This window comes from Pollachius pollachius (genome assembly GCF_949987615.1).
Source record: "Pollachius pollachius genome assembly, chromosome: 1".
NCBI classification, from domain to species: Eukaryota; Metazoa; Chordata; class Actinopteri; order Gadiformes; family Gadidae; genus Pollachius; species Pollachius pollachius.
In genome coordinates, this window is record NC_136934.1 from 27,091,892 (window position 1) to 27,163,980 (window position 72,089).

Genomic DNA, 72,089 nt, shown 5'->3' on the forward strand with positions numbered 1-72,089 from the left:
CTCGATTTTCAATGAAAAAGGTATCTGGAGGGCTTATTTGATGGGTTTTCATGCCAAAACAAAGACCCTGGGTTCAATTTCCCCCGGAATTACACTTTAAGCACATTCACCTAGCTCTGCTGGCTCATTATTCACATGTGAAACAATTTGGTATGGACGTCATATTAAAACCCATGTTAGATGACCAAAAACAGCTTCCAACTGAAGGCTTCACTGTAAGCGTCGGTGGAAAGGAGCACAAAGTTTATGCTGCTTTAGCAACTTTTTCTGCTGACAAACTGTCAGCACATATGATTGGTGGCTTCCGCATGTGTTTTAACTTGGGTCGAATTTGTCGTTACTCTATGGAAGCTCATTCAGAAATGAATCACAAATTCCAGGAAGATAGTTTTATTCTGAGAACAACTGAAGTCCACAAATATCATCTCCAGTGTGTCCAGCATTACAAAGAAGATGCTGCTTTCTACGGTGTACATGGCCCTAGTTCATTTGATGCACTAAGTTATTTTGATGTAACCAAGTATCTGCCTCCAGACATCATGCACGATATGTTGAAGGGAGTTTTAGCTCTGACAATGAAGCATGTTATTCGCGAAGCACACAGACAAAAGCATATAACTATAATTGAGCTAAATGAAGAGCTTCAAAAAATCTGTATAGGTCAGAATGACAAGGCCAATAAGCCTGTGCTGTTGTCTGAAAGACTTCTCCAGATTTCAGGTATCGTAGGAACAGCTACCCAAAAATGGTGTCTCTTTAGATTTTTGCCTTTTATAATGGGGCACCTTATTACTCCTGGAAGCAGATACTGGCATGTGTTTTTATTATGTAGAGATATTGCAGATATTGTCATCGCCACTAAAGTGAGGAAAGAGACTCTAGCTTGTCTTGAATTACTTGTACACACATTCTTTTCTGAGATGACAGAGGTCATTTTCCTCGACTTATGTTAATGTACGGTCCTCTTCGTTCTCTTTGGTATATGAGATTTGAAGGCAAGCATCAGTATTTTAAGAATCTGACTCTGTCGAAATTTCAGAAACATAACAGTGACACTGAGCAATTGTCACCAGCTTAAACAATGCTGGGAATTTCCCCCTATCAATGTATTGGGTGATTTTGAAAAAGTGTCTGGTAGAAGTGTGAGCACACCATTATTGTCTCTTCCTATTGATCTTCAGACTGCTCTAAAAGTGAATCTGAGAGTTAGAATTGGAAGGCAAAGCAATTCAGCGCGCCTCCGAAATGACTGTAAACAATGTCAAGAAGGCTTTTAGATATTCGACCTATTGCATGTCGAAAAAATCCCTGTGTTCGGGAAGATCAAATACATTCTTAACATTGATACTATGTGGGTGCTTTGCAGTAAAATGTTGATTCCATTGTCCTTTGACTCGCATTTCCATGCATATCGTGTAAAAGTAGACAGTGAGTGGATTTTGCTCAAACCTGGAGATGACCTTGACCACACATCACTTGACACGTATACAGTTGATGATAATTTGTATGTTGGAGTGAGACATTTTGTTTAAATGCTTGGGATGTTTTTGGCAAGGGTAGATGCCTGGAGTGGTGTGTGTAGTGCAAGTGTTGCTAGATCATCCCCCCCCCCCCTTTACACCTGCCTTAAAGGGGACATACTATACCACCAGGTGTGAGTGTCATTAGCAGTTACAAGCCGTTTTGAAAATCGGTGCCTTCTGACATCGCTAGTGGGCTTGTCCACCTAGATGTGTGCTTGATAGATGAGCAACGTTTGCTTCAGTCCACTAGGTAGGCTGGTAGACTGATCTATCCAGCACACATCTTGGTGGACACGCCCACTAGTGATGTCAGAAGATGCAGGTTTTCACAACGGCTTGTAACTGCTAATCACACTCACACCTGGTGGTATGATATGTCACCTTTAAACATAAGTCTCCTGTCACCCGAAATGTGTTTTCAACTTAAAGGAACACTCCAACCATTTGCATTAAGCTTTGCATTGTTAGAAACCTAGTCATACTTTTGAATGGTCATGCAACACTCTCTCATTTTCCCATAAGACGGGAGAAATCCGTATTTACCTCTTACACTTCCTTCTGGCAATGACGCAAAGATCGTCGTTTTGCGTCATTGCCAGAAAGAAATACAAGAGGGGGGATTTCTATTGAGACTACAAGCACTAGTCCCAACCTTTCAAACCCGCCCATAGGGGGTGGGACCTAATGCGCTAACAGACCTATCACAGATCAGTGCCAGTGTGTCAGACTTCACCTGCAGAAAACATGGCCGAAGGTACTCGGAGATGGACACAATATGGAGACGGACACAATATGGAGGATTGGGATTTTGAAGAAGTTATGGTAGAAACCGATGTTCGTGGCTACCTTTATGAGCCACAATATAGAGATGAGCAGCTGAGGGCTATGGAGGAACTGGAGGCGGCTGAAGCTGCCGCCGCTACAGACGACCTGCCTGCCACAGATGAGGAACCCGTGTAGCGGGGTTGGTGCTTCCCACTTGCCATTGCCAGTAGGACCTTTGCGCGGCTCTGGTCGTGGGAGTGCTAGAGCTCCCTCTAGTGGAATGCGGGGGTTACTAACTGGGCACGCGTGACTCTCCTCAGTCGACGTGTACCCCGGCTGGGAGAGGCTGCTATTTTAGAGTTTCTCATCCGTGATTTTCCCCTGTTGAAAATATAACCAGGTATGCCACTATGTTCATTCAGATACATATTTAGTGGGTCGTTATGTTAGTGTAACGTTTAGTGTTTTGTGTGATGCATTTATTTCCAGGCAAATGGTCAGTCGACGTGTACCCCGGCTGGGAGAGGCTGCCATTCTAGAGTTTCTCATCCGTGATTTTCCCCTGTTGAAAATATAACCAGATATAACCAAGAACCAGAATAAACGGCTGGCTGCCAAAGGTTTCATCGTGTCATTCACACAACGCAACGAGAGAGAGTACCCAACCGCTACACCCGCAATGGCTCGAGCTGGGGCGGATTGGTGGTGCCTGTGCTCTCACTGTGCGCCAATGGACACAGAACAAGTGTCTGTCTGCTGCCGAGAATTCCAGCGGTGCCAATTTCTTCTGGGCAAAATCACGGAATTGGAGGATGACACGGACGTGTGTGTTATGGATCACCCGAGTTTCGCACCCCAGGCTTTACGCCTCATCTGAACAGTTGAGTATTGTATACATATTTCCGGACCCAGAAAGTGTACTGGAAACGCCAGCCAAAGCCCGCCGGCAGAAACAGACGTCTGAGCATAGAGTAAGTGTTTTTTTACTAACACATTGGCTAAAATAGTTTTGAGTCCTGGGGAACGTGACAATGTAGCTATCCGAAAGTAGCCGATCTTATTGGCAGATCATAGGCTACGTTATGTTAGCTTGAAGTCTGTGTAATGCTGTATAGGCTACTCAAGGCATCATTTATCTTGCTTTGCTGATGTTGTTCTCTTTCTTTCTTAGACAGTATCGGCTTCCTGTGTTGTCCAGGCCATCAGAGCTAATTACCCAGCACAAGATGGGCAGCACCGTGGCTACCAGGAGACAGTAGATGCTCAAGATGAGCTGTGACTATTTTTACTCTAGCAAACGCACACTACACGTTTTATTTTTGTAAATAGTTCATATTTTCTCATGAATAAAACGTCAAATTCATGTTGGTTGTTGTGATTTGTTTACTAACCCAAGTGGTGTTATACTGAAGTAGGCCTACTGTATAAGACAAACACTTATTTCAAATGTTTTTATGCTGTACAGTAATATACAAATGATACGTTTGAAAAAACGAGGGCAGAAGTCTAAAGTAGTCAACATATCAAGGGGATATGTTGCACAAAGTTTGATCGCGCTAACACTCGCGCTAGGACCATGGGTCCTTCCCCCTCCAAACGGAAACAAGCAGGCGGTGCAGCGAGCGCAATGCACTGTGGTAGTTGGAGGATTTTCCTTACTTTTGAGCCAGAGAGACACTTTCTGCCTTTCCTCAGGCGAGGATGAACCGATTTCAATTTTTTTTGCACATTTATCATACATATGATTGTTTACTTCATATAACCTTCAAATCTCCACCATAAGTATCCCTTTAAAGGTGGGGTAAGCGATTCTGGAGAATGTTTATTGACAAAATCGCTTTTTGTCAAAATCAGGGAATATCTCCTCATAATCTGCTACCTGTCTGTACGGTGTGTGCTGAAAAAGAATCTGGTGTTGATACACAGCCTAGGCTCTGTAAACGGACATGTTGCTTGCTACGATGGGCCTCCTTTTTCTTTACATTTCCTATGTTTACATGAAAGTTTACAAAGCCTAGGCTGTGTATTAACACTTGATAATTTTTCAGCACACACACAGTGTAGACAGGTAGTGGATTATGAGGAAATATCCAGTGGTTTGACAAACAGTGATTTTGTCAACAAACATTCTCCAGAATTACTGACCCCACCTTAAAGTATTGTTTTTCATTCAAAACTGATTTATGAACGGCTCATTGGGCCTAATGCTTTCAGTTTTGAGTTAAAGCTCTGAAGTTGAGTTCTGAAGTTAATTTTTTTCTGTTTTAACTACTGTAATTTGCACTGCTTGTTCAGCATTTTAAAACTGGTTAAATGTTTTTTTAAAAAAATACATTGGTTGAAAGGCACAATGAATTGAGAATACAAACTTAACTGTAAAATAAACATGTATTCTGAATAATTGCAATTGGTTTTGTCTTTGAATTTATGGGTATACTTTTGCCTCCTTAAGGTACGTAATGGCATTTCCCCCCAGCTGTACCTCATTAGGGCCCAATTCTGTACCTTTCCAATGGATACATTTTTGTACCAGCACATAAAGGTACATTTTTGTCACTAGGGGTACAGAAATGTTCTTTTAGAGGTACAGACAAGAAGGTACAAATGTGTACCAATGTTTAAGGTACACTGTTGGACCTACTAAGGTACCACAGGGGGGACAAAGCATTTGTACCCTTTTAGGACCATTCCTGTACCTTGCTTTCTTAGTGTGTAGTCAAGTTACGATTCTGTGTTCACGCACCCCTTTGTATCTCAAATACTTAGATAATGAGGCACACAGTAAGAATTCTGACCGAAGAAGTGACTGCGCTTGGAAGTTAATTCTGAATACTTGCAGAGCTCAATTTCTATACGTTGTGTGGGTAAGGCCTTTACATCTGAATCCAAATGAAGCTCTCAGTTCCCCCTAGAATGTTCATAAACTCAACTGTCAACCCAACAAAAAATTCCCGGCTAAGCCAGTTTATTGCAATTGGTGGCTCCAAGCACTTTGATCCAAAATTCACCATCATGCTCATGACCAGGTCATAACATTCCAGAATTTTCACTGCTCACCTCTAAATCTCAAAATTGTTGAGCATGCACAGTAGTAAACAAAATGTGTAGACGCTACTGTGTGTAGGCTCCAATCAGTAAAAAGCACATAAACTTTTCCATGATGGCTGATGCCAAAAAACACCCCTCCTAGATTTACCCTTCAAAATGTTTCTCTGCATTAAAAATTCAAAATGAGCATGCTGCCTAAAACGCAGCAACTTTCCTCACTCAGAGTTCAAGCTGTATGCCTATGTTCCCAAGCGCAGTGGCTTGTAAAAACACAGTATTTAAACTGTTTGTAAGAGCTTACATGTGTTGGACATGTAAGAATGAAGCTATGGGAGCTGCCAAAAAATCATTCGGAAAAAATCAATCAATGGATTGATTTATTCCAAATGATTCCAAATGATAACTGCCTTAGTTCGGAATGTACCTAGCCCATGAAATAGGTTGGGTTGAAAGAGTCATGGCTGATTCACATCAACAGGGCCAGCGATTGGCATAGAAATGTGTTGGGGGCGCCCTCTAGTGGCGCCCTAAATTAATTTAACTTAATTAAGGCATAATAAAAGGCGTAAGGCGTAATAAAAATGGCGTAATAAAAATGTTTATTAAACATGATTATCCTAGGGCGCCCCCTCAGCCAGACGTTTACTTAATTGATTTAATTCATGTTTTTTGTGGGGGGGGGGGTAAGTTAAGCTGCGTTGATAAAGCTTCACATACATAATATTAAATCTTAAAATGAAGAGGTCTAAAGTTAAACCCTCTGGTGCGCAGGGACGAAAACGGAAAAAAGAGGAATTCCGGTATTTTGTACATTGAGCCCCCTTTCTGGTTTGTCTAGGATGAAATAAGAGTGATTAACACCAAAATTTTGACTATTGGTTCTGTCTCGGGTATTTGGCTAATTTTGAAATTTCCAATTCGAAATGATTGAATTATCTAATCGGCCCATTTTCGCCCCTGCCTGGCTAAGGGCATTGTCAAACCTGTCCTTAAAACCTTAAAAGTTTGTTTTCAGCCCCCCCTAACCCTAACCGGAAACGGAAAGGGGGACTGGTTGTAGTCTTTTTGCTTGGTTCTCCGTCTCAACAATAGGGCTAGAACCGAGCGAAAAGACCACAACCAGTAATCCCCCTTTCCTTTTCCGGTTCGGTTTCCATTTCAATGGATTTACAAAATGCCAAATAAAACACAACTTTTTTATTGGCCAGATGCACTCAAGCAATATTTGCAGAAGCCAGCACCTGCAGGAGAAAGGACACCGGATCCTTCATGTTCACCTCTCTCTGAACTTTGTAAGTACAACTAGTACTATTGTTGCTGTTTTTGTTATTATTATTATTATTATTATTATTATTATTATTATTATTATTATTAGCAATTATTACTATTATTATTATTATAACTTTTTGTAACCCAGTTGAAATTCGGGTTCTGGTTATTCAAAATAATAAACAATATGTTATAAGAGTTTATCATTTTTCATAATGTTTTGTTGACGTTTGTGTAATGGTTGCAAACTTTGTTAATGTTATTTGATGTATTGTAAATGTTGTATATATCTTTTGCTTAATTGAACTGTTATATGGCCATCCAACCAGAAGGGGGCGCAAGGCGGGAAAGTGGAGGAAAGAGAAGACGTGCGGGAGGTAGAAAAAGAAAAGACGTTTGTGAGACGGAGCACCTGCTTGCGATGGAGTACAGTCATGTTGAAGGCTGATGACATATCAGCAACCCATAAGATTCAAGATTGTGTCTGGTAAATGAAAGTAAAGTTCAACACAAACTTGAAAACTTGAAAGCTCCACCGGACCGGTTCACATACGACGGTCAGTTAATTGACAGAAGTAGCTCACAGTGTTGGGACTAACGCGTTATTAAGTAACGCGTTACAGTAACTACGTTTCTTTTGCGGTAACGAGCACTGTAACTAATTACTTTGTCAAAATCAGTAACGCGTTTATCGTTACTGCGATTTAAACCGACTCGTTACTCGTTACTTCACATGCATAACCCAGGACTACAGTTTCCGTGGTGGACGTGAAGCGGACGTGAGTCACGTGATGCAGCGACGCGCAAGTAAATTAATCAAAACAATGGCGGCAGTCGACAACGGTCCAGGCGTTGTATTTCTCTCATGGAAATATGCACATTCTTTTTCCTTTCTGACAGTAAAAGACATAAGGAATATTTTGGTGACCTGTCATCTTTGTGGAGGTTCGAAAACTCTAGCCACATCAAAAACTAGCAATTCTTATCTGATGAAACGTCTTCAGAAACAACAGGCATCTACCAAGCTAGTTGAAAAAGACCCTGAAGGTAACACAGGTGATGCTGCTGTTAACGTCAGCTCCGCCGACGCTAAAGGAGAAGCCACTTCAGCCAAACAACAAAAGCTTGATTTTACAAAGCCTGTTGCACAGTCTATAACCCAGACACAGCTAAAGAAATGATGGAGATGTATGGACAAAGACTGATATAGACATAGACATACTAACATAGACTACTAAAGCACTTTATCCACCATTATTGATTTCATCAGTTGTTTTATTTATCTAAACGGCCAGATTGGAGGAAATATTATTTTTGTTAAACATTAACTATGTTTGTGAGGCTGAAAGTACTTTTTATTTATTTAGTTTCTCTTTGCGAGGCTGAAAATACTTACTACTTTAAGTTTGCCCATCATTATTGATGATGAGGTTTCCAGTTGGTGGAGTTTAGCTGTTTTGAGTTAAGGTTAACTTACAAAGAACGGATAAACCTCACTGTGTTTACATTGAAAACATCTATTGTATCAGTTTTGCACTATTGATTCCTACAGTTGCTAAATGGTCTGAGGCACAGTTTAATTTTTTTTTTTTTTTTTTTATTTTTTATTTTTTTTTATAGTTTTTGCCAAAACTATACTTTGTACCTGTTTCAATGGCTACGATAAATATGCCTATCAAAAGTTTCAAAACATACTGTATGTTGTGTTTTGTTGATCCACTGCTTCATCGTAGTGATACTGGGTACAATGATCAAATTTTACATTTGTTTTGTCAAACACTATGCCACGTCAACCCCAAAATAATGTGTGTGCATTTGTAGAGGGTTGGAAACAGTTGGAAACAATGGAAATATTTCATTTATTTGCACTCACACTACTACAATGCTATGGCACGTTCAGGTCACTAGGTGGCGCATTGCGCTTGTGGTAGGATAGGACTTACGTGTAAGCAAGCCAGAGGACTGGCAGCCTCCCTAGCTATCCAGTTAGGGAGGTCCTTTGCCACATTAACACAATAAGATAATTTAGGGGAAAAAAAAGTTACTTTCCCTAGTAGCTAGTTACCTTGAAAGTAACGAGTAACTTAAAGTAACTGAGTTACTTTTGAAAGAAGTAACTAGTAACTGTAACTAAGTTACTAATTTAAAGTAACTTGCCCAACACTGGTAGCTCAACAGTGGCCTGCTAACTGACGCAGCTAGCGATGCTACTGCCACGGGGTTTCCGAGGGACCGCCGCACGAGATAGCGGGTGTGACGACGCGGGTTGGCTGACAGGGCTCGGGTGAAGGAAATCACGCGACAAGCAGTGAGGAGCGCCAGTGTCCTTTCCACGGACTTCCTCAGGACTTTCCACGGACTTTCCCAGTACTCTCACGGACTTCAACGGACCTTCAAGGACGCCCATCGCGTTTTACCTGGACGTGTGAGTAGCCGACCAAGTTCTCTTGGCTCGGAGGAGCGAAGAGGACTATTCATCAACAGGCCTGCAACAGGCTTTTGTAAAGGATTGTTTTATTTTGGCTCTTTTATGTGCCGGCTTAGTTAGTAATGTTAATCACTCGTAGCCTGTATTGTAATAAGATGTGCGATATGGGATCTGTGACATGCACTTATATTGTTCTCAAATAAGTAAACGTTTTAACTACTTCCCCTTGTGTTGGTTGACTTACTAAATACGTGTATTGTGGATATTGTGTGTGTTTAGTGGTTAATATTTAATAAGGGTGCTGGTGTTATATGGTTAGCATAATATAGGAAATCAAAACTAATAATTTAAGATTGATTGAAGAACCTAGGGCCCTGTCCTCTTTGTTATAGGGGTAAAAGGGCTACATTTTGTTATTAGTAGTATTATTTAGTCTTGTAGCAGCCTAGTTGTTATTGTTATTATTAATATTATATGCAATTATTACTATCATTATTGTAACTTTTGTTATTAGTAGTATTATTTAGTCTTTTAGCAGCCTAGTAGTAATAATAGTAGTGGTGGTAATAATAGTAAGTTACCTACTACAAGTGACATGGTCAGATAAAATATATTTGTACAATACAACTATGTGGAAGGATGATAGAAATGACCAAATGAAATCGTGTAATGAACAGCATGGATGAACTCTGTTTAAATACCGCTGCAGCAGGAGAAGGGACATCCTGTAGTAGTACTCCAGGGACCAGTGTAACACAGGCCAGGTACACACAGCCTGGATCAGGTGAGTGAGTCTATTTAATAGTATTTATTCAAGCCACATCTATGGCTTGTTTTCTAAAAGTATTTCACACACATGATCATTTTCACATCATTATTAAACTCTGCTTGTCTGGTATACTATGCTTGAATACATCTGAAGGTGAAGGGACATCAAGCACTCAGGGCATCGGTGAAACACAGACGACTGAGACCAGGGACACACAGCCTGAAGCAAGTAAGTCCTTTGCATAACTAATATGAGCCAACAACCATCTGACAAAATGTACTTGAAGATAATGAAAACACATGGAAATCTCAATAAAATTCCATCCCTATGATACTAGTTTCAACCACATCTGGCTGATACAGGTGAAGGGGCCACATCTAGTATTCCAGGCACCAGTAAAACACAGACCACTGAGACCAGTGAAGGAACAACAAACACAACATGCTCTGCTACTACACTGCCGCCTGCAGACACCTCACCCTCCTCAATTCCTGATATCCAGGGAGCACCCATAGATCCTGCTGACTGGCCAGCCCTTTGTGATGCAGTAAGGACTGAGTTAGTTAGTAGAGGACCATACAAGACCAATCCAGACTTTACATTTCCCAAAAGAGATTATGGGAGAAGCTGCCACCACCACTACTTCTACAGGAAATTAGTCAATGGGGAGAAAGTCAAGAGAAGCTGGCTTGTATATTCAAGGAAAAGCAATACTCTGTACTGCTTCTGCTGCAAGCTCTTTTCAAAGAAAATATGTAACCTCAATAATAGTGGCCTAAATGACTGGAATAATTGGGGGGAGATCCTGAAAAGCCATGAGCAAAGTTTAGAGCATTCAGGGCACATGACCACATGGATGGAACTGGAGACTTGACTTAAAAAGGGCCAAACAATTGACAGAATGGAAATGGCACTCCTTCAAGCTGAAAGGAGGAGGTGGCGTGAGGCGCTAACCAGGTTGGTGGCCATAATACAGTCTTTGGCCGAGCGAAACATTCCCATGCGGGGGAGCTCAGACAGACTATACCAGCCAAATAATGGGAACTTCCTTAAGGAAGTTGACCTCATGGCCAGGTTTGACCCAGTCCTCAAATAACATGTTGCTGATGTGGAGAGAGGAGCCAGCCATACAACATATTTATCAAAGAATATTCAAAATGAACTAATTGATTGCATTGGTGAAAAAATTGTTCACTATATGTTAAGGGAGATAAAGCAGGCCAAATACTATTCCATTATTTTGGATTGCACCCCAGACCTCAGCCACGTAGAACAGTTATCGGTTATAGTTAGAATGGTTGCAGTGGACGACACAGACACCCCAAAAATAAAATAACATTTCATGGGGTTCCTTGAGGTTGAATCATCCACGGGAGAAAGCCTCTCCAACCTTATTCTGAAGAGACTAGAAGAGTTCAACCTTCCCTTTGAATACTGCCGGGGACAGTCTTATGACAACGGCGCAAATATGAACGGAAAGATGAAAGGTGTCCAAGTCAGACTTCTGAAAAAAATCCAAGAGCTTTATTTGTCCCATGCGGAGCACATGCTCTAAATCTTGTTGTTGCTGATGCAGCAAAAAAATTCTACAGATGCACTTAGTTATTTTGGCAACCTACAAAGAATTTTTACATTATTCTCTGCCTCCACACAAAGGTGGGCCATCCTAAAGCACCATGTCCAAACAACCTTGAAATCCTAGTCGGATACAAGATGGGAAAGTCTAATTAGCAGTGTGCAGGCTGTGAGATTCCAGACAGCGGAGGTGAGGGATGCCCTTCTTGAGGTCAGGGAGAAAGCCACTGACTCAATGATAATAACTGAGGCACAGTCTTTGGCTGAAGAAGTTGGGTCATACCGCTTCACCATTTGTAGCATTGTGTGGTATGACATGCTGACCAAAATACGTCATGTCAGCAAAGCATTGCAGTCTGTGTCAATGCAGCTGAATGTGGCTCTGAATCTCCTGAGGAAAACAGTAGCCTCTCTGGTCAGCTACAGAAGCACTGGGTTCGCTTCTGCTCAAGCATCAGCAAGAGATCTGTGAGGAGATCAATGTGGACATTGTCCTAAAGCAGAAGAGGCTGAGAAAAACAAAGAGACAGTTCTCTTATGAATCCCCTGATGAGCCAGAAGGAGACAAGAAATTAGAAATTTTCTTTTTCAATGTTATTGTCGATGCGTCGGTAACATCACTGCAAGAACGCTTTAAGCTTTTGGGTGATGTTCAGGACAAGTTTGGAGTGTTAATGAACTTCCCTAATTTGAAAGAGGAAGAACTCGCACAGTAGTGCGAAACCCTCAGCAACACTCTGAGCCAAGGTCCCTAAAGACTTTGACGGGAGGGAACTGGCACTTGAGATGTACAATTTCCAAGAATTGCCAAAAGCTGGCATGATGACAATGGAAATTCTAAATCACTTAAAAGAGAAGAAACTTGAACAAGTTTTCCCAAATATGTGGGTGGTCCTAAGAATTGCTGTCACATTACCTGTGACTGTAGCTTCTGCTGAAAGACGCTTCTCAAAATTAAAATTACTGAAGACCTACCTAAGGTCAACGATGAGTCAGGAACACCTCATTGGGCTTGAAATGATGAGCGTCAACCAAGAGGTCGCAAGTCAGATATCATTTGACGATACCATCAACACATTTGCCATTAGGAAGTCTAGAATTGTCATATTCTAATGCTGCGTCACTTTTAAAGGTCAATAGAAATGCCCGATACAACTGCACTTTTGTTCGTAGAGTGTATAGTTAATAGATAAACTGGCACTCAAGTGTCCTCATAGTGTTCTTTTAGTGTGCTTTTCTTTTAAGTTTCTAACATTCTTTGAAACATTTTTGTATATATTTGCATATTTTGACTTGATACTTTTTGCTTATTTTTACATGTATGTTTAAGTGTTTATGTATGTATATAAGTAATTTAAAATAATTAAAAGAACATTTTCTGAAACATTTGTTTGTTGTCCATGCATCACACATTTATTTGCAATGTAGTATAGTTGAGCTATAAGTAGGTGAAAAAGCTGCATGCAAAGTAAAGGTAAATCAGTTAATATGCATCTTCAGTGATGTTTAGTATAGTAATGTCAACTAACAGGGCAATGCTCCTCTGGCTATGGGGGATGGGGGGGCAGCAGGTATTAGATCCCTGGTCTACTCTGAAGCAGACTTCTGATTGATTAAATAAGGGCTGATCGTTTACATAATCGTATTTTATGCATAACTGCTATTTTTATGATAATAATAATATGAAACAAATTAGGGTAGGACACGATTTACAAGCATGTGTTCCAGATTTTGGGTAATTTGGGTCATTTTTCAAGATATTTTCAAAACAAAAGGCCTGAATACCAAGTGTTGGGTCTTTTGGCAAATTGGGGCATGTTATGGCCCTTGAGGTTTGACCGCAAGTTATAGCGCCCTCTGTAATCAGAGCAGTACAAAACTTTTCGGAGACCTCCTTACATCCGGTTTAAATATGTAAATGTAATTGTACAATTTGCAGGTGCTCACAATTGGATTGGTTGATTTTAGCGCTTTGGCCCCATTCACTTTCCATCATAAATAATCATACTACTTTATAGTAGCAGGCCTGTCAGACAAATTACTCCTCCACCCTTAGTCAAGTGCGCATGTGCCAAACAACCCGCAGCTCATACACACCGCATACACACACCGCATACACACACCGCATACTGACACCGCACACACGCACGCAAGCTGGGACAGTTATATCCTTCATGTGAGGGTTTATTATATCTTTTTCAGTTTTGTTCATCATAAAATAGCACAATGAATAGAATCCCAACAAAAAACACCCATTGTAGAGATAAAATTGCATTTTAAAGAACGTAAAGAGGGCGAAGAGACTGGTGATAATGGCAGGGTGGAAGTGGGGAAACCATGCACACGCAATCACACAAACACACACACACACCCACAGACACACACACACACACACACACACACACACACACAATGGTGTTGTGAGGAGAAAGGAGGAGGGGGGGATGGGGGTGTAGCCACAGCAGACTGGGCCTGGCTCATTAGTCTAGGCTGTGTTTGTTTGTATTAATTGCTTTATCTTTTTTTCTTTTTCTCTGGTGGGTACTGGGTCTGACTCCTGTGAGCAGTGCACTTTGGGTCGTGCCCGTCAGTTCCCGGCCCTGGTCAACAGTTCCAGCCTGAAATGGTTCAACGAGCCGAGAGGCACCCGGAGTCGATCAGCCACAGCTCCTTACAAGAGGTTGAAGACATCGGGGTCAGGCTATCTACATTTTACTTTCTTTATAGCATTTATATGGACTATTTTCTCTTATTTTTTTGCTGGGATTAGTGTCCTAACAAAGACGGTTGAGTACAATTTAATAATTCATGGTTCGTTCTAGCTTTGCCAGATATTTGATGACACTTTTTCATACCCAGTTACACTTTTAATTAACATCTTTTAATTACAGCAATACAGCTGGATTCACTTGTGCAAATATCCTTCATCATTAGCACTCCACGGTACCAGTGACGAATTGCTAGTCACATGCCTCAAAACTCAGACGATTGTTTTCCCGACGGGACAATCAGAACCAATGATCGTTTATGTTAACGAGGTGGTCCAGTGATTGATAAGCGCCTAAGGACTTACTCACGGCCCCAAGCTGTCACACCCATGAAGGGCCGTGGCAGTCTTCAGGGCAATTTACACTTCTGTGTCAGAAATGAAGCAAATATCGGAGAAGATACACGTTGTAACTAAGGGAAGTGGGTAACACGTTATGTTAAGGTCCTTGTAATAAGCCTCAGTTTATAGGTGATAAGACCTTTATTATATGTTTATTAACATTAATTGGTGTTAATAAGACTATATATATTAATAATAACATAAACGTGTTTATTTTGAGATTATAAGACTTTCATAAGCACTTAAAATAAACGTAACTCTATAACTCTAGTTCTATGATTTTAGGCTTAGCCACCTAGGCTTCGCCTTATGGTCTAGTCCCATAAAAGAAAACCAGAGTAATACAGTCTCCATAAGGTCCGCTACCACCGGGTGGGAGCTATGGAGTCCATCTTGCCAACTGGTGAGCAAATAAGGAACTTCTCTTGTCCATTTTCATTTGAAAAAAACGGCGGGAGGGATATAAAAGCAGTTAAGTTCAACTCTCCAACTGGCGAGAGGATATTAACGATGCCGGTTATGAACCGTAACCATAACAGGATAATGTTCACTCACCTGATGTGAAAACACCACGCAGGTGACGGCAGAAAGAGGCTTAAGAGAACAAGCCTATATTCTAAGCCATAGTAGGGGCCCCGGACTCCAACACAGAGAGGCCGGATTAGCCCCTGGACATGTCTAACATGTAGAAATGGACAAAGGGGCCCGGGGGAAGAGCATGAAGCCGCCGTGCAGATGTCTTCAACCGAAACGCCTCAGAGTACAGCCGTCGAAGCGGCCGCATCCCATGTCGAGTGAGGTTTAACACCCTAGATGACACTAAGCCCTGCCGAGGGTAGGCTTAGCAAACATCCTCACATATCCAGCGAGAAACCCTTGCCAGTGTCGCTATAACACACAAACAACTGTGTGGAATGGAACGCGGCCGAGCGTTACACAGAGCTTTTGGCCATGTTCTGTTAATATTTTACAACACTCCGGGTGCTCCGGCGGGAGTCCTGGATCTAAATAATATATTATACATAGATATCTATATCTTATAATATATATTATCATGGCCAAAAGCTTTGTGCGCCTCCAGACGATATTATGAATCTCAAACGACTCTGTCGGGTCCTCCGAAGTCTCTGGTTCTTCCACTTTCACATCAATCTGAAGTAGACTGAACCATGAAATGGAGGAGAAAGGGATTGTTGCCCGCGATTGTTGACCGTGATTGTCTCCCGCCAGTGCCCCGCTGCCGAGGCACCACCGTCTCGGAAGCGGGCAGCGTCGGGGCGGTGGTGCCTCGGCAGTGGGCAGCGGGGCTCCGGCGGGAGACAATCGTGGGCAACAATCTCTTTCTCCTCAATTTCCCGGTTCATGTACTTCAGGGAGTCAATGCCAAAGTTCCTTTCCCCCCAATTCCTTATCAACTATGGCTAAGATAACCCCCACTATGAGTCTCATTGTGGAAATACCAGAGACGTCAGAGAACCTGACTTGTTATGCGTAATAACACCAAAAGCAGAACGGTTATCCAAATAGCAAAGAAGTGTACAACAGTCGTAGCTTACTGTTGTTTATTTTTTTTTAATTTTGAGTTTTTTATTTTTAAATGTCCCATGGCATGAAAATGTATTTATTCACTTTATGAGGTTTTCTAACATTGATATGAGTTCCCCTAGACTGCCTATGTGGTCTCCCAGTAGCTAGAAATGGCATTAGGTGTGAAACGAGCACTAGGTGTCCTTCTCCGTCTTTGAAATATGAAAGCCCAGACACTCTGATTTCGAATTTGGCCCCTATATACAGTTGGGCAAAAAATTATTTAGTCAGCCACCAATTGTGCAAGTTCTCCCACTTAAAAAGATGAGAGAGGCCTGTAATTTTCATCATAGGTATACCTCAGCTATGAGAGACAAAATGAAAAAAAAAATCTAGAAAATCACATTGTCTGATTTTTAAAGAAGTTATTTGCAAATTATGGTGGAAAATAAGTATTTGGTCAATAACAAAAGGTCAATACTTTGTTACATGCCCTTTGTTGGCAATGAAAGAGGTCAAAAGTTTTCGGTCTTTACAAGGTTTTCACACACTGCTGCTGGTATTTTGGCCCATTACTCCATGCAGATCTCCTCTAGAGCAGTGATGTTTTTGGGCCACACGGATTTTCAACTCCCTCCAAAGATTTTCTATGGGGTTGAGATCTGGAGACTGGCTAGGCCACTCCAGGACCTTGAAATGCTTCTTACGAAGCCACTCCTTCGTTGCCCGGGCGGTGTGTTTGGGGTCATTGTCATGCTGAAAGACCCAGCCACGTTTCATCTTCAGTGCCCTTGCTGATGGAAGGAGGTTTTCACTCAAAATCTCACAATACATGGCCCCATTCATTCTTTCTGTCATACGGATCAGACGTGCTGGTCCCTTGGCAGAAAAACAGCCCCAAAGCATGATGTTTCCACCCCCATGCTTCACTGTAGGGATGGTGTTCTTTGGATGCAACTCAGCATTCTTTCTCCTCCAAACACGACGAGTTGAGTTTTTACCAAAAAGTTATATTTTGGTTTCATCTGACCATATGACATTCTCCCAATCCTGTTCTGGATCATCCAAATGCTCTCTAGCAAACTTCAAACGGGCCCGGACATGCACTGGCTTTAGCAGGGGGACACGTCTGGCACTGCAGGATTTGAGTCCCTGGCGGCGTAGTGTGTTAGTGATGGTAGCCTTTGTTACTTTGGTCCCAGCTCTCTGGAGGTCATTCACTGGTTCTGGGATTTGTGCCATTCGTTGCGGCGGGGACCGCTGTGAGACATAAGGTCCGCCCCGAAGTTCTTGGCTCTTAGGCTGAGCATATACTGATGAGCCCAAAGCCAGAGCTCGACCGCCTTTCGGTGGAGAGCAGCAGAACGCACTCCCCCCTGTCTGTTTATGAAAGCCGCCAGTGACACGCTGTCTGTCCTGATCAGAAAGTGGCAGCCTCGCACCAGGTGAAAGAAATGCAACAGCACACTTTGAAATAGAACCCATTTATTGAGTCTTACTACCGCACATGTTGAGCCTCATGTGTTTGTGCCTCATATCAGATCCTTTAAGGGCTTATATTTTGGCTTATATAATACAAATTTAACAGAAGTTCTGCTTATGCAAGTGGCTGATGGCTTGACACCTATGCTTGACGACGTGTTAACTAGCTAGAACCAGCTAAGTGACGTTAGCTGGTTCTAGCTAGTTAGTTGTTTGCTAGGGAACTTTTTCGGCTTGCATTACTTTCTTTCAGAGGCTTTGGCGTGCTAAATTTTTGAGCTTACGTTTAGCTTATGCTATCATATGAGACTACGTAATCAAACGTTTCTAATTCTAACAGTTGTGTCATGAATCCATGTCTAAATGGCTTAATTGCTTATTGTAACCTGTCGGCTATAATAACATTGACCATGGTCTATTGTGGTCAATGTTCTTTTTGTTGTCTTTATAACAGTAACAAGAAAGACCAGCCAGAAAAATTTGCAACAATCCCCTGAGGCCATGGAAATGCCGAACTCGGATTCGTCTGAGTCTGTTTTTTTTAATGTTGATGTTCAAGAATATTTTCATCAAGTTTTAAAAAAAAGATCCAAAGTTTCCAAAGTTTTTCTAAAGAGCTGTCGTAAAGTGTGTTTTTGTGCTTCACAGCCATAACATTGTATTCACAGTATATGTCGTTTTTAATTTCACATCTTATTAACCTTGACAATTCATTAACTGTTAATACGTGTATTTTAAAGGACTTATTAACCTTAATAAGTAATGTTCCTGCTTAGATCCTGTACCTGCAAAATGCATAATTAGCAGTTTAATAAAGGACTTGTTAACCTTAATAAGCATTATCCCCGCTTAAGATCCCATACCTGAAAATATGCTTAATTAAACGTTTAATAAAGGACTTATTAACCTTAATAAACATTGTTCCCGCTTTAGATCTCGTACCTGCAAAATGCATAAGGCAAGGCAAGGCAACTTTATTTAAATAGCACTTTTCATACACGAGGCAATCAAAGTGCTTCACATATAAACATTGTCATACAATATAACTAAATGTTAGATAAGCAAAAGAAAACATAGGCAAAGATAAAAAAAATATAAAATAGATGGAAAATTAAGGCAAAGTTAAAAAAGCATTTTAGAAAGTCTAATTTATATAAGATCTGGGCCCAGTTTCCTGAATGCATCGTTAACCTAAGTGGTTCGTGAAGTGCGTCGTACGAGCACCGTACAGTTTTAACACCGTTTCCCAAAAGCGTTGTTGATAACGAACGTTGTGAAAACACTCGTAGCTAACGAGGGCTCCAGGGGTACTCGTAGGGTGCTAAGAGCATCGTTACTATAGCCTCAGTAGAGTCGCCAGCTGGACATTCAGTGGTATTGGATCTGTTTTAATAAAACAGATCCAATATCACGAAATTTGAATGCAATTTCGCAATACCCCAAAAACAGTGGTTACCGCCGATATATTACTCATAGACTACTGTTTTATTAAAAGAGCAAAGACAGAGACATGTTAGAAATCAACAACAACATACAACATACAAACATTGCAGCAATTTAAAATTCCAAAAATAAATGCGGAGCCAAAATGTACCGATCAAACGCCACAAACGATTTTAATTCAACCATCGTGGTAAAAATGTTCTCATATTGATCAATGACAGAAGGCATACTGTACATGAATCATGCTGAGACCAGCGGGTGTCGGAGAATTTCTGCAGGCGTTTTTTGTTCCGATTGTTTGCATTGAGCACTGTAGACGCTTCGGTGAGGCTGTGATGAAGTTCACTATTTATTGGACCGTGTCTAGACAGTTACAAACATCCCTGACCATAGGTAATCGCCTTTGTAGCCTAGACTCAGACATGAACTCATTATTGCATGCGGGTGTCTTCATTCATAAAAAAATAAAAACATTCGGGAGTATGCAAATTATTCTAAAGAGTTCTAGACTCCATGTGCAGCCCTGCCTTCTCCAGTGAAACAAGAAAGCCTGCACCAAGACGAACGGGGGATTTGACCCCCTCGGTTTTACACAGGAAACTTGAGATAAGACGGTGAAATCGCCAGGCGTGCCAAGACGCGACTGAACCGGCTTGTCAGTGTAAAATGACCTATACATCATCCTGCCTAACAATATGGGCAGGATCTAGACCAAACTCTCTTAATTGGGTCAGCAATAGCCGTGTGTCAATGCTCCAGCCTCTACGTTTGAATGATAATGAATGAATGGAACGTTGCATTTTTTATGTTTACACCAAAGATTCTAGACTAGACACTGCCAATCAATGAAACCTTATGCGGAATCAGATAAAGTCTGCTCTCTTTGCTGAGCAAATCATGTTACCGAAATCAGCACATTAAGATAAATGTAGTTGTCACACAAGCTATTTTTTATTTTTGTATGGGGGAATATGCTGTGAAAAAAAATAAAAAATATGCGCAAAGTGCATTCAGGATTAGGACTGATATAGCATATGTCGGCCTAGGCCTAATCAATTGTATTTAATATCTTTAGCATTCATGTTATTGCAGTCTATTCTTTTTGTAGGCTGCTGTTGGCCTTGATGGGGAGATATTTTAACCATTTTTAACCCTATTTTCCTGCGACATTCCTGCATCTGTGGACAGTTACAAGCCCACGTACGTCGTTAGAGCTGTGAATGCGTGTTCATGTTAAGAGGAGTTTCGGGAAACGCTCCAAAGAAATTTTCGAAGGTTCGCAAGATCCTTTGTGAGTATGATCGTACGAGCGTGGATCCATTGTTATCGGGAAACGGGGCCCCGGTCACGTATCTCTCTCGTATCAGATCAACAGTCTTTCTAGTATCAGATCATGTATCTCTCTGGTATCAAATCATGTATCTCTCATATCAGAACAACAGTATCTCTGTTCATACAGCGTTTATTCAGTAATTCAGTTTATTCAGCTATTTGTTGCATAGTAACTAAATCTTGCTTTCCCAAGATCCTTCGTGAGAATGACAGTACGAGCGTGGATCCATCGTTATCGGGAAACGGGGTCCAGATCACGTATCTCTTCGTATCAGATCAACAGTCTCTCTAGTATCAGATCATGTATCTCTCTGGTATCAAATCATGTATCTCTCGTATCAGAACAACAGTATCTCTGTTCATACAGCGTTTATTCAGTGATTCAGTTTATTAAACTATTTGTTGCATAGTAACTAAATCCTGCTTTCCGATGTTTCGTGTTTACTCTGGGATAATTAACAGATTGGTCTAAGAAGATCTAAGTGGTCTAGAAGGCTTTTGTAGTGGAAGCATATCGGTTATATATTTTGGCCGTAAACCATGTAGGGATTTATGGGTTAGCAGCATGATTTTAAAATCAATTCTCTGACATACAGGGAGCCAATGTAACGATTTAAGAATTGGGGTAATATGTTTACATTTTTTGGTCTTTGTTTGAACTCTAGCAGCAGCATTCTGAACAAGCTGTAGTTGCCTTAGAGTAATGTACAAGTTTTTGTAAGTCTTCGGTGGGCATAAGCCCTCTAAGTCTTGCTATGTTTTTAAGGTGATAATAAGCCGATTTTATAACTGATTTAATGTAACTGTCGAAATGTAAATCTGAATCCATGATAACCCCTAGATTTCTGGCTTTGATTGAGGATTTCAGGGATAGAGGGTGAAGGTGTTGGGTTACTTTAAGCCTTTCCGTTTTAGCACCAAATACAATTATCTCGGTTTTGTCCTCATTTAGTTGAAGGAAATTTCGGCACATCCAGTCTTTGACTTGCTCAATGCACTGGCACAACAGATCTATGGCCCAGTAGTCATTTGGTGATAGCGATGAACCTTTTTGAACCTTGTGGGACGCATTGTTCCGAGCATATTGAGCATATTTTACTGCTAATAAATGAATATTGAAGCTCCTTTTACCTTCATAAAGCAAAAAAATGCTTAGTAAAGGTTTAACAATGACATAATAGGTAAGTTAGTAAGACTCAATAAATGGTTTGTACTGCGTTTATTAACAACTCTAAGAAACTCATAAGACTATTATTAAGGTTTTAAAGCAATCAAATAGTTAACAAGTTTCTTATAATTGTTGCTTAAAAAAGTGGGACACTTTATAATAAGGTGCCATAATAAATAGCAAACTAGTCATTACCTAACCCAGGGGTTCCCAAAGTGGGGGGTGGGTTGCGGATTGATTTCCATAAATCAAATAATAAAATAAATTATAATTAAAAAAATAAATAATAATAATAATAAAATACATTTGGAAAAAATAAAACACAAAATTCAGCCATAGTTGTAAAAATTATGAAACATGGTAGTTAAAATCAAAATAAAACTACAGATTTTCCTCCTGAGGTGATTACGACAGATTAATGATAGCATCATTTGCAGGTGTCAGGTAACTTTACGGCTCCACAGTAAACATCACAAAGCGGACCAGTAGATTTTCTCTGAACTAGCTCATTGATGAATTTTTGATGATTTTTCAAAATGAACTGTGGTTAATACAGAGAAAAGAAAAGACAGAGAGGCCAGCGGAGGAGGCAGAGAGGCCAGCGGAGGAGGCAGAGAAGCCAGCGGAGAGGGTAGCAGAGGAGAGCGGAGAATCGCCTTGGCCATCGACCTCTGTCGCGGGAAGAGGTGCCCACCATAAGGGGGTCCATAAGCAGTCGGATCAGCCTTCCTTCAAGTGTCGCAAGTATTGAGAGGAATATTTACAGTATGGATTCACATGCGTCGTTGTCAACGAAATATAACATCCCAATTTGTAGTGTGTACAGAGGTGCTTGCACATGAGAGCCTAAAGCCTGGAAAAATGCTCAGACACATGAAAACTAAGCACCCCTCTCTTGCCGCTAAACCGCTAGATTTTTTCCGCAGAAAGGAGAAAGAGTTGCAAGGCCAAAAGAAAATCCTAATTAACCAAACAACAATCCCAACCAAAGCTCAAAGGGCTTCATATGAGGTGGCATATTTAATTGCACAGGCAAAAAAGCCACACACAATCAGGGAAACACTAATAAAACCAGCTGCCATCGCTATGAGTCGCGCAATGCATGGGCATAAACTGGCCCGTAAGCTGGAATCAGTGCCGCTGTCTGATGGGACCATTTCCCGGCGCATCACCGATATGGCCCAGGACATAAAGAGTCAACTGATTGACAGAGTGAAGAAAGGGAAATATGCTTTACAGTTAGACAAATCCACGGATGTATCAAACTGTGCCCAGCTGGTTGTTTTCGTTAGATATAGTTTTGATGGAAAACTTAACGAGGACCTGCTATTTTGCGCCCCACTGGAGGGAACATGCACAGGCGAGGACATTTTCACAAAACTTGACAACAAACTGAAAGAAGAGGCTGTCTTGGGATGAATGCATCGGTGTGTGTACAGACGGTGCTGCAGCAATGCTGGGGAAAAAAAAAAGGACTTAAAGCAAGTCTTACAAGTGGCGCCCCACATAAAATTCACGCACTGTATTATCCACAGAGAGGCTCTTGCTAGTAAAACGCTCGGCCCAGAGCTGAAAAGTGTTCTTGAGACTGCAATAAAAATTGTCAACCACATTAAATCGCGTCCACTCAACACCAGGCTGTTTGCCACTCTCTGCAACGAACTGGGATCGCAGCATGAGGGCCTGCTGTTCCACACAGAAGTCAGATGGCTTTCATGGGAAAATGTTCTCAGCCGCCTGTTTGAGCTGCGGGACGAGGTAAGCTTATTTCTGATGGAGCATGGGTCCCAGCTCGCTGATCACCTGACTGACCCTGAATGGTTAACAAGGCTAGCGTATCTGTCTTGCATATTTGACAGACTGAATGGACTTAACCTGTCATTGCAAGGTGAAAACACAAGCATCATGTCAATGAGTGATAAAATCCGCGCATTCAAGTGAAAAGTGGATCGCTGGACTGAATTGGGCATGATTGACATGTTTAACCTATTTGTACCGGCTGCTGCGCGGCGCAACATTGTATCTACCACCGGTTTCTGCGTAGCGCAACATTGTTTTTTTGTCGTCATTTTCATGACGAATGCAGCATATAATGCATTGTCATTGGTTCAAATACACATGAGGTGGGTCTTGTTGTTTTCTTAAAACCTCGTGACAAGCCAGACGTCGTTGTTGGCCGACAATCCCATCAATCAATCAAAGATATACACGTGCAATGTTGAACTTTTTTCCTCTGCAAAAATGGCTGCGATCGACGGGTACTGTGACAGCGACGGCAGCAATTTAGAGTTGGGAGAGAGTGAGGATTTTGAGAGGGAGGTGGAGGTAGAAGGGTTGGTACCTGATGATCCTTTGGATCGAGCCCAGGAGTGGTATTTGTGGGTAGAAGGACAGGAGGAGGACGACGACAACGACTTTGCTGGATTTCAGAGAGACTTGAAGACGGATGAAGATGGATACTTGCCCCGAAATCCCAATCAGTTCACTCACAAACCGGGACCGAAGCATCTGATTGCCGTGGATGAAACCCCCCTGGACGTATTTTCACAGATATTCACTGATGAACTTTGGGACATGGTGGTGACCCAAACAAATGTTTATGCTGATCAGACACGCGGCCAGACCCCATCAAACTCGAAGTGGAACCCCGTCTCCAAAACCGAGATGAAAACGTTTGTCGGGCTCTGCCTCACTTTTGGTATCCTGAAACTGCCAGCACGACGGGATTATTGGAGGCAGACAAAGTGGCTGTAGCAGACACACGTCCCCAAGGCCATGGCACGGGATCGTTTTGACATGATCTGGAGGTAATAATTTGTATTCTTGCGCTATTTCCGAGTTCCTATGTCTTACGGTAGCGTTAGCCCACTGAAGTCTCCGTCATGGCCAATAATGATAGTGGTGCTATAGCCTTCTGCTACTATTAATATAATAATACCAGAATTATTAAATAGCATAATAAATAGCAGTGTTGGCACTAGCTTCACTACTTGTAGAGAAGATAGTAACTTACTACAATCCTCAGTAGCTTGGTGGTAGCTTCACTTTATCCTGAATCAAGTAACTTGTAATAGCAAAACTCCTTTATTGATCAAGTAGCTTGGCCACACAAGATATGATTCCCTGGGGTATTTCTCTGGCTAAACACAGCACAACCGTTTGTAGCATTGACAATATCCCTGCAACATACAACAAATATGATGGCAATGCTAGGCATAAACTCATTAATCTTATGTGCATTTTCAGATATCTCCATCTCCAAGACAACATGGACCCTGCTGTGGACAAGTCTGACAAGCTCTGGAAGCTCAAGGGATTCATGGACCTTCTTCTCGTCAGATTCCAGGATCTCTACGAGGTCAATGGCTTTGTGACCGTGGATGAGTCCGTGGTCAAGTTCAAGGGACGCCTGGCCTTCCGTCAGTACCTCCCCATGAAGCCGGTGAAGTGGGGAGTAAAGGTGTGGGTGATGGCGGAGAGCAAGACAGGCTATGTCAACAATTTCCAGGTGTACACAGGGGGCCCTTCAGGGTAAGGCTGAGAAAGACCTGGCTCACCGCATTGTTCTGGACCTGGCCAAACCTTATTTTGGAACCAACCTATCCATTTATATAGATAACTTTTACACCGGTGTACCATTGATGGTGGACCTCAAGATCAGGGGGCTACAAGCTTATGGGACAGTGCGTGCTAATAGGAAGGGCCTCCCCAAAAGCAAGGACCTTACAAAGCAGGCAGGCATGAAGAGGCATGCATACAAGGTGGCGCAGCAGGATGACCTGATCTTTTGTATATGGCAGGACACCAAGGCAGTGATGGTCCTGTCAAACTTCCATGACCCGACAGCTTTTGGGTCAGTGAGGAGGAAGGCGAATGGTCAACGCCAAGCGGAGGTTTACGTGCCAGCCTGCCTTGCTGACTATCAGCAGCACATGAAGGGGGTAGACCTGCTGGACCAGATGGTGGGATACTACCAGATCCAGCATAGGTCTACAAAGTGGTGGAGGAGGCTGTTTTTTTTATTTTCTTACGGTGGCGTGCTACAATGCCTTTGTGGCTGCCAGGTCTGCAGGAGGAGCCGACTGGAAATATAGGAGGGGCGGCTACAAAGACTGGCTGGAGGATCTGACCATGCAGCTGATCGTGCCCGTCACCAAACAAAGTGCTCCCCAGTTCTCCCACCAGCCAAACTGGAGCTTCTGCTGAGCATGACCTGGTCCAGATAAACCAGAAGAAGAAGACCTGTAGGGAGTGTTCTCTAAAGCGCAGCGGCACGGACGTGCGTCCTGGGTCCACGCTGATGGGGTGCAGGCAGTGTGACCTTCCTCTGCACCGCGAGTGCTTTGTGCACCACGTCCTTCGCCACGCGAGATGATGCACCACGTCCTTCGCCAAGACTGATTTGTTGTGTGTGTGTGGGTGTCCTTTCCCCACCCTCCCCACTCCTTACCACCTCTCTCTCATACCAAGGGGCCTTGGTCTGTGTGTTGGCATGTTTTAAAATGTTATACGTAATATTAAGTGTTATTTGTGATATGTTATTTTATCATATAAAATATTTTTTCTTACCAATCTGATTTTGAGATTTTTTCTAAAAATGTGTTGGTATGTTAGTACTAAGGGAGCATGTTTTAATACAACCTGTGAGTCTTACCTTTTAAATGCAATTAATTTCATGTTTCTATGCTACAGAGGCTTAGATATTAAGGTTTTCATAGACGTTGACAATTCCTAGTATTTTTCAGAAAACCCTCAGGAGATAAGGACATCTATTATACATAGGTTTTTATAGACGTTTTTTACAGGTGTTTTATGAGTAAATGGGTTAATGAGCTGGACGAATTCATGGAAGAAAATGATCTGAGTGTTCACATTGTAAAGACGTCTATAACTACCCACCTTCAAGCCCTCCTGGAACCCTTTGACAAGTATTTCCCTGAGGAAATGGCCCCGGAACAATATGACTGGATAAATCACCATTCACTGTAACCACCGCAAGTCATCTGTCAGCCGGCATGGAGGACGCACTGATTGAGCTGTCATGTGACCGCACTTTAAAGACAGATTTTAATTCCAAGACGCTTGCTGAGTTCTGGATTTCAGTCGAGAGGGAATATCCACAGCTGTCCAAGGCCGCGATGGACGTACTGACGCCGTTTGGCTCCACATACCTGTTCGAAAAAACTTTCTCTGCACTGACATATATTAAAAATAAATACAGATCACGTCTAAATGTGGAGGATGATCTCCGTGTGGCCGTCTCCACAATTAAACCGAGAATGGACTTGTTGTGTTCCATGCATAGCGCGCATCCATCTCATTAGATGAGATTAACGCTGAAACATAGTTGCCAGCAACAATATACATATGTTTACAACAGTTTGTGGATATTACCCTGACTGAGATATTCTTCTGTTCAAATGGAAATTAAAGTAATGTTTCAAAGTTAAGTTTGCACATGACAGCAATACTGTGCACTCATGTTACATGAATATTATTTTGACTGAGGTATTCTGCTTTTTATCAAACAGTAAATTTCTATATGTAAAATCATAACAGGCTGCTCTATTCTTTTGTGTTGTCGTTAAGCCCGTGTTTGGATAAGCCTAGTGCGTTTGGCATGTGCGCATATTTTATTTTATTTTTTCAGTTACATCCGGGGATAGTGGGGGTCGCCAGTCTCTGGCACCGTTATTTTGGGGGTCGCGGATTGAAAAGTTTGGGAACCCCTGACCTAACCCTTTGTTAATATTTGTTAATTATTACTAAAATATCTATTTGGCACAAGTTCGCTGGTTAGGGTTAAGGTCTTGTGTTAGGGTTAGGGCCTTGTTTTGTGGTTAGGGTTAGGGCCATGTGTTAGGGTTATGGCTGTGTGTTAGGGTTGTGTGTTAGGCTTGGGTTAGGGTTATGCAAACAACTAATATGTAATTAATGATGAAAAAACTATTAACTTGTGCCAAATAGATTTTTTAGTAACAATTAACAAATATTAACAAAGGGTTAGGTAATGACTAGTTTGCTATTTATTATGGCACCTTATTATAAAGTGTTAGCAAAAAGTCTTATAATCTTAAATAATATATATATATTATTTTTTTCAAAATTACATTAACTTGTGTCTGAACGCATCTTAATTCCATATTTTTTTCAGTACTTACAACATAATTCCAGAAGGAAAACCATTTTTTTTTGTAAGGCTGAGCTCAGCTGAATAACCCATCACATCTAGGTTACATGAACCGGCGGGGCCAGCACTAAAAGTATTGCTACCCTTTCGCTGAAGCTGCCACCTCCCATTGGATAATACATTTGACTGACGTGTGTAATCAGCCAATCAAATGTTGATGTGTAGTAATAGAACGACCCCAGGGCCCAGCAGTGTATGCCGGCACTGCCCCCCGGTGATGTCATCAGCGAATTTTGAATCGTTGGCGGTACAGAGTTGATAGTGAACTACTATGGCCACCGCCTTCACAGCACCTAGCGATCCTGTTTCTGTTCTCCTTCGTTTGCCTTTTTCAAGGCCATCGTTTGGAGAGAAGACAGATTTAATTTCAAGAGGAAGACCTACACCGAAGCCTGATGGGCTGACCCAGGCCATCACCCAGGTAAAGGCTTTGTGCGGCACTTTACAGAGTGCAACTACAGCCAGTATGACTGGCTAACAGCTAGCACCGTTCAGAACAACCTATTCTACTTGCCTGGTTTGCTGTTCAACATCAATGAGGGGACATGGAACAGCGCCGGATATAGCAGTCTTAACAGCTTCACCAAGGCAGCTTTAAAACATCAGGCCATGGGTGATGGGTGAGTTTTACTTTGCACCTAATAGGAGCGATAATGTTGTTGTGGTACTTTAGTTCATAAAGTATTTTTTTTAATGGTTTGAAACACAAATATATTGCTGGAATTTGGGCAGTAGGCTTAATGGTAATGCTTTGTGTGGATGCCGCATAATAAGCATATGGGAGCTACTCATGTGGGCTTAATATTCTGGCTGGAATAGCTGTTGTAAAATACGTGCCATAAAGGCCTTCTTGTATGTTTCATTTTTGTTAATTGCACTTGTAATATTGTCGCTATATTTATTGCTACTTTATTGAATCCGTTGAAGTTGCGAAAGCATCCGGTGGAAATAACAATAACTGTGAACACTTGTTTTTGTGTCATGTGTGTGATGTGTACGACGGAGTATTAGGGCCACACATGAAGATTTTTTTTTTTTTTGCCGTGACGAGATTAAAGTCGACACGTCGACTTTAAAGTCAACATGTCGACATTAAACTCGAAATGTCGAGAATAAAGTTGAAATGTCATGTCGACTTTAATCTCGATTTGTCGACTTTAAAGTCGACATTAAACTCAAAATGTCGAGAATACAGTTTAAATTAGTTGGGAGAGATAGCAACCGCTCCACAGGGCCTGCACTGAATCCAATGGCCGGTGTAGATAATTTGGTAAAATTGTATTTCAGAATCGGGTTTAACAATAAAGAGATCCTCAGAACCACAGTGTGGTGATTAGTGTAAGGACGCTGAAAAGGTTGTGCGTAAAACTTCGTCTGTTCAAGAGGAGGAATCATAGAAACCTGGGAGAAGTGGCCGCATTCTTGCAAACTGAACTGGCTGGAAATGGGCAGATGCAAGGAAACAGATGGTTGCACCTCCGTGCAATATGTTGTGTTGCAAAATACAGTAAGACAATTGATCAAGTTGCTTGATCCTGAGTTTGTGGAGCAAAGGCGTGCCCGGCGTCTGAGGCACAGGCAATATCACAGCAAAGGTCCGAATGCACTCTGGCATGTGGATGGGTACGATAAACTAAAGCCATAGGGCACTGCCATCAGTGGTTGCATTGACGGTTTTAGTCGCTATATTGTTTGGATGGAGGCCTACACCACAAACAATGACCCCAGGGTTATTGCCGACTACTTCGTGTCATCCGCTGCATGCTTGGGAGGATGCCCGGAGCGTCTGCGTGCTGACAGAGGAACGGAAAATGGACACGTCGAAAACATGATCATCTTCCTGCGCAGGAATCACTAAGACTCTTTTGCGAGAGACCGAAGTTTCCTTTATGGCCGCAGCACTGCAAACCAGCGGATTGAATCCTGGTGGGGGATCTTGAGAAGACAGAGCGTACAGTTTTGGATCAACCTCTTCCAAACCCTTCAGCGTGACGGGCACTTCTCGGGTGATTTCTTGGATAAGAGTCTGATCCAATTCTGCTTCTTAAATTTTGTTCAGGTGAGCATGCGCAGACTTTCCCTCAAACCTTTCACATAACTTTGTGCCAATTGTTGCCACAGATATGCGTAGAACACACACGGGTAGGCCTAGAGGCTAACACACACATTCACACCGACACGAGGGTAACACAGGAGGGGGAACCAAGGAGGGCTACACGCAGACCAGTATACAGAACACATAATCACTAAATGAAGTGTACAACACGAACACTTTTCCCACACAATTCCACCAACCCCCCGAAACACAACAACGCTACAAGATTGTGACGTGGGCATCAAATAAACACGCAGCGCATGCTGATTGGCTCTCTTGTGTTTGTGTGTGCGTGCATGCGTGTCAGCTCTTTCTGATTGCTGTTTTTGCGCCTATAATTTGGCAGCTTTTGGGTCTCCTTCATAGTTTGTTGTTATATCTTATTCTCATCTCAGCTCCTTTTTGCTGCAAGTTTGTTTTTTCTTATATTTTGTTTTAATGCAGGCTGAACTTGATGAAGTTGTGCAAACCTGGAATTCACACAAGTTGACAGCAAAGGCAGGCAAGGGTGTGACTGGAGGTCGCCCTATTTGGATGTACACTCTCCCACAGATTTATGGTGGTGAGCACCATCTCAAGACAATTGACATGGAAAAGCTGGCCCTTTGTAAGGAGGACTGCACCCCCAAAAGGCAATACCCATGTGATGAGACTGTATTTGAGCTCTGCTGTCTTCTGATGCAGGAAAATGGATGGGATGCTCCAAGAGATGCATTTTCCGCTGCTGAACTGTACACTTCATTGAGAACAGAAATACGGAAGAATAATATAGAATGATATAGAATACAGAAATACTGTTGAATATTTAAGGGTGGGTCATTATTTCTGCACCATGGAGGGTTGTTGATATATGATATATTATATTATGAGAAATGGCATCCACCAGAGAACATTCTCAGTTTTATTATATCCTTTATTTAATGCATGCCATATTCATTTTTAGAGCAAATTAAACAAAAAGTAACCCCCTCAAGTATAGTATTGTAAAATCAGTAACTGCCTAACCCTAACCGTACCTGCATGTGGGCCTTTGGCTTGGACACTTGTTCACCAGAATTGTTGTAAAGAACATGTCTTTATATTTGTGGTATTAGCTTCCAGCTGTTGAGTGAATCTTGCCCTTTGTATCAGTTTTGACTGTGAAATTATTATAATATATAAAAATTATAATATATTAAAATACCCATTCAGCACAGAGCAGCTGCTGGATTTTTGTACTGGCATTGTCTCCTCCTGATATCAACACCTCATACCCATTAACTTAAGGAACAGTTAAAAAACAACTCAGATGAAATTTATTAACTTTAATATGAAATCATGAACATGACTACACATGAGCATTTGTAATAACTTGATAACCAATTAATAAAAGTGCTTATACTATGCCTGTGGTGAACAGAAAAGACAAATTGGTACAAAATTATAAATTTCTATAAAAACACAAAAATAAAAAAGCAAATTCTGTGTTTGGTTGGCTACCTTAAAATCCATTTTGTTCAACACATATTTCAGAGAAAATGTAGCTTATTCAAATGCAGTAACTCAAATGGACATGACAACAATTACTGTAACAGTCATGAACACAACATACTTGTGAGAAACTCTAGCTCATTAAAACTTTTCAATATACAAAAATATATCATCTTCAAAGCAGTACCTCAAATGTGAACAAGCAAATATTGTTAACTTGTAACATAGTTCATGAACACAACATACTGTACTTGTGAGAAACTCTAGCTTATCAAAACTTTTCAATACACAAAGATGTCATCATCAATGCAGTACCTAAAATGTAAACATGCAATTAAGAAGAAGAAGTTGAGAAATATAGGGTAGTATAAAATCATAACATCAGATATCTGCACAATTTATTGGCTTGTTTTATACTCTATGAATACAGGGGACTTGAAGACAAACTACCTTTAAATGGCTTTCAAAGTGGAAGAAAAATAGCACTGCTTTTTTGTGTCAGTGAAGAATAACCGTGGTCCTGGTGTACATTTTGGAAACAGCATGGCCACAACCATGTCTGAGGGGCAACATATTGGGCTACACTATGTCCATCACCCAGACATTGCTCTTGAGGACGTCATTGAATTCAGCACGAAAGACTGGGAAACTTTCATAGGAGTCAGATAGCTCTAGGAACATTCCACATGTCCGAGCAATTGGCCGTCTTGTGAAATCAGACATTACTGTAAACTCAACAGTGAGACAGTCAGACACAATCAAATTGGATCCTGTGCAGAATATATCTTCGCAGATGATGTTCTACCTCTTTTTGATTTGCTGTCATATCTGCTGGGAACTTCAACAGCTTCAACACCTTCATAGTTGTTGCTTTAAGATTAGCATACATCTGTGTTAGCTTCTCATAATTCAGATTGATGTTTGGAGTTGTGATTTCCCTCCAACAATCAATATCGGCTTTTGCACAAGTTCTTTGTGGGCAATTTCTGTCAGGATTGTTGGAAGATTGTCAGCTGAGATTCTTCTTCTGCATTCATAGTTGTCAAGAGTCTCCATAAGGTCATCCATTTCAACAGACAAGAAATCTTGTAAAGCTTGCTTGAGGATCTCTCGGTCGTGACAGCTTACAAACTGCAGAAAGCTTTCTGTCAGGTCACTGTACACAGCTCCAAATAACATCTCCTCCACAAAAGCAGATGCAAGCTTGATAGGATGGTAGTGGCAATCTTGGTATCCTCTCACAAAAATTCCGCCGACGGCTTTCCAGGTTTCAGCCTTGAAATAATGTCTGATAAAGGGAACTTTTATTGTTGTTCCAAGTGTGCAACGATCATAGAAGTCTAGCCAAAAAGCACTGAGGACATCTCTAAGAACTCCTGACCCAACGCCAGCTTCCTCTTTTTTATCTAGAAGAATTCGCCTCACTACCAGTGGTCTGGTCAGAGTGTCTGGGTCAGAAAATGCTTCAATCATGTCATTGAGGGAATTTGAATAGTGGATAGGTATCATTTTTGCTTGAGTTTTGTGGTCAGGTGTTTCGACCTCATAAATCAGTATGTCATTTAAATCAAATTCAGCATCTGGTTGTGGGCCAAATGTAATTTCGGGATCAGAGATATATGGGTTATCTGATACTCAGAAATAGTTTTGCAGAAGAACTACATCCTCCTGTAATACTTCTGGTTGAAGAAAACTGCTCTCTGACAGCACTGGGAAGTCTGTGTTGACTGAGTGATTTGTAGCAGTTGAACCATCTGTGGTAGCTGGGTGAGGATGACTAACCTGGTCTTCTACTGAGCAACTGGACACCAGAGACGGGGATTGGCTGTCTGAAAGTTCAATAATTTCATTTTGGCCCTGAAGGATAAGATCATCACATTTGTCTTCTGAATCATAGGTAGAGGCATCTTCATCTGAGTGATGTTTAGGCTGAGTGGCAATATAGAAACGCAGTTTCTAGTGGCTAGTTTGACAGTGTCGTATATTGCAGCAATTGAGACATGATCAGTGAAAGGCTTTTGTTTGAAGTCCCACACATCAAATGTGAAGTCTGATTCATGGCCTTTACTTGAAATGCCATTAGGGAAAAAAAGATTTTTCCCCTCTTACAGGATTTCATTGTATCCATCACTGATATCCATCACAACCTTTCTAGTGCCCCCTCCTTGTTTTGCTCTAACCTGTTTAGCTTCACTATCCTCTTTGTGGATCCAACCTATCTCAATGCTTCGTTTAGTTGTCCTTTTTACCGGTCTGGATGTTTTAGGCATCTTCTCATTGTCTTTGGTTTCCTTTTCACTGTTGCTGGCTTCCTCGTCTGTTTCTTTGGATTCTGTCTTTAGCTTCATTTTCTTCCTGAGCTTTTCAAATAGACCCATTTTTCGCTTTGAGAGAGGGGCTTGATTTTTGCAAAAATTAAAAAGTGCAGTTCTGTCTCCATATGAAGGAATGTATTTGGCCAAAGGTGAATCATCCATAAGCATGACAACATCTTCGTCAATCTGTGGACCAATGATAAGGATAAAATATCACATCACTTCAGTATTTTCATGCATGTTCCCCTGAAATACAAAAATGCAATATAGTGACTTCAACAAGCAATTGACAGGGACACATAGTATTTGCTGTCTACAAACTAAAATATAATTCATGGAATTGGGCAAACCTCAGCAAGTAAACTATGGGGAGCAGCTTTTCCCAAGCGTTGTCTGAGGAGAGGCCCACAGTCTCAGACTTTGTAAATCCATGTAGGCCTATTATCAAATTATTAGCCTAGAAAGGTACGTACATACAAGCTACTAAACCCTTGTGGTCAAAAAAGATACTATGCTACAAATAAAGCTCTCTTTTCAATTAGACAGGACTGCTTGAATTCGAACTTGTGCGCTCTTGATGAAGAAATGCACTGATGGGTCTTGAAAAAGGCAGCCACATATTGACATGCAAGTAGTTAAACTAGGGTTATATGTAGACTACAAAAGTCATGGACACCAGTGCTATCTGCTGAACTCTCATTTAATAATCATAGCATAATTCTTCATCCGAGAAAGTGAGGACAAAGCATTTGTAGCAAGTGAGTGTGAGATAATTGTCATACACATTCAAGCCTATTTAAGTGTAGCGCCCCAATGCCGCTTCTCATTAAAGAAAACATTTTAACTAACTTAATAATTCCCATGACAAGTAAACATTGCTTTAACATTACTAACATTTTAAATTGACATTTTAAACATTATGAATTTACATTTTCATTGAAATCAAAAAAAATAAAAACATGAACTTACACCCAAAATCCCTTTGGGCTACATAAGTCCAAATTGTGTCTAGGCTACTGTACTTAAAGAAATACTCATTTCATTCATCATTTGACCAGGTGAATCAAGGGGTTAAACTATGCTCCAGATGCACCAACCCGGTATCACGCGATTTCGTGCTCATGCCACGAACGTTAATCTATTGAATCGTGTCCCAGAGCAGAATGTCTGACTTTTTTCGTGCTACACAGAACGAAATGTAAACCAATGCATTCTGAATGGGAGTGTTCTCAGACAATTATCGTGATCCACAAAACGAAACCGAGAGAGATAAAGAGAGAGAGGGAGGGAAAGAGAGAGCGAGAGAAAGAGAGGCTCAGAATGGTTTGCCAGACAGTACAGTACACCCTCTAGTCATATATATGTCAATCTTTCAGATGTTTTAAGCAGACCCCCTCAAAAACTAAAAGGAACGTGCTCCACAGAACGCGCGTTTCTCAGACGATTAACGTGCTCCACAAAACGAAACGAGAGAGAGAGAGAAAGAGAGAGAGGGAGGGACAGAGAGAGAGAGAGAGCGAGAGAGAGGCTTCAGAAGGGGTGTGCGCAGATAGTACAGTGCACCCTAGATATGTTTATGCCAAAACCACAAATGCATCAAAGGGTAAATGTAGGTTATTAGGGATACAACAGATTTACCTGCTTTTAAGAGCAGCAGATTTTGTGCTCACGTGCACAAACGTATTTGTCCGTACTGTTTCGTGCTACACAGAACGAAATGTAAACCAATGCATTCTGAATGGGAGGGTTCTCAGACAATTAACGTGCTCCACAAAACGAAACGAGAGAGAGTGAGAGAAAGAGAGAGAGGGAGGGAGAGAGAGAGGCTTCAGAAGGGGTGTGCGCAGATAATGCACCCTCTACTTGTGTTAAAACAATAAAGGGTAAATGTAGTGTACTAGGGATACTCTGATTTCCCCGTTTTTTACAGCAGACCTACTCAAAAACATTTCGTTCTCATGCTCACGAAAAGTAATGGATTGAATCGTGCCCTTTTTTTTATTGAAAAGCTACATGTCTATTTATAATATTATAACCAAATCAATGTGTCCGTGCACATCTCTCAGAGTGACGTTACAGACAGTGATAAAAAAAAGAAGAGTTAGGCCTACGTTGATTACCAAAGAAACATTAATAACAAGTCTAAATTGTGGAAAATATTACGAGGGGGGCGAGAGCGTGCACTGCGCAGCCCTTCTGAAGTCGAAAAAAAATCTCCTGATTGAAATGCATTGGTTTAATATTTAATTAATGAAATATTAAAATATATATTATAGGCCTACATATATAAATATACAATTATTAAGTTATAATATTTAGACCATGTAGCTTTTATTCAATTATCGTTATAACAAGATCTGTAGCCTATGTGACCGTTGAAAAGTGTACTGTTGAGGTATAACCAGACAATATTAAAATATTCATAATATAAAAACGATGTAAGAAATAAGGTTATGGGCCGAATTCGGTTAAAATTCAGCCTCTGCTGGCCGACAACTAGATCGTCTAATTTCCTCGTTACACGCTTTAATTTAATTATGTTTAAATTATTATGACCATGGAGCCTTTATTTTCTTGCCGTTATCATTAGGCTTACCTCCTTTCTCCTTATAATATCGATATAAATTCTCGAAACACAGTGGTAAAGAGAGAGAGGGAGCCGTAGAGAGGGACACTGATGGGCTTAAGAGGGCCTCTCCATATATAATGAATATGAATATGAATATATATATATATACATACATACATACATACATACATACATACATACATACATACATACATACCTATATACAGTGGGGCAAAAAAGTATTTAGTCATCCTCCAATTGTGCAAGTTCTCCCACTTAAAAAGATGAGAGACACCTGTAATTTTCATCATAGGTATACCTCAGCTATGAGAGACAAAATGAAAAAAAAAATCTAGAAAATCACTGTCTGATTTTTAAAGAATTTATTTGCAAATTATGGTGGAAAATAAGTATTTGGTCAATAACAAAAGGTCATCTCAATACTTTGTTACATGCCCTTTGTTGGTAATGACAGAGGTCAAACGTTTTCTGTAAGTCTTTACAAGGTTTTCACACACTGCTGCTGGTATTTTGGCCCATTCCTCCATGCAGATCTCCTCTAGAGCAGTGATGTTTTTGGGCCACACGACTTTCAACTCCCTCCAAAGATTTTCTATGGGGTTGAGATGTGGAGACTGGCTAGGCCACTCCAGGAGCTTGAAATGCTTCTTACGAAGCCAGTCCTTCGTTGCCCGGGCGGTGTGTTTGGGGTCATTGTCATGCTGAAAGACCCAGCCACGTTTCATCTTCAGTGCCCTTGCTGATGGAAGGAGGTTTTCACTCAAAATCTCACGATACATGGCCCCATTCATTCTTTCCGTCACACGGATCAGACGTCCTGGTCCCATGGCAGATAAACAGCCCCAAAGCATGATGTTTCCACCCCCATGCTTCACTGTAGGTTTGGTGTTCTTTGGATGCAACTCAGCATTCTTTCTCCTCCAAACACGACGAGTTGAGTTTTTACCAAAAAGTTCTATTTTGGTTTCATCTGACCATATGGCATTCTCCCAATCCTGTTCTGGATCATCCAAATGCTCTCTAGCAAACTTCAAACGGGCCCGGACATGCACTGGTTTTAGCAGGGGGACACGTCTGGCACTGCAGGATTTGAATCCCTGGCGGCGTAGTGTGTTAGTGATGGTAGCCTTTGTTACTTTGGTCCCAGCTCTCTGGAGGTCATTCACTAGGTCCCCCCGTGTGGTTCTGGGATTTTTGTTCACCGTTCTTGTGATCATTTTGACCCCACAGGGTGAGATCTTGCGTGGAGCCCCAGATCGAGGGAGATTATCAGTGGTCTTGTATGTATTCCATTTCCTAATAATTGCTCCCACAGTTGATTTCTTCACACCAAGCTGCTTACCTATTGCAGATTCAGACTTCCCAGCCTGGTGCAGGTCTACAATTGTGTTTCTGGTGTCCTTTGACAGCTCTTTGGTCTTGGCCATAGTGGAGTTTGGAGTGTGACTGTTTGAGGTTGTGGACAGGTGTATTTTATACTGATAAGGAGTTCAAACAGGTGACATTAATACAGGTAACAAGTGGAGGACAGAGGAGCCTCTTAAAGAAGAAGTTACAGGTCTGTGACAGCCAGAAATCTTGCTGGTTTGTAGGTGACCAAATACTTATTTTCCACCATAATTTGCAAATAAATTCTTAAAAAATCAGACAATGTGATTTTCTGGATTTGTTTTTTTCATTTAGTCTCTCATAGCTGAGGTTTACCTATGATGAAAATTACAGGCCTCTCTCGTCTTTTTAAGTGGGAGAACTTGCACAATTGGTGGCTGACTAAATACTTTTTTGCCCCACTATATATATATATATACCTGCGTATATTCTGAGAAACGCTCCAATCCAAAATGCATGGGTTTACATTTCATTCTGTGCAGTACGAATAATGTGGGACAATCGTGCTCTGGGACACGATTCAATAGATTACTTTTCGTGAGTGTGAGAACAAGGTTTTTGAGGAGGTCTGCTGTAAAAAACGGGGAAATCAGAGTATCCTAGTACACTACATTTACCCTTTGATGCATTTATTGTTTTTACACGTTGAGGGTGCATTATCCGCGTACACCCCTTCTGAAGCCTCTCTCTCTCTCTCTCTCTCTCTCTCTCTCTCTCTCTCTCGGATGCACAGATGATGGATTAACCTAATGGTTAAGGCATAGGCCTATTAATCAAACAAAAAGTTATACATGTGGGTTACATTTAATGGAAGTAACTAGCCTTGACTAAAAGAGGACTATTCGTGGATGCTTCAGTGTGAACGCCAGTAAGATTAATACTCAAAACACGTCTTTAAACATCTCAGATGACGTTCAATGCAATGGATCTTATCAAGGTTACAAGAAAAGGTAGGATATGTATTTAATTGTGAACTGTTGTTGAGCTTTGCCAATGTGTGATCAAGCTAGGCCCATTGGAGATGCATGGCATTACAAGTCCACACTTGATGCAACAAGTGGGCAGCTCCGGGCCTTGACAGTTGACTGGCACTGAGTGATTTATGAACTTTATGCGAAAATAACTTTATTTACGATCGCGCATGGCTGATATGCTATGAAATGCTTTGTTTATTAAATGGAGTAGTTTACTATGTGTTGGCTAGTCAAGTAGCCATACTAAGCTACGTCGTCCTAGCTAGCTAAATTAAGCAGGCTACGGTAACTTTCCTTTGAAGCGCTGTTAAACACAGACAGAGTAGGTAGACCTCCAACAACCTTAACTGGGAGTTGGTTTCTCTTAGGCTTTGAGTTACTGTTACAATACCCCTTTATCAATATCCCAAAAATGACAATAACTCATTTTCGACCAAAGATGAAGTTGCGGCATTTTGTCTTTATACGGCAGCTACACTTCTGTCACCACATCACAACCAGGGACACAACTTACCTTCTCCTCTTCCATTAGTGTGAGGGCTTCTTGGGGGACACCCCGGCCTCGTAGAAAATTTGTCATACTGACTGACATTCTTTCAAGTCCAGAACTGTGCGGTTGGTCAACATCACTAAAGAAAGAGAATTAAAGAAAGAAAGACAACTACGTCATTGATCTTGAAAGCTACTGCTTGCAGTGATAATCCAGAGCAGTACATCTAAAACTTACCTTCACATTGTAAAGAAATTCCACCGATAGGCCGACCATGCATGACTCAAACTGCAGCTGTGGAGCGGTTGCTTTCTCTCCGAACTAGTTTTCAGTGTCAAGAAAACAGATATAAGGTCGAGATTAAAGTCGACATGATATTTCAACTTTATTCTCGACATTTCAAGTTTAATGTCGACATTTTGTCTGGCCCTAATGTGTGGCCCTAATACTCCGTCGTAGATGTGCAATCTGGTTGCGGAGTGACATAAGGAAAGATCTGATGGTGATGCTGCATTACTCTTGCTCTGCGGTAATGCAAAGTGGTGTGCGTATGCGCTGTTGTTGTGGATGTTATGCAGTAGCGCATATTGTGGCTGTATTGGCACAATGAAATTTGTGTGCATGTCTGAGTGTTTAGGGGTTGGCCGTTGGTGGAGTTCGTTATTGAAGGCCCTGACTTAAACCCCACGGTACGCTACTGACAATAAACATGTTTATTATGTTATTATAAACAATTATAAATAGTCATATTAACAAAAATTAATGTTAATAAGCATATAAGGGTATTATTACCTATTAACTAAGGCTTATTACAAGGACCATATTATAAAGCATTACCGGGAAGGGTACCTGCCCTTTTTGCCATGTATCCCTTTTTGCCACAAATGTAGGTCACGGACCTACATGTACAAGAATTCCCCCAAGAGGTTGGTATAAAGTGGCCTGTCTCTGAGGTGTATGCATCCACTTATTGCTGATTCGTAGAGCAAACAAATTTACAAATATTGGTCATATTTGTCGTCAACATTTTTTCACAGAAGAAAATACTACAATACCTAAATAATAAAGGATTAATGATGACAAAAGCTACGAAGAACTCAATTGACACTAGTCAAAAAAGTAAAAACAAGACGAAAGTCATATGATGTCAATCGACTAAAGTCAACTAAAACTAAAATGATACAGATTAATAAAATATGACTAAAACTAAATGGAATTCTAGTCAAAAGACTATTGACAAATAAAGATTTGATGTCAAAATGAACACTGTTGTAGTATTTAGCATTGTATTTCAACAAAACCGAGACACTACTTTCAGTTGCAGTTCACCAAGCGCTTTACAGGGATACTTCACCGGTGGAGATATGAAGGTTATATGAAGTAAATAATTCTATGTATTATAAATATGCAAAAAAAATTGAAATCGGTTCATCCTAGCCTGAGAAAAGGCAGAAAGTGTCTTTCTGGCTCAAAAGTCAGAAATCCTCCAACTACTACTAGTGCATTGCGATTGCTTCACCACCCGCCTGTTTCCGTTTGGAGGAGGAAGGATGGTACTAGGGCGAGTGCGGGCGAGTGCGAGCAAATTGTGTAAACATCTTCTGCATTTGTTTTTTCAAACGCATCATTTGTATATTACTGTACAGCATAAAAACATTTGCTAATTACAGTAGCTCAGCATATCAAGTATTTGTAATCAACCTTTTCTCCCCAGTTGAAATAAGTGTTTATCTTATACAGTAGGCCTACTTTAGTATTACAACACTTGGGTTAGTAAACAAATCACAACAACCAACATGAATTTGAAGTTTTATTCATGAAAAAATATGAACTTTTTACAAAAATAAAACGTGTAGGGTGCGTCTGCTAGAGTCAAAATAGTCACAGTTCATCTTGAGCATCTACTGTCTCCTGGTAGCCACGGTACTGCCCATCTTGTGCTGGGTAATTAGCTCTGATGGCCTGGACAACGCAGGAAGCCGATACTGTCTAAGAAAGAAAGAGAACAACATTAGCAAAGCAAGATAAATGATGCCTTGAGTAGCCTTTACAGCATTACATGGACCTCAAGCAAAGAAAAACGTAGCCTATGCTCTGTATCCCATACCCAACTGTTCAGATGAGGTATAAAGCCTGGGTGAGAAGTTACACACATGGCCCCGTCCTCGCCAGATTCAGCCATTTATTCTAGAAGAAACCGGCATTGCTGAAATTCGCTGCAGCACAGGGACTGAGCAAACCGGCACGCTCCGGCTCCTCGTCCTCAGCAACAAGCAAGGCTTGTTCAGCTGCAGCCGCAGCGGCCTCCTCCTTTATTTGTGTCAATTCTTCCTGGCTGTATTCTGGCTCGTACAAATAGCCCTGAATGTCCGAATCCAACAATAGATTTTCAAAATCCGTTTTGGTTGTTTCACATTGCATATTTGTTCTCTAGCTAAGCAATGAAGAAACATGGCGGACATTGTGTTAACATCTCGTACGCGAGTTCCTGCCCCCCCTCATTCCTTATTGGTGGGCTAACAAATTTGCAGAGCCAGTGGTTCGTAGTCCTCGGCCCTTCTAGCAGGCAAGCAAAGTTTTACTGAGATGACGTCAAACGCGTCATTTGAAGTCAGAAAATTAGATCAGGAAAGCTGGGCCAAGGGAAGACTGGGTTAGACTGAGGGAAAAATAACTTTTTTTTAATATTACAATAGCGATTTTATAATGATAGAACACCGGTTCTGAATCGGTAAAGTATCCCTTTAAGCAGTTCATTACTTATTGTACTTATTGTACATATTACTTATGCACTTATTATGTTCCCCCTTGTGTTGGCTTTAAGGTGACTTGGAATTATAAATGAAGGCACCATGTGGATCCGGCAGACGTGCTATACATAGAACTGTCAAAATATCTTTAACCTCCTGCAAGTTTAGAACATGCATACTTCTGTTTGTGTGCATGTGTGTTTGTGTGTGTGTATAAGCTATGTTACAGTGGCAATTATATTAGAAATACTGTAAAAGTAACTGTATTAATATTAGTGCCTCAAATAGTATTAGCTACAACTATGAAGTAATGTACATCAATCAGCATTAGTAGACAATACAACATGCATTTATATTGTCTATTTTTCTATGTTTCAGATTTAGCAGGCAGTTTTGGAGAAATGGGAAAGATAGTAAGGTAGGACAATTTACATGAGCTCTAGCAGTGTTAGTCATAGTTGTTGAAGTGGAACATTGAGCGGGCCAAAGAAATGTCTATGTGAATCATTTAAATCAAATACATATTTACCTAATGATGAATTGTTTAACTTCAAGGAATCATGTCAATATCTTAAATTTATAGGAAAACAAAGAATGGGATGCAAATGTATTGTGAGTTAGAAACACACCACGCCTTAATTACCGACCAATAAGGCCAATCCATTGAAATGTGTCTCTGCTGAACATAAATGCTTTGTGAAATACATTTCATTATTCCAATTCCTCATGATTTGATGTGGCATTATAATAAATATTAATAATAATAATAATCCATTATTTGTTTTTGCTTGCAAGGTTTGGTCAGATGTGACATTTGCATTCTACGCTGGTATACTTTTGCATTAATTGATCACTAACTGTGATGAATATTGACTCACAGAGCCAATGTGAAATAAATGATGAATATGACCACTGCAGTGGCCTCTATGAACAGTGGTGGTAGGGAAAGTCAGGGCAACCAGGGATTATACATAACGGCATGCATGCTTTACAAGGCTATGTGTAAGTGGCCTAAACACAGTCAAAGCATAATCTTTTCTTGGAGCTGCACCTACATTTTAGAATGAGTAAATCATGGGTAAGGCAACTGAGATGAAAAAACTTAGATTAATTCAGAATATATGAAGATAATATTTCAGGCCACATCAGCTTGCGGATGTTAAAGTCTACTTAATCCTGCACTCCCTGTTTACCCCCCTCCCTTTCCTCTCCTCTCCCCGCTTCTCTGCCTATTTTTACAGCCTCCATCAGTCTTTTCATGGCCTATGTACACACCAACATCAACAATGTGAGTGAAATATACAAGTGCAATGAGAAAAGCCAAAATTACACCACCCCAAAGAGCTTTCTCCAGCAAATCACCTGTACCGGAACCTTCTACAGAAGAGTCACTCCCAGCTCAAATACAAATGAAATGCCTCAAATGCACATATCAGGTTTGAGTTGTAAAAAAATTGTTTATTCATTATGTTCATTTGTTTTATTGCTCTGTGTTTTTTTTTCCACAAAGTAATGTGGAAAAAATGAAAAGCCCAACTGGGTTCTCAAGCAGAGGCTTCTTACTATCGAACATTGGAACACTGAAAAGCCAATCATATGGATTGTTCTTCAGACAAAGGCAATCATTCAATTCATATTCAAACATTATTATTATCTTGTGAGTCTAGCTTCAAGGTGAATCTGACCAAGCTGAAGACTTCCCCAACCTATCCTGTGGTAGTGATCAGCTTGTCTGCAGGTGTGATGGCAAGGTTAACCTGTCAAAATGGCAATTGCATCAACCTGATGAATGCCAATCTAATTTGTCTGACCCTGCTCAGCATGTCAGATGACCACATTACAGCTGGATGAACCTATGAATATGCTTGATGATGACGGGCTCTGGCCCATGGTCTGCAGTGCAGGATCCCTGCCAGTAATCTGCCCAATTCTGTTAACCTCTTCATCCCGAAAGGCTAAGAAGTCTTAAGGCATTTAAACACACGAGAAAGCAGTATTGTGACAACCCTTGAAGGTATGAATTCTCAACTTGTAGACTATTGCAACCGTCGTTAGCTAAACCAAAGACAATTCCAACCCCAAACAAAATGAGAAGCATGTAACAAAAATAGTTATGTAATTTGTTCTACAAACTACACATCATATGAAAGCCAAGGCCTCACTGATTTCAAAATCCAAACCATATCACTCTGTGACTGAAGCTTGCGATCTATAGGCAGAAAACAAACTTTGTTCATCTTTCCATCAAAGTTGTGCTTGAGCGCATAAAACCACCTTAAGAATACACATTATTTGTCGCTTTCTGGTGGCCGTATGGTGCAATTGCGATTATTTGGGTAGTTGTCATTCCATTCTTTTCGCCCTGACCTTTCCAAAGGGTCAAAAGTAAATTGTCAAAATTGTACAATGGATCCTCAAAATACCTACCTCTTTTTGACACATTAAGTTTATTTTGTCAATTTTGTATTAATTTGCATTGGATTTATTGATTTATTTTGAAATTTTGCTTAAACCTACCTCTCCCAAAACCCTCTCTCTTTGCTCTACTTCACTTTATTATCATTAAAGTTACCCAGATGCTCATCAGATGTTGTGCTATAGCCCGATTGTACTATGGGGTTACCAACTGATAATGCACAAGGTGGTATTCATCTAAAACCTAAAATATTATTCCAGGCAGAAATTAAATCTTCCACTCATGCTGTGTTCTAGCTTTATTCACTCCAACCAAGTATTTCACTTGCATAACAAGATCAACAGTGTTTTCTATATTTTGGTACCAAGATTACACATTATTGCCCTTGCAGTTGTCGAGATATATTTACTCTGGGTATGTTCTTTTCAGAGGAAAACTTGGCCTAATGAGGAGTTTAAAAGGGGGGCTTCTGTTTCTGAGGTATTTCTGTTTGAGCAAGTGGTGCCATTGTTAATATGTACACAGCAATCACTGCTTTATCTACAAATTTGTATTCAATGTATTATCCCTGGTTTCTTATGATAAGGAGCACAGAGCCCTGTCGGAACCTGGTCATACAGGAGTGAAGAACCCATTGTTTCCGCCCTACCTCATCGTGAGCTATTGATAGGCTGGGCCATACGCCTGGATCATCAAAACGTTCTGATAAAAGATCAGAAAAAATCGGATCAGAAAAAATATTTACCAAAGTTATGATGATAATGTTTGAATAGGAATTGAAAACGGATGATTGTTACTTTTGTGTAGAAGGATGTTGTTATTGTACTTGTAATACTTATTTTCTTTTAGGTGTATTGTGACATTGCCCCTTTAAGACAGGTTCTCTCACAAGCCAATCGAGATCCGGAAAAGGCAGCTGTCAAATTGTTGGGTGTGCAAAATAAGTTGGAGGTAAGGAAGAACAAATTATACTCACCTTTATATCAATCAATGTTTGGAGACTTGGAAGACCTGGACGCAAGCCTCTTGCACTTCACATCTCAGTTCAAAAGAGCAATGGCAGAGGAAGTCAGTTGTCAGGAGGATTTGTCTCGCACTAACCAGCCCATAGAGCTGGCCAAAGCGGCTGGTTCGAAGGGCTGGAGGTGAGGGGGGGTGGGGGTTGTTTCACTATTTCTGACCTGCCACAGTTGAGTTCACCAAGATGAAATGGAGAGTGAGTAGTATTAATGTGATGTTGATCGGATATCTCATGGTTGAGAGTTGAAAGGTGTCACTCAGGGAAAGAGGATCCTATAGTGAGGCCCAGCAGCATACGAAGAGCTTGGGCAAGCTTTCAGAGAGGGCTGGTTCACACACAATGCATGGCTGAACTGGGCAGCCTGCACTGGCTCAACTGGTTGTGGCTGGCAGTGGAACCCAATGGCATCTGAGTGAGGTGGCGAGACACAATCCATTCAGGCTGGGAAGCAAACTGGCACTTCATCTGAGTGTCTCTCCATTGTGTAGTAAACACATACACCCTAACCCTCCTTTTTAATAACCTAACCTACAGTTTTTATTTATGGTGTTGTTGATTGGTGTTGTTGATTTCTGCTTTTAATAGAAAAAGCATTCAGGCAATCTTAAATGATAACCAATGTTTAAGTTTCAAATGCATCCAGTGGCTAAGTATTCATAATTTGGATGTGTTCAAATATAAAATAAATCATTGCCATTTCAGCGGTCACTTTCTATATTCGACTTTTTCATGCCATAAAAATAAATGTGGTTTTCATTGAATACCTTTTGCTTTTGAAGCATATCAAGATAAATGTTTTGTCTTCATGGCATTGACCTGGAAGCAATGGTGTTTAGACTAATAAATCAGAGCGTCTATATTTAATCATTAACTTACCTCAAAGCCTCAACAGCTGTTGGAAATTAACAATGTCTCACCGCAGCCTGAGTGATATTACAGGCAATCCATAATGCATTAGAGTAAAATTATAGTGATTTTTAACTGTCTGAGAATTTATTATGCCACATATTCTGGATCCTGGAGGCTGTTTGTAAAGAAAGGCCGTTATTTATCGGTGTATGGGGCTGTCACAGAGTTGCTTTTGAAGGCCTAGATAAATGCTAAATTGATGCTGAGAACACTGGAGCAAAACTTTCACAGGCAGTTTAGGATAATGGCAGTGATATATATATTTACCATTTGAAGTGTTCTTAGTTCAATAAAGTGAGGGGGATGCTAAAAACATTCTTACTTATATATGTACTAAATGTTTCATTCCCTTGGTTTGAAATCTGTTGACTATGTTGCAAACTTTTAAGCTTGTCATTTCATCTGTGTTTAGTGTTTGATCCTCATGGTTATACAAATGTACAAATCTTTATTATTTTCCTTGCGAACCACAGTTGAAGCGGAGGACGATGTCCTGCTGGCAACAGCAACAGTCTCCTACCTGGATGTACATACATCTTACATACTTCATCTGGATCCCCTTTCCTCACCCTCTTAAGGCAAGGATTTACTATTTTAGCAGACTACACTTTTATCCAATGTGACTGAAGCTGAGAATCATCAAAGTATACAATTGCAGTTGCAGTAGCTACTAAATATTAAAGACATATATTGAAGTGCTACATGTCTGTATTTCCGTAACAACTATTTGACAGGTTTCAGAGAAGCTATAGGAAGCAGAGTTACTCTAATGTATTTGTTTGATGTAATACTTTTTTTTCAAACTGATGAAGAGGGGATTGAAGTTGAACCAGAAATAGAAGAGGATGTCTCAGAAATAGAAGACAACGATCCTGATTTTGATCCAGACCATTATGAGAGCGAACAGTCAACAGATGGCGAGGGAGAGGCCCCTGAGGAAGAGGCACCTGGGGAAGAGGCACCTGGGGAAGAGCCCCCTGGGGAAGACACACCTGAGGTGTCATTCCAGTCCAAGGATGGCAACATGCTCTGGTATTCATCCCCCAAGGACAGAGGAGGCAGAGCAAGAGGGGAAAATATCATTAGGATGACGCCAGGGCCAACACGGTATGCAACATCTCATGTGGATGACATCAAGTCCAACTATTTTTTTCCACAATGGACATCAAGTCCATTGTTGAAATTATACTGGCGATGACAAACCTGGAAGGGGGGCGTGTGTTTGCGGACACATGGAAGGCATTGGACCAGGTACCTCCAAGCCTACATGGGTCTGTGGATTCTAGCAGGAGTACATCGTCCAACAAAAAGGCTACAAATAGTCTGTGGGATGCAGAGTCAGGGAGTCCTATATTCCGGTCAACTATGTCCCTGCAGTAGTTTCATGTCCTCTCAAGAGTTATCAGATATGATGACAGAGCTACACAACCTTTCCGCTGGTGAGACGACAAACTGGCTGCCATCAGGAACTTTGGGACAGGTGGATGGAGCGCCTACCAATGATGTACGAGCGCCTGGTCTCTTTCAGAGGTCGCTGTCCATTCAAACAGTACATCCCAAGCAAACCAGGCAAGTATGGGATCAAGATCTGGGCAGCATGTGATGCCAGGAGCAGTTACGCCTAGGATATGAAGGTTTACACAGAGAAACCTATTACTCATGTAAAACATTGCATTTTGTGTAAGACAGATTCAATATTGTTTCCAATCTATTCATTTTCATCATTGTTTCTTTCATTGCAGCTTGCTGGTAAATACACCTGCAAGCGAATGACAGCTCGTTGGCCTGTGGCGGTGTTCCACAACATCTTCAATATGTCTGTATGTAACGCATATGTGGTATGGACAGCGATCGACCCAGCCTGGAATCAGGGGAGATGTTTCAAGAGGAGACTCTTCCTGGCAGAGCTTGGGAAAGCTTTAGTGACTCCTCTAATTCAACGGCGCCAGCACCTTCCCCGCACACCAGCCTCTGGCAGTCTGGTGAGGAGTCTGCAAGCCCCAGCCACTGCCCTGGCCGCTCTCCCCCCAAAACGGGCAGAAACGGAAGAGATGCGAGCTCTGTGCCCCTAGAGACAATAAGACAAGTCTTACATGTTTCAAATGTGATTCCTATGTTTGCAAGGCACACTGCGACCTGATTGCAAAATGCCACTCCTGTGTGTGAACACACACACACACACACACACACACACACACACACACACACACACACACACACACACACACGATGATTGATTTTTTTTTTTTAATAAATGTTAATTTTGGAATGCAACTTTCAATTTCTGTGTCTATTCACTGCAGTTATTCATGTAAACCAGTAGTCTGAGACATTGTTTACAGGTTAAAATGGAGTTAAATAAAATTTGGTGATGATCAATGGTTTTTGTGTTAATGTAAGGGCAGTTAAAACAGGAAGGTCAGATTTGACCGGGAGCACCAAAGTAAGGGGGGAGAAACGAACACGACGCAAAGGTTAAGCAAAAGGCGTTTAGCATGGGTGCTGTGTTCATGGGGGAGAGAAACATTTCGAATCAATGCACGGTTTTTATCTCTCCCCCGTTGATACACGAGTCAATAAACCAACAACTTGATTCCAGTACCTCTGAGACAATGGCAGCAGAATTGCCAGATGGTTGAACTTCTCTCTGGGTATTGAAACTGGCTCCTGGCAACAAGTGACAGACTGCATTATGATCGCCTCCTCTTTCTTCGGATTATAGATGCGTTTGCAGTTGTGTGTTCTGAATCTCAGATGCCAATGTATTGATTGTGTTTTTCGTGGCTGGTTGATAGTGCATTTGTGTGCTTATATACTATACGTGTGATGATGCATATTTAACAGCAAGCAGGAAGACTGGGTGTGTTAGTACTGTGTTGTGGTCAGCTTGCTCTCTCCTTCAAGGTTGTAAAATACATAAGAGGGCTGAGACCCTATGCTCCATCATTATTGCAAGGTAGTTACTGCCCTGAGGGTTTGTTGTTTGGCTTATTATATGTAGAGGTGATTTGTTATACATTTGTCCTCACCTATTTATAAAAAAGTAATGTTTGCATGAAATAATGAATGAACATTTAAAGCCCTAAAACAATTATCAGCACTGAGAGTTACTGAGTGAATTTTGAAATGTAAACAATCCTTTCATGTCATCTTGTTTTAGATCTGAAGAAGATCTCAAGAATCTGCCTACGGATTAAATAAAAAAGTCTTCAAGCAAAAGGGAATGCAATTTTTGAACATGTTTCAACGACACTTCAATAATACTTAGCCAGTGTCATTATATATATATTTTATGTTACTTATTAACACTTTTCTCTACATAATGGACAAATAATCATCAAAATCCCTATTCTGCGTGAAGCTAGATTATTAATTCAGCCATTACATTATAACTCACTTATAGAGTTATGTATAATAACATTCAATGATTTTTGATTACCTGCTCCTTATCAGCAATCAATTTGTACCACATTACTGTTTCCTCAATATCTTACGCATGCAGAATACCGTATCACTATTAACAACTGATAAATTTCATCCAATGGGATTAAACCGTTGAGTAAATAAAACAATGAAAATACCATATATTGACACAATGCAGGTATCTCTTTGGCACCAGTCTTGGTTATTTGCTAACTTCAGGAAAGATGAAGCGTTTAAGCTTTCATTTTGCGTCTCTCCTGAAATCCTGTCGTCGAATGTAATGAGTCTGAATTTATGACAATTCATCAGGTAAATGTGATTATAAGTTTATTCCATGTAGATGACCCCCAACACTTGTTTCTTGCCTGTGATTAATACAACCTGCTGCGGTGGCAGTGATGGATGTGGTAGGTCTCCAGACCTGAAGTTCATTAATAATTGGAATGTTGTAGAGTGTGTAGTAATGAATACTAATTATTCCTTTCATGGCTGACAGAAGACTACAAGCCAATCCATCAGAAGGGACTTTCATTTGGTGGAGTAATGGTTCCATCAATAGTACATTCATTCTGGCTTGTGAAGATATAGAGTTGAACCAGACCCTGGCCATGAACCTGTGCTGTAAAAATGGGCCCCCTCTGTGACATTCGGTTTGTTTGTTGTGTGTGTGTGCGCGTGTGTGTGTGAGTAAACCTAACACCCAATGCATTAAAAATGCTACAATCAATAATTGCAAGGTTGTAGTATTTTTCTTCCAAGCCTTGGTGTTGATGGCTGGAAACCCAGCAGCTTAGTGGTGTCATAGAGCTGGGGTTCTGGAAGCCATCCTTGAGAATCTGAAGTTAAAAAATGTGGGTAACTCTTCCTTTTACAGTCCCCTAATTACTAGGTATTTACCCGGTACATATATGGTAAATAATAGTGTATTACTGGGTAATTACCACTGGTAATTAAGAAGGTAAATACAGAGGAATTACCCGGTAAATCATAGTGTATTACTGGGTAATTACCACTGGTAATAACAGTGGCGGCTGGTGGTTTTTAAAGTGAGGGAGGAAGGACTGTGCACTTGGTTGCCATTGGCCTGCTTGCACTGTTGGTGTATGGTGGCATAAGAATGTGAGACTCAAGTTGTTTCAGGGTGTTTTGGTGAACTACAAAATAGTAGGGAGGGATAGTTATGTGAATAAAATTGATACAAAGCCACCAGTGGCATCACTGTGATTTGAAAGCTGGTGGGCAGCATGTCTTTGAAATGGGCTACAAGGGCAGAAGGAAAGGATGCAAAGCCCATTAGTCAAATCAGGCCTACTCTTGATTTGTAAAAGTAAAAAAAAATATCTGGGCCTATTTTTGCCCTCAATGACTGAAGTTATTGGTTGTAATTTAGCTATGTTTATTTTCAGTTACAATTGTTTTACGAAAAGACTCAAGACCAAAAGTGATGCCATTTAAAATGCATCATGCTCTGAATCATTCATCCTTTCCACAATGTCAAACAGAACGGTCAGAGTAACAAACTAGTAAAAGAACGAGAACATTATTTCAAACAACCTGATCTATAGGCATGGTGCCTAACAAGGAAAGTTGCATAGCAGCACCAACGTGAACTTGACACTTGTTGTGGCGTTTGGTTGCCCTATCAAGATTTTTCCCATCAGTGAACCATGAACAGCCCACATTGGAGACTTGCCATTATTCATTAGCAAACAGGGCCAGCAATACAGTCGATTGCTAGTAATGCTACCAGTAAGCCATGAGTACCTAGCAAACCATGTAGCCACCACAACACTGACGTTGCCATTACTTTTGGTGATCTCGATTTTGCGAAGTGGTCTACCTTTTTCTTTGCTCGCTAACTTAGCACTGTAACTCAATGAATGGAAGGCTTTGTAATTAAACAAGAACAATGTCCTTTGTTTCCAATGTTTCCATTGTACACTTTAGTTGCAAATGTTAGAGTCGTTATCCTTCAGATGATTTTACCTGCTTTGCGTCTCTTACGCCTCGGGCCCACTGCATCCGTCCGTTGACTGATCCCCATTGACTTTGAATGGGGACGGACGCGCAATGCATTGTGGATCCGTGTGCTCCGTTGGAGCCTTCGGCGCCATCAAAAAGTTGAATAATGTTCAACTTTTTCGGCAGCGACGGATCCGTCATCCAATCAGATCGCGTATGCAAATGTAAGCACTGCGACTCTACTCGGGCTCTGACGACCCCGATAAGTCTAACGAGGCGTTGGTCTAACGAGGCGTTAGACTGACCGGCAGTGCAGGCAGAGCGGGTTTGTTATTGACAGCGTTGCCAGAATGGGCAGATTTCCCGCCCAATGATAATTTTCCAGCCTAAAGTGGTTAAAAGTAGCCCAATAAGGTGGGAAATCTGTCCAATCTGGCAACACTGCTCACCAGCCAGGGATCCTGCTTATTGGTTCATAGCGCAGCGCGAAGATTTTTGCCCGAATCGGACACCTTAAGGTCACACCCACTCAGAGGAGGACTTTCCTCCTCTCTCCCATTCATACTTTGCACATGACGTTAGGACGACTGGCTGGCGGGCAAGAACAACGTCCTCTAGCAACTTCAAGGATCTGCCAGGACGTCGCCAGTTTTACCATACGAATGAAAGTTGGTATTTTGAGGTGAAAACGATATGCCAGAAAGTTGCTGTGCGATTGGATGTATTAACTGCCGAGGAGTGAAGCCGGGGTTATGTTTATACCGGATCCCATCTGAAAAGGAGAAAAACTATTATTGTCTATAAGATTAGAAATTGCCATAAGTAATATATATTGTTTAATGGAGCATTAGAATTACAATTATTTCAAAATGAAAATAACCCTCCCTCAACCGTCATGGGGATAGCCCGTGTTGCCAGATTTGGCGGAGGCGTCACTAAACGATCCTAAGCAGTTTTATTTCATAGTGCAGCAAAAAGATCCGCTGCGCAGGAACTTCAGAAATGCTTGAGAAAATGTAACTTGCGTGGACACTACCGCATTACTTGGTCAATAAAAGAGCTACTTAAAAGTTATTTGATTCAGAAAAAAGCTATTTGTGGATCATTTTGCGGGTAGCTAGATCACTACTCACTCAACTTTGCTTTGATTATGAAGATATTCCCGTTTTCACCTCCCATACGACAACGATCCACCCACTCTTGAAAAGAAGTTAGCTATCCAAGCTTTTGTAGGCTTTCATTTTTTGTGCGGCATAAGGTGACGGATTCTCTATAACAGGGGTCCCCAACCTTTTCAGCACCAAGGACCGGTTTGATTCTCCAAAAAATTTCACGGACTGGGGGGGTGGGGGTTAGGTTGCGCAGGGGTTGCCAATTTGTTGATATTTTCATATAGTGTTGTGCATGCATTAATTTAAAATAACTAGTTCCAGTTATTTATGAACAGTGAAGGTAACAAACTCTTAAAAAAGAATGTGAACTTGAACAAGTGAAAAATGAACAACTATGAACATAATTATTTTGAACTAAACTTGAAGTAACAACACAAGTGTAAACATGCACAACACAAAATGTCAGTAAGGGAACTTAACGTGCGTTTGTGAGGCCACAGAATAGGCTACAATTCATTTTAATCAGTGGGAGCCCTGTGCTTGTTTCCCTGCAACAAGAAGGTTCCATCTGGGGGTGATGGAAGACAGTGACACCCTTAGCGTGTTTGAAATGTCCAATCGATTGCGAAATTTTGTTTAAGAGGCAGTCATTGCTGAAAACCCGGCCTCGCATAGATACGTGGAAGCAACGTTTTCAGTGCTTTTACGGATATCTCGGAATACTCCGCTTTGGTTTTGATCCAAAAACCCGCCAGAGAGGTTTGCTCAAACACACTTTTAAGACCACCATCATTAGCTATTTCGATCAATTGATCTTCCTCCTGCACTGACAAGTGATTCGGGACATTGACAAATGGGTTGCGGATCCACTCATTCGTTCGCCGTGGATCTTTGGAGGATGGGAAGTAACGTTCAAATTCATTTGAAAGCACAACAAGGTGATCGCGCACCAGCTGCGAGAGAATGGGCCCTGCCTCAGTCTCTCCCAAAATCCCCACTAAGGTTTGGAACATATCGAATACTCCCCTGTCCACTCGTTGTCCCCAGTTTAAAGACAGTCGTCATTCTCACCTGGAGCGTCAGGTTGAGCTCATTAAGCAATACGAATATGTCACACAGGTAAGCCAGTTTGGACACCCAGTGCTCATCACTAAAATGTGCTGCCAATGGTGACTATTTTCTGTAAGAAACCTCTGCAGCGGCTATCGCAACCCAAACACTCAATGGCCAAAGACCTGCCCCTTGACAGCCATCTGACATCTGCGTGCAAGAGAAGGCGTTTGTGCTCTGCGTCCATTTCTTCACAGAGCTGTTCAAATGAACGAGAGTTGAGTGCGTGTGCTTTTATGTGGTTGATTATTTTAATTACATCATTTAATACCCCATTTAACTCGGGCGACATTTTTCGGCTAGCCAGCATTTCCCTGTGAATGACAAAGTGTGTGGGCTCGCAGTCAGGTGCAACCTCTCTAACCCTTGCAGCGAAACCGGACAGCCGTCCAGTCATGGCTGCAGCCCCATCAGTGCAAACGCCAATACAGAAAGACCAGACTAATTTTCCTGACACATAACCATCCAAAGCCCGGAATAATTATGTAGCTGTGGTGTTCGTTGGAAGTGACAGCACACACAACAAATCCTCCTGCACATCGTCCTCAAAACTGTACCGTACAAAAACAAGCAGAATTGCCCTGTTTTCCACATCAGTGGACTCATCGACCTGGATCGCATACCATTCACCCTCTCCAACAACTGTGCTTCAATATCCTCCGCTATATCATCAATTCGCCTATGGACGGTGCTGGCTGAAAGAGGTACCGAGCCAATCTTTTTTGCTGAAGCCTCCCCAAGGAGTTCACTGCACATGCCTTTTGCAGCAGGCAGAATTAGCTCTTCCCCAATAGTAAAGGGCTTCTTACACTTAGCAATGCGACTAGCCACAAAGTATGAGGCTTTCAGCGCAGCCACGTTCATGTGGCGCAATAAGTCTGTTGACGCTCATTAAATGAGTATCTCTTTAATTCAATGTGTGTATAAATTTTCCACCTGTTCATATGTGTTTACGGATAGAGAGTCATTATTTTGAGTTCAAATACAGTGTACAGTATTCATATTTTTAGTGTAATTGTGAAGGTGTACTACCCATAAATCGTCAGTAGGTGGCAAATGCGCTACAGTAGCAGCAGAGTTGCTGGAAAGTAACAGGGTGAAAATCTCGCGTGATTACGTCAGACAATGAGATTCCCTGCAGATGAGTACAACTGAAGTACTGTGTAGTCAATGTCACTGACAAGTTCATTTTCTTGCATTTTGCAGGTAAGCTGGTGATATTAGGCTAGAACGGGGAGTGGAGAGAATGGTTGCACTGTATGATGATAACACTGTGTTAAAGTGTGTTAAAAGGTGTGTTAAAAGTGTTAAAAGGTGTTTATGAGTGGCTCACCGCATCACCGTCTTGATTAGCCAGTTAGCAGCTAATGTGGTGTTGCGGCCGCCATGTTAGGATGGTGGTACGGGCACGTGGCGGATGCCTTGACAATGAGCCCTTACGAGGGAGCCCGCTGCTCATGTTATGATTCTGGGAACTGTTATGGCCGCTTATGAAGGTTCATTAAGAAACTGGTGTTTTACTGTTATAATATCTGTCTGTAAATACGAAGGGGTCTAAACTGCATTTCACCGTTGTGTCCTATTGTATTGATTTTGTGGGCAATAGTATAATGTTATGGATTTATTTTTATGCATTGTTATTTTTGGTATTTTTATTACGTCAGACAAGGAGATTCCCTGCAGATGAGTACAACTGAAGTACTGTGTAGTCATTATCACTGACAAGTTCATTTTCTTGCATTTTGCAGAAACCCAAATAATAAATGTGTAGCACCAGACTGAGCCTTTGGGTTTGCATTCTGTGCCACGCTACATTCACAGATGTGGTTGTTTTAAGCACTATTTTTTGTGATTCTTGCTCACGTTTTTTACGCTCGAAGAAGTCAAGGGGTTTGTCTTTAAGTGTAGGATGCTTGGATTCTTAATGTCGAATAAGCTTTGAAGGTTTCATAGCTTCATTCGACAACGTATCGCCACATACCACACATAACAGACTTGGTGCATGTGACTCACCGGTAGAGATGGGCGATATGGCCTAAAATCCATATTGCGATATACATTGCAGCCTCTTGCGATAACGATATATATCACAATATAAAATCATAAAATAACCGTTTCAGAACAGGTTACATAGACCCTAAGGAAAGCCAAACTGCTAAATGTATTTAAGAAAAAGAGAAATATAGTATGTCATTTCGAGAACATTTATTGTGAAACACTGTAATCATACAAAATAATGCTGCAGATAAATAAAATTAGTATTGGGTTTCTTTCCTTTAGTGCAAACCATTCTAAAAGGCACTACACTTAGTTTAAGTCCTTGGTTCTTAAATGCCACCCAAGATGCAGAGAACAGGAAAAACGGGTGTCTTTCTAGATAAGGAACAGACACTTTACTGACAATTAGGGATGGGCATGATTAATTGATGATCGATCATTGATTGTTAAGATTTTTGTCGATTACGTGATATTTTTAACCATCAAAAGGAGGTTGACCCAGCCGGAGAGGTGGTCTCGGAGACGTTGCTCAACATGGAGCAAAGAGGAGACGGAGCGTCTTTTGGATATTTGGGTCCGATATCCAAAAGACATTCCGTCTCCTCTTTGCTCCATGTTGAGCCACCACCCGACAGTCCGACAAAAGCAAGTAAAAAGTATGCTGGAAAACATAACTTAAAAATGCCGATGCATTTAACACATTCCAAGTCAGGATGAGGGAGAAGGAGTTGGACCAGTCCGCAGATCAATGTATATCACGCTGGATATCCGTGATTGTTTACTTTCACCGGTGCTTCCCCCCCCCCCTTTTTCTTTAACGCTTTACAACGACCCAGACCTTTTTGTCCAATGATTTAACCCATTCAGACCGGATCACGCATCTGTGCGTGTTTACCTTTAAGACCGGATTGCGCGTCAATGCGTGTTTACCATTAACCCATTTGTACCGGCTTTGCGGAGCAACATTATATCTACTAGATACAATGTTGCGCCGCACAGCAGCCGGTACAAATGGGTTAACGTTCTTTGCACACATGCAGGTTTGTTGACGAATTCTGGCACTGTTACCAAAATTGCAATGTGGAAAGGAATTGCACCAAACCAAAAATTAAACATTGTATTTTGCGTCATCAACATGCATTATCGCGATAGAGCGATAGAATTAAAATATCTATCGTAGGCCATTTTTTTATCGTTTATATCGTATATCGTTTATATCGCGCATTACTACTCACCGGTCTCTATAAACCCATATTTTAGGTACGACTCGTCATACTTTTGATTGAAAGACCCTTTCTTTCTCTTTGCGGTTTCTTGCTCATTATCGTCAGTGGGTATTTTTCCCCCGCCACCCCTTCCAAAGAAACTTTCTAAACACGTCTGTTTTGAGTTGCTCATTTTCGCAGTTTAGCTAACTTAGTGTGACACTACTGTTGAACTGAACAAGTGAAGTGAGCTTAGGCTGCGCAGCCGCTGAAGCCAATACGTTTTGAGGGTGGGACAGACAGTTATGCCTAAGAAAAGAAGTTAAGACCTTGCCAAAAATGCAAACAATATGATATATAACAAATATAACATATAACAAATTATATGCAATCTAACAACTGCATATAGACTTATGGCATGTAAAAGAGTGACAGTATTGCGAAGTAAATTGAGTTTATTAAGTATGCATGCATTTTGCATGAATTTTTTTATTTTTTATTATTATTTTGTTTTTACTCATGTCATAGCCTACGAACCTACAGCCCGGTTAGGAATGTCCCGCGGCCCGGTACCGGGCCACGGCCCAGTGATTGGGGACCGCGGCTCTATAAGATAAATGTAAATATCTCCAAACTCCACGTCTGGTCGAGACGTTGCCAACTTCAAAGCAATGAACACATCAGCGGGTGCTGTGTATGGATCACAAGTTTTCAGTATGTTTATCTTTTCTTGATATCTAATTTGAACAATTATGGTCTAAATAAGTTGATTTATTGCAGTATTGGAAATCTGCAAGGCTGCAATTCCCCTGGCTGGCCGCTGTTCGTCCCCATTTTGTCGGCGTCTGTTGCCCTCCAGGTAGCCATGGTAGTCACGTGACTGCAAAGTATGAATTGAAACCCGTTATTCACCGGCCGCCAGTACTTTCGGGGAAATGAATGGGAGTCAACGGAGGCTGAGGGAGGACCTTCCTCCCTGAAGTAATTGTCAATAGGCGATAGGGGGTGCAAATGTCCCTTTACCCAGGGAAACAAACATTTTATATTTGAAGGCATTAAAGTAGTCATATTTAAGGGCATTAATTCATTACAGTAGTCTGGGCAATCTACATTTTTTATTCTCATAATGTTAGGGAGGATCTTCCTCCCTCTCCTCAATGGAGAAGCCTCCACTGGGTAATAAGAAGGTAAATACAGAGGAATTACAGCTGACTTAGTAAAACCTCCACTATTTCCCATCAACTCAACTGTTTTAGGTTGGTAATAACTCAGATATTATTGTGTACTTCCTAGGAAATTAGGCAACCAATTCTTAGAAACACCTATTAATTCAAGTTACAATTGTAGTTATCCAATGTTGAGAAAAGTTTAGGACACCTTATCGCGAAAAATCACAAAGACATGTGGTTGCTATTGATGTTTGTGAACGTCATCTACGTTCTGGCTGCTACCTGTTTTAGGGGCCGTCTAAAAATCACATGAATGAATGAAACAATTCCATGGTAACGTCTCTGCCACCAGTCTATGAGTGTAATTTGTAGATAGTCCCTAAAACAGGTAGCAGCCAGAACGTAGACGACGTTGTTGCACAGACATCGATAGCAACAACATGTCTTTGATTTTTCGCGATACGGTGTCCTAAACTGTCCTCAACATACTGCACCCGTAATGTAGTGCAATTGTGTTGATGAATCCGAATGCGTGGTAAACCAAAACCGAATATCCGGCGAACATCAAACCGGATGCTAACTTGTACCTGCTGAGGCAGCATTCTCCGGTAGAGCTTTTCTTTAGCATCGCGCTAACCGGGGCTAACAGTGCCTGTCCCTTCCTGTCCTATTAACTGTATTTATGGGACAGAGCCCGATTAAATCTGGATATCTTAATAAGTTGGTTGTTATAGGTTTTAAACAACATGTCCGAGTTCTTTGAATGACAGAAGCTCCGCTACCTCGATGCTAAAGCGCTAACTGGAGCTAACAGCCTGTCCCCTCCTGTCCTATTAACTGTATTTATGGCTATTAGAATTGGCTTGGGCGCGAACGAATCAGTTCGAATGAATAAATCTTTAAGACGAACGAACCGAGCTGGTTCCTCTCTCTCGTTCGTCTCATTGTCTCGTTCGTCTCGTTCGTTCTCAGACTCGACTCCTCCCAGACCCACTAGTCGCTGACTCGCTGACAGTTTGTTCACTCACTGTGTGAGTGGTGAGGAGGGACCGACTGAGAGACGTCACGACTCACAAGAGCCAGCCAATCGTATGCTGTTCTAGGACTGAGTCTAGGACGCTCTCGTTGAATTTTAGACAATGAGAGACAGAAATCAACCGGTTTCTTGGGGAAAAAACAAATGGGCTTAGTGAGCGAGCTATCTATTATTCACATTGGCCATCTGTTGCATGGAAGTATATAAAGGATACATTCTACATATTTATAATTCGAAATTCGTCCCAGCCTTTATACCACATTTTTCACAACCTACCAGCTCTCGTTGTGAAGACTAGTCTCCGCGCCATTCGTTTCAATGGAAATCGCGACGGTATACTTTCAACATAAAGTGTACATATTTATCATTTGAAATTCGTCCAAGCCTTTATACCGGATACTCTAAGGTCTTCAGTGTAGCGACCCTGGGACATTTATAGAGTTTGTGTGTTATGTGTTGCATTGTATTTCATGGTCCATTATGCCAGTTGTTCTATGTGCATGCATTGTCATGTACTTCTTGTCAATCAATGTGGGGGGCGAATCATCAGGTCAGCTGGGGGAGGGCCTTGGGAGAACAGGAGGGTGGGGGCTTGCATGTTGAAGGGACGGGGTTGGGGGGTTGCCCGGGTAACCGGTTGTTGTTAAGGTACGGCCACACAAAACGCGTTGGATAACGCGTGTAACGCGCCTAACCTGCCGCTTGATCATTGTGTGTCACAAAAATGGTTCAACGCGCCTACGCAGCCACCATCGCTGCGCTGTATTTGGGAGTCTGAGGTAGGAAACCCAAACGCCACCGTGTTTGGGTGCATGATAGAGCTTAGATCGGGTTCGATTAAATAATCTCGGATATAAATAACAATAATCGGGTTAAATAACTTCACATGGTGTGTCTGGTGTGTTTCCAGCATTCGTAGTGTTGATCAGCAGAGAAATAGTCCGCCAAAGACGTTGAGGTTGCTTAGCAACCAAAGACGCTGCCCATGCAAGTGAATGGAGCGTTCCCTCTTCGTCGAAACCAAAAATGTTTACATAAACACTTTTAATGGCGTATCTATGTTACTATTTCCACCCAGAATAAAGAGTAAGATGTCCGCCATCTGCTTCTGTGCAAGCGTCACGCGTTACTCGCGTTAAAAGTTCAATTTTTTGAACTCGGCGCGTTGGTGCGTTGGGCCCGTTGGTGCGTTTACGTGCGTCTGCCGCGTCTTACGCCCCTAACGCGCCGCTTTAACGCGTGTAACGCGTCTACGCGCCTAAACCAATGGTTCCCTATGCAAAAATGCAGATTTTCGACGCCCCTAACGCGAGTAACGCGTTTGGTGTGGCCGTACCTTTAGTGTGGATTTTTACCGTTGGTTACGGGTTTCAGTGTTTGTTACATTAAAGTTCCTTCAAGTACGGTGACATCTTATGTCACCGGCGAGGTCATTACAATAGCATATAACCGCGCTGTCGGATTACAGTTGAATTCATTTTTTACAACTACCAGCTCTCGTTGTGAAGACTAGTCACTGCGCCATTCGTTTCAATGGGAATCGCAACGGTATACTTTCAACATTAAGTGTACATATTTATCATTTGAAATTCGTCCCAGCCTTTATACCTCATGTACTCTGAGGTATATAGCATATAACCGCATTGTCTGATTACAGTTGAATGAATTTTTACAACCTACCAGCTCTCGTTGTGAAGACTAGTCACCGCGCCATTCGTTTCAATGGGAATCGCAACGGTCTATAAGTACATATTTGTAATTAGAAATTCGTACCACCTTTATACCACAGATACTATAGGGTCTATAATATATAACCGCGTTTTCTGATTACAGTTTAATGCATTTTTCACAATTAATCAGCTCTCGTTTTGAAGGCAGTGTTAATTTTGGCAGCTAGATTTAGTCTTGGGCTGCACAAGGTTCTGTTTATGAGAGCCTAAAACACCCGGGACCCCGACCATCATTGCTAAATAAAGTCTATTAGAATGCGGCAGCGCGCCTCGTGTTCAACCTACCAAAGTTCTCACATGTAACCCCCCTCTTCCGAGACCTCCACTGGCTCCCTGTAATAGCTCGCATCAGATTCAAGATGATGGTACTGGCATACAAGGCAGTCGATGGAACTGCCCCTGCCTACCTCCAAGCATTAGTAAAGCCACACACCCCAGCTCGATCCCTCCGCTCAACTACCTCAGCTGGACGTCTGGTACCGCCATCGCTAAGAGCAAGCAAAGGTCGATCAGCGAAGTCACAACTTTTCTCTGTTTTGGGACCTCAGTGGTGGAACGAGCTCCCTACCGATGTCAGGACCGCAGAGTCGCTCACCAGCTTCTGCAAAAGACTCAAAACTCACCTGTTCAGAGTTCATCTCGACTCTGCATAGAAACCAATGCACAGCCACCATTGAATGTTGTACGTCCTGGCACTTGTACATTGCACTTATTCAAGGTACTTAATTGTGTAGCATCTACAGTAGCTGCTATCGCTGCTTTACACAGGGAATGGGTTAGCCTAGCGATTGTAATACTTGCACTTGGTTCTATGAACATCTTTACTGTACCGACAGCGATATATTGTTTCACTTCTTATGACAAATGCACTTATTGTAAGTCGCTTTGGATAAATGCGTCTGCTAAATGCCCTAAATGTAAATGTAAATGTATTATCTTGCTGATATGTTAAACATCCAATAATCAACTACACCCCCATCCTGCTGCTTTTGGTTAAAGTTTTAATGTTGATGTTTAAGAATGAGAATGAGGGAGGCGCTGAGTTTGACAACCGTGCATTCCATGATTTGATTCACCGCTACCGGAAACTTGACTGAACGAACGAACAAGGGAGGGGCTGAGTCTGACTGACTCAGAGCACCGTGCATGATTTGATTCACCGCTACCGGAAACTCGGCTGAACGACCGAACGAACAAACGATTCGCGAATGACTCCTCTTGGCAAACTGAATGACGCGAACTGAATCACGGAAACGAATCACTAAATCCAACCCTAATGGCTATGCCTTTTTTTCTTTTTAATATGACCAAACACAATGGCCAGAGGACCAGCATCCTTTCTTAACTGGAAATGTTCATTAATTGACAGTCCTACTGTTTATTTTCTTGTCTTCTGATACTTTATTACAGTATTGAATGGGAGATTTTGAGGTACCTGGTCAGGGCTTGGTCAGCCTACAAATCCCAGGTGTGGAGACTCCAGGCAAACCGCACAGAGAGGACACTAAAGAGCCATCTCTCATTCATCGAGTGGACTCATTGGTTTGCGAATGACCACAAAATGCTCCCATAGGGCGATTACTGCATGGCATTCACCTCTTATTCAAATTGTAGAGGTTGAAGCAGCCTGGATTTTGGTCACTTGCCATAACACTGTCATGTGTTTTATCAAAACACCATCAGTAACATTTAAATTGAGTTGATGTGGACGGCTTTTTTTTGTCCGATTTTTTCAGTGTTCAGTGCCTGTTTGTGAGATATGCATTGTTTGAAAGATAAGCCTTTGATTTTGTTTAATTTTTATATGCCTTTCATCAACATTGGTTTGGGGTTTTATAACTAAAATTAAAGTGCTTAACTACTGTTGAACGACGTTGCAGAACATATATGGTACAAGTTTGTGTTGATTGCATGGAAAAGGGAATAACCAGTTACAACTTATATGGTAAGAGCCTGGTAATACCATGGAAACAAACAAGGCTTCCTTTTACAGTACAGTTTCAGCTTACTTACTGGGTAAATTGTCATGTTTTACTTAGTAATGTTGCAGAACGTACATGGCACAATTTCCAGTTTACTGCATGGACAATGGAATGTATGTATCTTACAAATTATATGGTAATAACGTGGTAACACCATGGAAACAAACGGCTTCGTACCCAGTATTTAAGAAGATCTACCATGCCGCTAGAGCAGTGGTTTTCAAACTGTGAGGCGCGCCTCCCCTGGGGGGCGCCAGAGTTCTTCGGGGGGGGGCGACGTGAGGAAAAAATATACCAGAAAAAGTAACGCAAAAAAAACGCAAAGACGAAGACGCGCTGTGTTCGAAATCGTTCCCTATTCACTCACTCACTATTCCCTATATAGTGTTTATGATATAGTGCACTATATAGGAAACGAACAAACGAGAATTCTGACACTACGCTGAACATTTCAGTCAAATTTTGGATATTTTAAGTCCATGAAATTTACCACTGAGAATTCGAACACCACAAAAAATGGCAAGCACCCTATATAGTACTATATCCATGATAGGGAACGATTTCGAACACAGCTACGCAAACTCATTGCTCCCACTAAAGTTGAGGTGAGCTAAACTGGCAGTTTACAGATTAAGATGTTCAAATGTATTTTAAAAACGTTAAGGAAAAACATGCTTAGATAAAGATGTTAAAATGTGTTAAGAAATGTGTTTAAAAATTCACAAAGATGTTTAGAATGTTTCAAAAATATGTTTAAAATGTTTCAAAAATGTTTCAAAAAATATGATCAGAGATCTTTAAAATGTGTAAAATATGATCAGAGATGTTTAAAATGTGTAAAATAATTAAAAGATCTTTCAAAACACAGGGATTTAGAAAAAAAAATTGGGGGGGGGGCTTAGCTGAAATTTGTTCTCTGAGGGGGGCTCACTCTCTCATACTTTGAAAACCCCTGCACTAGAGGAAAACGGTTCCTGCGGAGGTTGTTACCAGGTAAGTAATTCCATAGTTTCAAAGGTAAATCGAACAAACCCTTTCTAAATGGGTGTAGCTATGAATAATAACTGTTAGAAAAATAAATTTATTGGAAAGTACTATGCTAATTAGGGATGGGCATGATTATTCGACGATCGACTAATTGATCGTTAAGAATTTTGTCGATTACGTAAATTTTTCATCGATTAAACTAATGCAGTGTGCAATTAAACATTTAACCACACGGGGGCAATATTTGAAAAAAGCAAAAAACGCCACAGGCCTGCTCGGTCACCTGCGAGTCTGTGTGTTTCAAAAGTAATCATGAAGCGGACAAGGCCAGGGCGAAGTCTGGTGTGGGACCATTATGATTTAAAAAAAGACTTAGTTCACTGCTAACACTGCAAAGCTGTGTTTAAGTACAACACGGCCACGACTCAAATGATGTACCACTTGAAAAACGCGCATCCGACCCTGGTTAGTGGCGGTGCATCGTGCTCTCAGTCTCAGCCTAGCATCGACTCGATGTTAGCACGGACACAGAGGAGCTGCAATGCTCAACGAGCAGAGACAATTACCCAAGGGATCTGCAAGTTCATTGAGATGGATATGCTGCCCTTAAGTATCGTTGAGGTCAAAGGTTTTCGAAAACTGATAAACTTATTGGAACCAGCATATCACATTCCGTCACGACGTACCATCACCAGACTGATAGAAACTCACTACGAAGAACGGAAGCAAGAGCTGCTAAAAGAATTGAGCACAACTGAAAGAGTTGCTCTAACCACAGACTGCTGGACCGCGTTAACAGCCGAGAGCTACATCACAATCACCTGCCACTACATCAGTGATGACTGGCAAATTAACTCAGCGGTCCTGCTCACAGAAAGCCTGCCAGGCCGGCATACAGCTGACAACCTCGCTGATAAAATGAATGACGCTGTAAAGCAATTGGGACTTGAAGACCGAGTTATTGCATGCGTTCATGACAACGCAGCCAATATTGTTGCCGCCAACAGTCCCACCAGAGTGAACTGGATTTCCGTTGCCTGCTTTGCAAACACACTCCAGTTAGCCATAAATGACGGATTTGCCATCTATCTATGTCGGGTTATATCAGCGTCTAGTACACTTGTTCGCCACTTCCATCACAGCACCGCAGCAACCAATGCACTGCAACAGAAACGGGAGCAAATGGGCCTCGCAACTCATCAGCTTATTCAGTCCTGTAAAACACGGTGGAACTCCGTGTGCGAGATGTTTGATCGGCTGGTGGAGCAGCAGTGGGCTGTTGCTCCTGTGCTTTCGAACCGAACCGTGACTAAGCTTCAAGATGCCAGGATCCTGGAATTGAAGGATGAGCACTGGCAGATGATAGAGGACACACAGCCTGTGCTGTCAGCACTTAAATGTGCCACCACGGTAATGTCTGCAGAGAAAGACGTCTCCATCTCGAACACATATCCCATTACCTTTGGCCTCATCAATATCCACCTCATGCGCAGTGAAGAAGACGGGCCCAGACTCAGCGAATTCAAAGCAAAAGTGCGGTCCTCCCTCATCAAGCGAATGAATGTAAGCTAAACTTTTTTTCTTAGTTTAAATGATTTTAGATAATAAAAATAATTGCCTATTTAGATATTTTCTAATTGATTCCCCCATCATATATTTACAGGTTCAGTCTGATGAGTTTCTGTCTTCCGCCCCCATGATCTCATCAATGCTGGACCCTCGCCACAAGCACCTGGGCTTTCTTAACCCAACACAGAAAACGGCTGCTAATGCGAAACTGGTTGAACTGGGAGAGGCAGTGGAGATCGGTAGAGCGGCTATCCCAGCGGCCGGGGGAGACGAGGAGCCTCCGTTGTCTGACACGGACGAGGGGAACGCAGACACTAGAGTCGCGGCCTCTCCCAGTCCCAGGTCTCTGCTATGGCACAACTTCTTGGGGAGCACTATAGGCCTACCACTCAAGGCGAGGTTGGCATCGAAGCAGAAATAAAGAACTTTCTGAGGGAGGCCCCCCCACCCCTGGATTGCACCCCTACAGGCTGGTGGAAAGTTAATGAAATACGGTTCCCCCGGCTTGCCAAGTTAGCACGGAGGTATTTGTGCATCACGGCAACGTCGGTCCCTTCAGAGCGGGTGTTTTCGGCGGCTGGACTGACGGTCACCAGGCTGCGGTCGCGTCTGACCCCAGAGCATGTCAACATGCTCATCTTTCTGAACAAAAATCCGTAGACTGGTGCTGAAGTTGTGTGAGTTACTGGTTGTATTTTCAGAAGCTTTGTTACTAAGCCTAATTCATTGTTCTCGGCCTTCTTTCTCTGCCTTTTTTTAAATATTTTGCGTTACATTTGGCAAAACCTGTCCGAATTAAGTATAATATATTTTTGGTTAAGTTATAACATGATTGTTTTTTTTTATATTATTATTATTATTTTGGGAAGAAACTAGGGTTGTGTTTATTTTTAGTTATGTTTATGAGCACCGGCTTCGAGCTGCAGGCTCCGTTGCTTAGAGCAGAGTAGCGCATAACGGATCTGGTTTAACTGAGTTGTTCATCTAATAATAAAGATCCCAATGAGGAAAACACGCTGTTTTTGTATTTTCATTGCATTTTGAATATAGCATATAAATACTAATGCAATATCACACGAGAGGGAGTGCGTTGTATCAGCACGGCTGTGATTGTGCCGAAGATAATCACAGCCGTGCTGATATTGACCACAACAGCACGACCTTGAGTGTGATATTGCTTTTATATAACAGTTCTATAAGCACCATTAATTAGTTAGCATTTGTTTGTTTATTTAATGATTTATTTGGCACCGCCAACACAAATGGATCCACGACTGGGACTGAACTGTTGCCAAGCAACACACACACTAGCTAGCAGAACATAAACAGCGGAGTGATACATGTATAGTTAAAAGTCCCGGTGTTGTTATACTTGGTCGGAACTAAATTTTAATGTAAAATATTAATGATTAATTGACTAATTGATCGTTAATTCTCCAGACGATCGACTAAGACAACTTAATTGAATGCCCATCCCTAATGCTAATTTCTAGAGAGTACATCATTAAACTTCGGCTGTTAAAGATGAACTGAACTGAAATTTGAAGTTTAGTTGATATAACAGATGTATTGTCTGCCTTCTCATTGGTACAATAACTAAAAATGGCCAAACTTGCTAAAAGGGATTAAATTGTATGGTGAAAGTGTTACAGGGTGCCGCCATGTTGGATTTCAACAATCAGCTATGTCACTGGCATGGTAACCTACTCCTACTCTGTGGCTCTAGCAGCCATAGCAGGTAATGAGTCAGGCTCTGAGGCTCGCTGAAATGGCTACGGAACAGCAAACAGCCAGATCTTCTTATTGCATTGCCCCTGGCTGCAGTAATGAATTATATAGGGCCAAGGCAGCTGGGGTAATCATACATTTCCACAGGCTACCTTTGAATAGGAAACCAGCCCTTAATACATGGCTGCCAGCCTTAAAACTGACATAGCCCCTGTCATGTCAATCTCCACAAGCTAGCACTCCGACCATAAAGTGTATGAACTATTACTCCGACGATATCATAGATCTATGTTTCCAAGCTGCTAATTACACCACTGCGGATCTGTAAACAGAAGTTCCACAAATGTCCCTTTCTACTCACCCTGATGTTCGCCGACTAGCCAATTGCTGATGCAGAGGGAGTTAAACTCGAAGAAGTAGTTTCATAGTAAGATGTATCTGTGCAATATCCATCAACATCCACCAGAAAGCAAACCTCCAACATCCACCTAAAGTAAACGTGACATTCGTGAATCTGCCTCGCATCTATGCTCATCCGCGGATGTGTCTCCCAAAGTGCATCTAACATGTCTTTCAGTTCCCGTCCACCCGAAGCCGATTTTTTTTGTGAAACCATGTCTTTAATAACCATGTTATTAGGCAGATAATAGCCATGTTCTTTAATGGGTCCATGGTCCCAGGGTGGTTTCAAATAAAACCGGACATGCGGTTTTGTGTTAGGATTCGTGTGGACGCCTGAAGCGACGTTAGAGTTGCGTTGAAAGTTACAGGTTTTTTTTGCATTATTTTGGTAGCTTTAAATACAGTCCCTTGGTCAATTTAATTACTGACTGTACGTTAAAAAGTATTTCTACTCAATCTAAAAGGTTAAACAACTACTATCTCCTCCTCGACTTGAATGCTTTTATACAGCGCGCAGGCTGGATGCGCGCAGGCTTGATGCGCTCCACTTTTTTTTGTGGAGAACCAGCGCCTTGAATATGTAGGTACTACAGCGTTTGTACAACTCATTGCGTTTCCACAATGAGTCTGTCTTTACGGAGATATTCCTGAAACGCATCAAAGGAAAACGGAGGGGGAATGATCGTTTTCGCCTTGTTACTTGGTTGCTATTTATGGGGCGCTCCAGTGTCTCCACTCGGACGTCCCTTAGAGAGATCATGGCCAATTCCAAAACCTCTCTCTCGCCACACAGCATCCGAAATGCCTTATGCATGGTTATGCATACTAATCCCACCATTAGATGGTCAAGGTTGACCGGGACCTCTCGGCAGCAGACCGATTCAATGGCAATGTCCAGCAGCACCCACACGCACAGCAGTCACGCCCACACGATCCGGTGGAGCTGGAGCCTGAAATTGATCCCTCTCCACCGGTTGGCAGTCGGACACTACAGGCATGTCCCTCCCAGGCTCAAACGCGTAACCAGCCATATTAAAATCACTATTTTCGCCAGTGGAGTTTAGAAGACGTTTGCGTGTCTGCAGCAGCGACCTAGTCCTACCATGCCAGTGACGTCATCGACGCTCTAATGCTAAAAGACGCATTTTCTTTTGTTGCTAAAAAAAGCTATGTCTTGATTTTTTAAATACTTTTCTTTTTTCTTTTTTTTTTATAATGGTCATAACTAACACTTTATCGATGTTGATTATTTCAGTTCAGTTCATCTTTGAACAACATAAACCTTGGATAACTATGTACTAGGTATTTCTAATAATTGTTTGCCTAATTTCCTAGGAAGTACACAATAATAATAAAGAGTTATTACCAACCTTAAACAGTTACAACTACACGGTACTTAGTTGAGTTGATGGATAATAGTGGAGGTTTTACTTAGTACTTGAGCTGTAATTCCTCTGTATTTACCTTCTTATTACCAGTTGTACTTACCCTGTAATACACTATGATTTACCATATATTTACCAGGTAATTTGTCTGTATTTACCTTCTTATTACCAGTGGTAATTACCCAGTAATACACTATGATTTACCATTTATTTACCGGGTAAATACCTAGTAATTAGGGGACTGTAAAAGGAAGGGTTACCAAAATGTGATTTGAAAAGACTCCGGAATTTTCAGATCACTCACTACGTATTTTCAGATTCAGAGTTTGTTTGTTTTTTGCACCTCAGCGTGATCTGACAACAAAGCAGGACCACTTCAAGATCGAGCACCAACTGCTGAGCGGGGACCAACTGCTGAGCGGCCTCTCAGCCGCTATGGGATATTTCTTTAAATACATTTCCCTGTAGGAGCAAATGATGGGCACCAAGACTGTGTGGCTCACATTCATTACAAGGAGAGGCCATTAGGCCCAGAAGGGGTCCCCTTTTCAACTGCTCGGAGCCGTGCTTAGTGCACGTTATTTCCTTAGCGTAAGAACGCTACTCGTCCCATTTTAAATGGCACACCCCCCGGCGCCACATTTCCATCAAAATTAGCATCCAAACGATGTGAGAAATAAGGAATATTACTACATGATGTAATGAGAGGGGTTTTTTTAAGCATTACTGCATTTTAAGAGGTAATACTGTCAGACCCTTGTGCTATTAGAACAACACAGTTGTGGTGGCCGGAGAACGAGACAAAGATCAACGAGGCTCGGAAACTTTACCGCCCACCTGCCAAGAGAGCGTCACTCCTCTCCTTCATTATCAACAACCCAACAACCCCATGTTCCAGTTCTTCTTCAAGGTCAACACTGTCTGTTGTCTTTGCTGTTGGTATCTGAGAGTGTGGGATTTTTTCAAAATGTTTTAGTTCCTTGCTAATTGGCTAATTGATTATGTCTTTAATGGCCTTGTTTATTAAATGGTAATTTTTTTAACCTTTTTTATAAATACTTTTGTTATAAAAAAGTCAGTATGAATATCATTTCTGATAAAGATCAAAAACCTATAGCATAATAGCATTATCCTGTGCACAGAATACTTTTTTATAATGTTTGTTTTTTACATTGTTTAAAAAGTGTACACTTTTACGCCAGGTGTCACTAAGGCCAAGGGGAGCAGAACAAGGATGTGCGGGACATGGTTGCCCTGTCTGAGGCCATCTACTCAGCATTCCTGCACACCAGCCTCCAGAGAGACAAGTTAACCTTCCTGTCACACACAAGAAAGGGGCCGGGGGCCACTTCAAGGTGGGCTCTTCTGTTGCCCTCATCAATCAAAGGACTTTTCTGGCCCCACATTAACTTCAATTAAAGTTCAGTCAGCGGGCCATACGCCGATACATATTATCTTCACCAATGGATGCTCATTTGTGCTGCTCAGCCAGTCGCTTCTGACAAGAGCTGGGATCAGGTGGGACTGGGTCATTATCTTTCTTTTAACCAGCCGTTTTCCTATTGATAGTGGAGATTGTGAAAGTTTTCCTTTGTAAAGCCATTGAGAATAATTTATCAAGCTACAGTGGGGCAAAAAAGTATTTAGTCAGCCACCAATTGTGCAAGTTCTCCCACTTAAAAAGACGAGAGAGGCCTGTAATTTTCATCATAGGTGTACCTCAGCTATGAGAGACAAAATGAAAAAAAAAAAGCCTGCAGAAAATCACATTGTCTGATTTTTTAAGAATTTATTTGCAAATTATGGTGGAAAATAAGTGTTTGGTCACCTACAAACCAGCAAGATTTCTGGCTGTCACAGACCTGTAACTTCTTCTTCTTTAAGAGGCTGTTTACCTGTATTAATGGCACCTGTTTGAACTCCTTATCAGTATAAAAGACACCTGTCCACAACCTCAAACAGTCACACTCCAAACTCCACTATGGCCAAGACCAAAGAGCTGTCAAAGGACACCAGAACACAATTGTAGACCTGCACCAGGCTGGGAAGTCTGAATCTGCAATAGGTAAGCAGCTTGGTGTGAAGAAATCAACTGTGGGAGCAATTATTAGGAAATGGAATACATACAAGACCACTGATAATCTCCCTCGATCTGGGGCTCCACGCAAGATCTCACCCTGTGGGGTCAAAATGATCACAAGAACGGAGAACAAAAATCCCAGAACCACACGGGGGGACCTAGTGAATGACCTCCAGAGAGCTGGGACCAAAGTAACAAAGGCTACCATCACTAACACACTACGCCGCCAGGGACTCAAATCCTGCAGTGCCAGACGTGTCCCCCTGCTAAAGCCAGTGCATGTCCGGGCCCGTTTGAAGTTTGCTAGAGAGCATTTGGATGATCCAGAACAGGATTGGGAGAATGTCATATGGTCAGATGAAACCAAAATAGAACTTTTTGGTAAAAACTCAACTCGTCGTGTTTGGAGGAGAAAGAATGCTGAGTTGCATCCAAAGAACACCATACCTACAGTGAAGCATGGGGGTGGAAACATCATGCTTTGGGGCTGTTTTTCTGCCAAGGGACCAGGACGTCTGATCCGTGTGACAGAAAGAATGAATGGGGCCATGTATCGTGAGATTTTGAGTGAAAACCTCTTTCCATCAGCAAGGGCACTGAAGATGAAACGTGGCTGGGTCTTTCAGCATGACAATGACCCCAAACACACCGCCCGGGCAACGAAGGAGTGGCTTCGTAAGAAGCATTTCAAGGTCCTGGAGTGGCCTAGCCAGTCTCCAGATCTCAACTCCATAGAAAATCTTTGGAGGGAGTTGAAAGTCTGTGTTGCCCAGCGAAGGCCCAAAAACATCACTGCTCTAGAGGAGATCTGCCTGGAGGAATGGGCCAAAATACCAGCAGCAGTGTGTGAAAACCTTGTAAAGACTTACAGAAAACGTTTGACCTCTGTCATTACCAACAAAGGGCATGTAACAAAGTATTGAGATGACCTTTTGCTATTGACCAAATACTTATTTTCCACCATAATTTGCAAATAAATTCTTTAAAAATCAGACAATGTGATTTTCTGGATTTTTCTTTTTCATTTTGTCTCTCATAGCTGAGGTATACCTATGATGAAAATGACAGGCCTCTCTCATCTTTTTAAGTGGGAGAACTTGCACAATTGGTGGCTGACTAAATACTTTTTTGCCCCACTGTATATGCTTCATGGTTCATGGATTG